The sequence below is a fragment of the Papio anubis genome, chromosome 16, assembly GCF_008728515.1.
Source record: "Papio anubis isolate 15944 chromosome 16, Panubis1.0, whole genome shotgun sequence".
Classification (NCBI taxonomy): Eukaryota; Metazoa; Chordata; class Mammalia; order Primates; family Cercopithecidae; genus Papio; species Papio anubis.
Window position 1 is genome coordinate 35,039,605 of NC_044991.1, and position 53,500 is coordinate 35,093,104.

Sequence of the window (53,500 nt, forward strand, 5' to 3'; positions counted from 1 at the left end):
GTTGTCTAAGACAGATGCGAAAATTTATAACTATAAAAGCAAATGCACATGTTGATATTTAAAATGCATAATTAAGAAAAAAAAGAATACTCTGTCTCTTATTTTATTTTAAGCCTTACAGTAATAAATGCCTTTTCCTCAGGTGGTTTAAAGCAGGTTTCCAAGGAGGCCCGTCTTGCTCCTTGCCTGCTGCTGTCCTGGGGGAACTGCACAGTTCTAACTGCCTGTAAAACTGAGCCTCCTCCCTGAATGTGAGAACCAGCACTGTTCACTTTTGAGATGTGGGGCATTGTTCTAAACCCTTCAGAAGGTCTTAGAGGCTGGAGAGAAGTGGGAGCTGTGTGGCTGGGGCCAGACACATCAAATAATGAAGACAGAGAAGGCAATGGCAGGTTAAGATGCCTGCAGGAAACTCAGCTGGAAAAACAGGCAGGAAGGGACCAGAGCTAGTGGGAAAAGTGGCCCATGGAGCAGATACAGCTGACATGTAAAAGGAAGTAGTAGAATTTAGCTACAAACTAAACGGTGAAGTAAGAGGCAAAGAGAAATGAACATTAGAAATGCCTCCCACCAGGCGCGGTGGCTCACACCTGTAATCCCAGTACTTTGGGAGGTCAAGGTAGGTGGATCACCTGAGGTCGGGAGTTCGAGACCAGCCTGACCGACATGGAGAAACCCCCGTCTCTACTAAAAATACAAAACTAGTCGGGCATGGTGGTCTATGCCTATAATCCCAACTACTCGGAGAGCAGGAGGTTACTTGAACCTGGGGACATTGGAGGTTGTAGTGAGCCGGGGTTGTGCCACTGTACTCTAGCCTGGGCAACAAGAGCGAAACTCCATTGCAAAAAAGAGAAAGAAAGAAAGAAAGAAATGCCTCCCAAAGGCTGGGCACAATGGCACATGCCTGTAATTCCAGCACTTTGGGAGGCTGAGGTGGGCAAATCACTTGAAGCCAGGAGTTTGAGTCCAGCCTGTGTAACGTGGCAAAACCCTGTTTCTACGAAAAATACAAAAATCAGCTGGGCATGGTGGCGACCACCTGTAGTCCCAACTACTTGGGAGGCTGAGGAGGGAGGATCACATGAGCATGGGAAGTCCAGGCTTCAGTGAGCTGAGATTGCACCACTGCACTCCCAGCCTGGGCAACAGGAGTGCTGTGCCTTACCAGGTTAGAGCCTTGCTGCCTCCCCAGTGTTTCTCCTCTAGTCTCTCTATCTGCTGTGATAAAATGAGCTTCATCTTCCTGAAAACCTGCCTTGATCACTCCTCCTTTCTCCAAGGCCTTTGGTGACTCCACACTAACTAGACAGAGAAATCCAGATTCACAAACCCTCATCCAGCCTCCTTCACAGAAATCCCAGACCCTGTTTCCAACTTCTCCCATCACATCCCATGAGCCCTGCCTCCAGGAAAACCAGTACTTGCTGACTCTGGGGAGTGCCCCTGGCACTCTTGTGTTTTAAGCACACCATGCCTCCTTTCCATCAACTCAAATCTGTCCATTCATCAGGTTGTGCTCAAATCTGTCTTTTTCTGAGAAGACCTCCAAAGCAACTGCAGTCCTCCACCCCATCCATTGAATAAGGAGTCCTGTTCTGCCTTGGACCATTCATTCTGGTGTCCTGGTCTGTTAAGTCCTATGACACTAAGGTTCCACTGGTAGGTCCTACTTGTTTGAGTCCCAACAAGATTGTAAACTGCCACAGTCAGGAATGATGAGTTTTTATCTTTACATCCCCAACAATACCTAGTATTATAGAAAGCCTGATAAACAGTAAGGGTTCCTTATTTTATTGAATTCTACTGTTGATTTTATGTTTCTGGCGATGATTTCAATTAGTGGGGGCATAGCTTTTTTTTTTTTTAGGATGAAGTTTCGCTCTTGTTGCCCAGGCTGGAGTGCAATGGCGTGATCTCAGCTCACCACAACCTCCACCTCCAGGTTCAAGCAATTTTCCTGCCTCAGCCTCTCGAGTAGCTGGGATTACAGGCATGTGCCACCACGCCTGGCTAATTTTGTATTTTTAGTAGAGACAGGGTTTCTCTATGTTGGTCAGGCTGGTCTTGAACTCCTGACTTCGGGTGATCCACCTACCTCGGCCTCCCAAAGTGCTGGGATTACAGGCGTGAGCCACCGCGCCCAGCCCACATAGCTTTTACTCTATGATATAGACATCTTAATTTTTCTTAAATAACCCATCATGAAATTGCCATCAGTGAATTCCAATGTGATGCTTTGGAAGTTGAGAAATGCCAGCAGCCCTCAAACGGCTGTGTTTTGACAAGTGGCCACAAGATCCTGCATTTGTTTTACAGTGTTGTTAGTTCACATTGATCTCCCACAGTTCAATCAAAATAACAACAATCAGGTGACTTAACAGAGAACAGCCTTTAGAGGAAAGATTTGCCACATTCAAGTTCTTGTAACTTCCTTAGGAGTCATTGCTAAGTGCTCATTTCAGAACATTTCGAAAATATATTCATTTGTGGATATTGTTGCTTCATTAGCCTTTAAAAAGCTTTGATAACTCAGATATACCCAGTTTAACTCAGTCTGAGTATATCTGATTCTTCTTTTTCTGAAAAAGAGTCTCACTCTGTTTCCCAGGCTGGAGTGCAGTGGCGCGATCTCGGCTCACTGCAACCTTTGCCTCCCGGGTTCAAGTGATTCTTCTGCCTCAGCCTCCTGAGTACCTGGGACTACAGGCACGTGCCACCATGCCTGTCTAATTTTTGTATTTTCAGAAGAGATGGGGTTTCGTCATGTTGGCCAGGCCGGTCTCAAACTCTTGACCTCAGGTGATCCACCCGCCTCGGCCTCCCAAAGTGCTGGGATTACAGGCGTGAGCCACTGTGCCCAGCTGAGCATATCTGATTCTTTCAGTAAATTCCATGTTCTTTTCTTCATAATAAGTTTTATTTGAACATTTTTAGATGCATAGAGTAGGTGTCAAGATAGTACAGAAAGCTCCATGTACCCCCCTTGCCCACTCTCCCTTAATGCTAAAAATCCTATCGTAACAATGGTACGATGACCAGAACCAGGGATTTAACCACTAATGACACAACCTATCAGCTAAGCTCCAGACATTGGCTGGATTTCACCAGTGTTCCTGGATCCCATGTGGCATTTACTCAGTGTGTCTCCTTAGTTTCCTCTGGTCTGTGACAGTTTCAACTTTTCCTGTTTTTCACGACCTTAACAACTAGGCATTTCATAGGATGTCCCTTACTTTGGGTTTGTCTGATGTTTTCTCATGATTAGACTGGTGTTAGGGGCTTTTAGGAAGAACACACAGAAGTGAAGTGCCCTTGTCATCCCATCACATAAGGGGTGCCTGACATCCACATAGCATGTTAATCTTGATCACTTGGTTCAGGTGTTGTCTGCCAGGCCTCCTCACTGCAGTTTCAAAATTTCGTCTTCATATTCTGTTTTGTTTGTTTTAGACGGGGTCTCCTCTATCACCCAGGCTGGAGTGCAGTGGCGCAGTCTTGGCTCACTGAAGCCTCGACTTCCCGAGCTCAGGTGATCCTCCCGCCTTAGTCTCCCAAGTAGCTGAGATTACAGGGGGTCGGCACCATGCCTAGCTAACATTTGTATTTTTTGTAGAGATGGGGTTTTGCCGTGTTACCCAGGCTGGACTCAAACTCCTGGCCTCTTTATCTGTCTATTCTCTTTCATCTATCTATCTGCCATCTACCATCTATCTACCAACCTACCTATCTAGCAATTAAATTAAACTTGAGTTCATGCTGATGTCTTCAAAATAAGTCCAATACCCTAGGCTTCATGCTAGCATTCCCCCCTTACTTCTTTATAACACTTTCAGAATTTTTTTTCTTTTTTTGAGACAGAGCCTCACTCTATCACCCAGGCTGGAGTGCAGTTGCACAGTCCTGGCTCACTGCCTCAACCTCCCCAGGCTCAAGTGATCCTTCCACCTTAGCCTCCCAAGTAGCTGGGATCACATGCATTTGCCACCACACCCAGCTAATTTTCATAGTTTTTGTAGAGATGGGATTCCACATGTTGCCCAAGCTGGTCTCAAACTCCTGGGGTCAAGCAATCCACCCACCTCAGCCTCCCAAAGTGCTGGGACTACAGGTGTGAGCCACTGTGCCCAGTCTACTTTCAGAATTTGTAACCCATAGCCTGTGAGAAACAAATTTATAAACTAGAGTACAGGCTTAATATAGTTCTTTAGCCTTACAGTTTCTGGTTAAAATATAAGCTTTCAAAATTACTTAGGTCAGCTCCTTTTCCCTCAGCCCCTTCACTGAGGTTATACCATACATTTAGAACAAGGTTAGATTCATTTATCACAGTCTGTTTTCCATATTAGGTCTTTAATATGCTGTTTGATTATTTTTTAATCTGCATGCAGTAAAGTTCATGCAGTATGAAAACATAAAGTATGAAATTGACAATTGTGTAAACCACCATGTATCCACTATCCTGGTACCATAGGTAAAGTTTCATCACTGTGAAAGTCGCTGGTATGGTTTGGCTCTATGTCCCCATCCAAATCTTACCTTGAATTGTATTACCATAATTCCCATGTGTTGTGGGAGGGACTTGGTGGGAGATAATTTGAATCACAGGGGTGGTTTCCCCTATACTGTTCTCGTGGTAGTGAATAAGTCTCATGAGATCTGATGATTTTATCAGAGGTTTCTGCTTTTGCATCTTCCTCATTTTTTCTTGCTGCCGCCATGTAAGAAGTGCATTGCACCTCCTGCCATGATTCTCAGGCCTCCGCAGCTATGTGGATCTGTAAGTCCAATTAAACCTCTTTTTCTTCCCAATCTCGGGTATGTCTTTATCAGCAGTGTGGGGCGGACTAGCTGGGTTGCCCTATGTGTCCCTGTGCAATTAATTGCTACCCTCCCCCAAGTCCCTGGCAACCACTGATGTGTCTTCTGTCCTTGTAGTTTTCCCTTTTCTAAAATGTCATATGAATGGAATTGCACATGTAGACTTTGGAGTTTGGCTTCTTTTTTTTTTTTTTTTTTGAGAAGGAGTCACGCTCTGTTGTGAGGCTGGAGTGCAGTGGTGCAATCTTGGCTCCACCAGCCTCCGCCCTCTTTGGGTTCCAGTGATTCTCCTGCCTCAGCCTCCTGGTGGCTGGGACTGCAGGTGTGCTGCCATGCCTAGCTAATTTTGTACTTTTAGTAGGGTGGGGACACATGGTGGCCAGGATGGTCTGGATCTCCCGGCCTCGTGATCCCTGGCTCCCAAAGGTGGGATTACAGGCGTGAGCAACTTGTACCCAGCCACCAATTATTTGGCTTCTACACTTAAAATAAGTCTAAGATTCATCCATGTTGTCATGCGTATCAGTAGCTCATTCCTTTTGGTAGTTATGAATAGAACTTCTAGGCTGGGCATGGTGGCTCACACCTATAATCCTAGCACTTTGGGAGGCTGAGATGGGAGGATTGCTTGAGCCAAGGTGTTTGAGACCAGCCTGGGCAACACAGCAAGACCTTATCTCTACAATAAAAGTTAAAAAATTAGCCAGGCATGGTGTCATGTACTTGAGGTGCCAGCTACTCTACTCAAGAGGTTGAAGCAGGAGGATGAAAGACAGAACCCAGGAGGTAGAGGGCTGCAGTGAGCTGTGTCATACCATTGCATAGCCTGGGCAGCAAGTGAGACCTTAATCACTAAAAAAAATGAATAGAGTTCCTAGAAACATTTCCATACAGGTTTTTGTTTGTTTGAACATAAGTTTTCTATTCACTTTGGTAAATACCTATGATTGGGTCACTGGCATCTCTGGGTTATAGGGAAAGTATCTGTGTAACCAGAGAAGACAGTGCCAAATGATTTTCCAAAGTGGCTACACCATTTTGCATTCCCCACCAGCAACCAGTGAGTTTCTGTCCTCTGCATCCTTGTCAGCATTTGATGGTGTCTTTATTTAGTGATTTATTTTACAGTAGAGTCTATTTTCTTTTTGAGGGCAGTCTTGTTTTGGTGAAAATATTAGGTATTAAAATTCAGCTAGCTAACAGAAGTTAGCTGAGGGTTTTTACTGTAAGCCAAAGTAGAGTCATCCTTACCATCTTCAGTCAAAATGCTGTTGACAGAAGAAAGTTCATTTTGAAAATTACTCTAATCTAAGGGTCTTTCATTTCTAGAGAAAATGGTAGAAGAGTTAATTGAGAAATAAAGGGAAATATGATGTTCTTGCTATGGGATTTATTTCCTTCTACTGGAATTTTCTGACTCAGAATAAAATTCCCCTTTAAAAGCAGGTATGGGGCTGGGCACAGTGGCTTGCGCCTGTAATCCCAGCACTTTGGGAGGCCAAGGCAGGTGAATCACTTGAGGTCAGGAGTTTGAGACTAGCCTGGGCAACATGAGTGTGAAACTCTGTCTCTTCTAAAAATACAAAAATTAGCCGGGTGTGGTGCTTCGCCTGTAGTCCCAGCTGCAGGAGCTGAGGCAATTCACTAGAACTAGGGGTGGGTTGCGTGGACAGATGGTGCTTTTGCATCCAGAACCTTGGATGAAGCGGAGGACTCCATCTCAGGAGGAGGTGGTGGCGTTGGGCTCTGGGAGCCCAGACCCTCAGTGACCCAGGTTCTGCTCTGAGGGTTCTGTGCCCTTGGTGAAGACCCACAAAGTTTTCTGCAGGAATCCAGGAGGACCTGTGTCAGCTTGGGAGATGCCGGGAGCCACCTGGGAATCCCAAACCTGCACAGACTGTGACTTTGGGACCCCACTGAGAAGGATCCAGGCATCCTTTGAGGCAGGCTCCAGAGGCTGGAACTCACAGACTCACTGACTGCCTAGGCGGAGGCTCAAGGCTGAGACCTGTGCCTCAGAATCTTTGACTGAATGGTACAACTGAACCAGGCCTGCAAAGAGACATCCCTGGCTCCGGCCATATTTGAGTCTGTTTGGGCTGCCAGGACAAAACCACAGCAACCTGGGTAAACCTAGAAAATAAGCACAGAGAAATGCTGTATTTCTCACAGTGCTGGAGGCTGGGCGTTCAAGATCGAAGTGTGGGCACTCAAAATCAAGGTTTCTCTGACCCTCTCCCCTTGGCTTGCGGACAGCTGACTTCTCACCCTTTCCCCACTTGGTCTTTCTCTGTGCACGCCCATTCCTGGCATCCCTTCCTCTTCCTATAAGGACACCATTCCTATCGGATTGGGGCTCCACCCTTAGGCCCTCGTTTATCCTTATTTACCCCATCACCAAAGACCCATGTCGATACAGTGACATTAGGGGTTGGGGCTTCAGCGCATGAGTTTTGGAGGGACACAGTTCAGTCCACTGTACCTATCCTGACTCACAGGTCCCTCCCTCTCCCTTGCCTTGCAGACCCACTTATCTGTCTCCACAGACTCCCTTTCTCTGTGACTGGCACTTTTCTTGCCCTTTCAGGGGTTCACGCAACAGAAGAGGAATGTGCTGAGCACACAGACCAGGAGCCCCGGTGTGCCTGCAGACCTGGGGTGAAGCGGCCTGGTGCCCAGAAGCGTCCTTTAAGGTCATCCTGGGATAAAGTGCACAGCCCACACCACTTCTGTGTGCTCCTCCAGCCTATGTGGCTCGCCTACAGGCTACCCTGGCCCCTCTGGACATTCGTGAATGGCACTCCCAAAGCAGAGGGCCTGTGAGTCCCGAATTCCCAGAAGAACCTGCCCTGCACAGTTGGGCTCCAGTTGGAGGCGGCCGCACACTCACTGGAGAAGTTCAGTCCGAGAAGAGGCCAAGGATAGGTTCTCTAAGAAGGAGGCTGGGGCTTTAGAGGAATTGACTGCAGGAGAAACAACAGGCACCCCTGGCCGGCATCACACAGGAAATTCTAGGTCTCTCTCTGTCTCTCTTCATCTCTCTCTGCTTCTCTGTCTCTGACTCTATCTGCCTCTCTGCCACTGTCTCTGTCTCATCTCTCCACTCCTCTGTCTGCCTCTGCCTATCCTCCATCTTTCCCTCCATCTCTCCTGTCTCTCCTATGTCCTAATCTCCACTCATCATCTTTCTCCTCTGTCTGTCTCTGCCTCTGTCTCTCTGCTGCTCTGTCTCTCTCACCCAGGCATGTTTTAATTCAATAAAGCAAGCATCTGTCAGCCATGGTTCTTGTTCGACCACGACCACATGCCTGGACCCGCCTGGCTGCTACGTACCCTCCTCCACAATGTGCCACAGCCTTCACATTCACCTGGGCACTGCTTGCCCACTGGGCTGGCCCTTCTAGACACACTCCAGTTGTTGACATGCAAGTCCCCTTCCTTCCATTGGGCCATGGTTCCACTCATTCCTTCCATCCATCCACTGATTCCTGGGGTCCCCTTCCATTCCATTCCTTCATTCCTTCCTCCATGTCCTCCATCTTTCTTCATTCCACCAGCCTGTCCCACTGTGCCTGTGCCGCCGCGTTATCCTGCCGATCCGTCGAACGGCGTCATGACCGTGGGATCATCCGGATTGCGTATCATCTTTTCATGCAGTGCGTGCCTGATAAATCGCTGCCATATCGCGGCATTTCTGCGTGCGCGCGCCTGAATAGATCACGCATATCTGCGCGCCTGCGTGAAGTCTCGCGCAGCATTCGGCTATACCGATGCCGCCGATAGATCCAGCGGCTTATCGTGCGTGCCTTGATGGTTTTCGCGCCGCTGCCGGAATCCACCTTATAATCGCGGTACTGATATCATCAGATCCTGCCTTATCCGCGCCTGCCAGTTCGCGCGCAGACCAGGTCATCACTTTTGCCATACTCACGTGCAGATCCGCCTTGCCGCCGTCTTTGTCTTATTCGGGTTAATGCGATGCGGTGTACGGGTGAATCATATCGCGCGCCTGCGTTCAGATCATGCGATCCGCTGGATCGTGCTGGAATGATCATTCATATGCTGCGGATCTGATCCGCCGCGTATCACGCGGTGCCACCAGATAGATCATCCGCGCCATCCCGGAGTTAATGCTCACGATGCGGTCGCGCTGATGGATCTTATCCGCCTGAATAGTCAACGCGAACCGCTTGCGCCTGATAACGTGCCTGATAGTCACTTATCACGCATAAATTACTCGGCGCATGATAGTCATCCGCGCGCGATCACTTGCGCCCGTGTTCAGATCGCTTATCCGGTACTCGGTGCGCTTTCGACTGAATCACTGCATATCCACGGTAAATCACTTCATATTCACACACCTCCACACTGCACATCCCGTTCCACACAGACTCACAGACCACATGCACACAGGTTTCCCTACCTTCCTAAAATGCAGAGGACAGTGCTCGGCTCAGACTTTCGTCGACAGCCCACTTTTGTGATCCATCCCTACCGTCAAATTTCACTTCTCATCCCCCTACTCAGATCCCTCTCTGTGGAGATCGTAAACTCTTGGTTGTTTGGTACTCAGAGCCTGGCACTGAGGAGCAGCCCTCTATGCTTGTGTCAAACTGAATGAATTCTCTCCCTTCTTTGCCCCAATTAAATGTTTCACTTCCCTCAATCCTCAGCTTAGATTCACATCCCCAGTCAAGCCACTGCATAGTAGCTCCCTTATGAGACTTTCTTTCAGGAGGTGTTCATCTATATTGGACTTTATTCCTTCTTGCTTATGTACCAGGGTATCAAAATTGTAACTTTTTCTCCTCCGAAACAAAAGGTTGACTGAGGAATGGCAAGGAATTGCAATTCAGGACACATGTGCTCTGGTGGATCCCAGGTGCAGCCTCAGAATGGAAACTTTGACTTAAGCCAGTAGACATCAGGCACCAAAGTTAGTGTGACACTTGCTGGAGGAGTTTTCAAATTAATCAGTCAAGAACTTGTTTCCTGACTACTGAAGTCCCTTACCCATTTCAAGAATATTGCAGTGGAGAAAGTGCAGATGGAAGAGAAAGGGAATTTACAGGATTTTTTTGGAGAGCGAGCTACTGCAGCCTGTGGCTGCTGTTCCCTCAGGGGGTGAGAGAGGATCTCCTTCCTTCACCCAAACCCAGAAAATGGGACGACCCAGTGGAATGGGACGACCCAGTGGTGAAATCCAGAGAGAGGTTGGCATGCCTTTCCTGCAGAAAGCATGAAAGTTCCGGGGGTTCCTTCCAGAAGACAAAGGGGAGTCCACTGGTGAGAACCAGTGGTGGAGGGTCCTGCCTGAGGACTAGGGCCAGAAGACAGCCCAAGGAGAAGAGGCACAAGCTAAGCTGCAGCTGGAGGGGGTCTGCCAGAGGTCTTTAAAGAGCCCCTGAAGCCAAGCCTTATGGCTCATGCACAGACTTCCAGCTCCTTGGGAGGCCAATGCTGGGAGGATGCCCGAGGCCAGGGCTCTCCAAGACCAGCTTAGACATGGTGAGACCCATTTCAAAGGGAAAAAATCAAGGTGTCAGCTGGACAAAGAAAAAAACAGAAGAGCCCCTGAAAGTGCCCACTGGGTAGGCAGGTTGGGCCTGGAGGATATGGAGCCAACTCAGGACAAAACCAGGCTTTGGTAAGGAAGTCCCAAGCGAGAACTTACTTTCCTGCCCAGCCTCCCACCTCACCCCAACTTGTAAAGGGGAGATGAGTGGGGAAGAAAGACTCCAACTATCCCACCCACAGGGTGGCTGCGTCAGGCAGGCCTTGAGGGAGCAGACAAGTGCAGCCAGTTCTCCTTGGAGCAAAGCCTGAAGTGTGGCCGCCTCCACTGGGCTGAACCCTCCATGGGTCTCCACCAGGATTGTGCTTGTGGTGTCAAGTCATCACAGGACTTTCCTAGGACTGAGCAGAAAAGGCTGGCGTCCACATCTCCCTTCAGTCCACTGCCAGGAGAAAACTTCCCACTCTGAGTAGATGTGAAAGGGACAGCAGGTGACCGAAAAGTTCACTTCCACTAAATTCCAGTGGCTTATTTATTTAGAGACAGAGTCTTGCTCTGTCGCCCAGGCTGGAGTGCAGTGGCAAGTTCTCAGCTCACTACAACCTCCGCCTCCCGGGTTCAAGTGATTCTCCTGCCCCAGCCTCGCAGCTAGGATTATGAGCCTTGTGCCACCACACTATAATTTGTATTTTAGTAGAGATGAGTTTCACCACGTTGGCCAAGCTGGTCCTCAAACAAAAATGGTGATCACTTTGTCAAAGTGCCTCCCAAAGTGATGGGATTACAGGAGTGAGCCACTGCACCTCATGGCATCCTTGTTCAGCACACTGGTTACACTCGTGTTTCTAGTACATTGTTCTCTAGTTTTTGTATCTGGTGTTCCAAATTTGACCCTCAAAATTTAAATACCTACCACACTATCTAATGCTGCCTAGGGAGTTCCCATGGGCAGGAGCAAGCATTGCATTTGGCAGACCAGGAGGGAGCAGGGCCGGCAGCACTGATCCACCATGGCAGGAACGTGTGCCAGTTGTTTCACCAGTCTGGGCTTCACTTTCCTCATTGCAGTGAAGGTTTTAGAAAACTGTTAAAAACACTGTGGACACTAACACTTTTAGTCAAAAAACTCAGCCAGGGGAAGTGGCTCGCGCCTGTAATCCCAGCACTTTGGGAGGCTGAGGCGGGCAGATCACTTGAGGTCAGTAGTTTGAGACCAGCCACAACCCGACATGGGCAAACCCCATACCATAAAATTACCCACACCAAGTGGCGGCGAACTATAATACCAGCTACTCTCAGGAGGCTGAGGCAGGAGAATGCAGCACAAACAGAGCAGAGGTTACTGAAATGTTTGAGATCTACCATTGCACTCCAGCCTAGGTGACAGAGCAACACTCTGTCTCAAAAAAATAAATAAACAAAAAACCTACACACATTAAAAAAACCCTGGATGCTGGCCTCAGTATGCACTAAGCATCTGAGCTGTGTTCATCCTTCCCAGAGGGAAGGGCTTGCCCAGGAATTCCCAGAAACAAAAGAGCTGTTTCTGGAGGAGCAGCATCAATATCTTATTTTAGTGGCATCTGTTGGACACTCAGTAAAGCACTGTCTGTGTGGTTTTCAAAGTGTATTTTATTATTTAATTTATGACATTTTTAAGCACATATTTCAAGCTTGGGAGATGTACAGAAAGATGACAGAGACATCCCTAATTATTAAGAACTTGGCAGGTATAACAAGGTGGTAGACATCAAGGAATAAACTAGGGTTGTATTTCATAGAGGTGTCTATGGATGGACTTGTGTGGGGTTAAGGGGGATTCGGTGGACCCCTAAAATAATATGTAAATGTTTAATGTTATCTGAATAATTTTGGGCAGAAGGTGGTCCATAACTTTTCCTAGATTTCTTGATTTAGCAGCGACTGAAAAAAAAATCACCAGTATAAAACGAAGCAATGAGGGCTGGGCATGGTGGCTCACTCCTGTAATCCCAGCACTTTGGGAGGCTGAGGTGGGCAGATCATGAGGTCAAGAGATTGAGACCCATCCTGGCCAATATGATGAAAGCCTATCTCTACTAAAAATACAAAAATTAGCTGGGCGTGGTGGCTGGGTGCCTGTAGTCCCAGCTACTCGGGAGGCTGAGGCAGGAGAATCGCTTGAACCTGGGAGGCAGAGGTTGCAGTGAATCAAGATCGCGCCATTGCACTCCAGCCTGGCAACAGAGTGAAACTCTGTCTCAAAAAAAAATAAATAAATAAAAATAAAAATAAAAGAAGTAATGAGGCCAGGTTCAGTGGCTCACACTCTCACCTGTAATCCCAGAACTTTGGGAGGGAGGCAGGAGGATCGTTTGAAGCCCAGGAGTTTGAGATCAGCCTGGGCAACATGGCAAAGCCCTGTCTCTACAAAAAATGCAAAAATCAGTGAGAAGCAGTGGTGCACACCTGTAGTGCCAGCTTCTTGGGAGGTTGAGGTGGGAGGACACTTGAGCCAGGGAGGTCTAGGCTGCCTGGACCCATGTTCATACCACTGCACTCCATCCTGGGTTACAGGGTGAGATTCCATCTCAAAAAAAAAAAAGTAACTGAACTGTAGAGCTAGTGGTTGAGTACATCAAATGTAACAGCTGTTCTTTTAGACAAGAAAATGAGCTCAGTGGTTTATTTCGTTATCATAAATATCAGTGAAAACATAAATAAATAATAAAGGGATAGCTCAGGATGTGCCAGAATGCCTCTTGCTTGTTCACTTTGAGGGAACATTTCCCTTCTTATCTTCACCTCACCTCCTGTCTCTCTTGGGACTGTTCCCTGCCCAGTTATGTAACCAAAACAGTACTTACCTCATTCACAAGTGTAATAGTTTGAGTAGCTCTTGCTAAGATATTAGAAAGCATGATGCAAACTGAGGCTTCAAAGTATTTATACGCTGGGGGTTGCCCACTTGGAATGCTCCTTATTGGAGGCCAGCCACCATGTAGAGGCCAGTCCCATGGAGAGGCTCTGGGACCACATGGAGAGTGGTCCAGTTGTTATAGCCATCCTGTGCAAGCATCCACATTGACCCATGTCAACAGCCGCAATGAACTGCCAGCCATGTGAGTGAGGCCATTTTGGATAGTTCAGACAAGCCAGTACTCCAGGTGATGCCACAATAAGTGATTTTTTGTTTTAATCCACTAAATTTTGGGGTGTTTTTTTTTCAGCAATGGATTACTGAAACAATAAGTAATGGATTTTTTCTTTCTTTTCTTTTCCTTCCTTTCCTTTCTTCCTTCCTTCCCTCCCTCCCTCCCTCCCTCTCTCTCTCTCTTTCTTTTTAAAGAGATGGGGGTCTCACTATGTTGACCAGGTTGGTCTCGAACTCCTATACTCAAGTGATCCTCCCATCTCAGCCTCCCAAAGTGCTGGGATTACAGGCATGAGCCACTGTGCCCGACCCAATAAGTAATTGATTTTCTATTGCTGTCTTCTAGTCCCTCTTCTACTGACTCCAGCTACTTTTGTCATTTTTTCTATTGTGTGATAGAAGCTTTCAGCACTGTATTCAGCCTGTAGCATCCTTTTTTTAAAAAGCCCTTCCAAGTAAAGGCATATTTCAAACTGTATTAAGAATATTTTCTGGCTGGGCATGGTGGCTCATGCCTGTAATCCCAGAACCTTTGGGAGGCCAAGGTGGGCAGATCCCTTGAGCTCAGGAGTTTGAGACCAGCCTGGTCAACATGGCAAAACCTCGTCTCTACAAAAAATACAAAAATTAGCCAGGCGTAGTGGCGCTCACCTGTAGTCCCAGCTACTCGGAAAGCTGCAGTGGAAGGATCGCTTGAGCCTGGGAGGCGAGGCTGCAGTGAGCCATGTTCATACCACTGCACCCCAGGGTGACAAAGTGAGACCTTGTCTCAAAAACAAAAACAAACAAACAAAAACAGGAACAGAACATGAATATTATGAATATTTTCCATCATAATGACAGTTGCTGCTGGAGTATATGTACTTCAGAAAGATTTTCTTCATTAAATACATATGTCAAATAAATGGAGATTTGTGACCATTCCGACAACTGTCATTTCCGTATCAGCTCAACAGTGTGGTACAGGTTATTAGCTGCTGCTTGGAAAAAGGCACATTACAGGAAGTGAACTAGCATCATCACTGCAGTCCTCAACACAGAATTCCCATTCTGCTTTATCATGGTGCAAAGGACAATTCTGCATGTGAAAGGAAGGAAAAGTAAAATTTGAACAAAAACGAGTTGATGAGTTATCCTTTGTTGCTAAAATTTGTTTAATTTCAATTAATTTTCACAGAAATAGCCAATAACTGCTTCATTTAACAGATATTCACTGAGTGCTTACCATGGGTCAGGAATATTCCTAAGTGCAAGATAAAGCCATATGCTGAAAAAAAAGTGGCATTGCCATTACTGAGATGTGGAAGACAGCAGGAAGAGCAGATTTGTGAGAGAAATCCAGGAGTTTGATTGGAGGGGAGTTATTTTGGTAATGTCCATTAGACATCTACGCAGAGATGCCAAGTGGGTTGAGGACACATATCTGAGAATCCAAATTGGCTGATCTGCTTAACCTCTAAGCTTCAATAAAATAGTCAATATAACTCCTTTAAGAATTAAAAAATGTAATTTTAAACAGGAACTATTTTGAGTATTATTTCTTTAGTTGTCTGGTGGTTAAAACCACTTTATCTTCTGTGACTTTTTAAAAAATTTTACTTTTTATTAATTTTGTTTAAAAAATAGAGACGTGGTCAAGACCAGGTTGGTCTTCAACTCCTGGGTTTCAGTGATCCTCCTGTCTTGGCCTCCCAAAGTGCTGAGATTACAGGTGTGAGCCACCATGCCTGGTTATCTTCCATGACTTCTAAAATTTGAGTATTGGCCAGGCGCAGTGGCTCACACCTGTAATCCCAGCATTTTGGGAGGCCAAAGCAGATGGATCACTTGAGGTCAGGAATTCAAGACCAGCCTGGCCAACATGGGGAAACCCTGTCTTTACTAAAAATAGAAAAATTAGCCAGGCGTGGTAGCAGGCACCTGTAATCCCAGCTACTTTGGAGACTGAGGTAGGAGACTTGCTTGAACCAGAGAGGCAGAGGTTGCAGTGAGCCAAGATTGCACCACTGTACTCCCACTTGGGTGACAGAGCATGACTCTGTCTGGAAAAAAAAAAAAAATTGAGTATTGGAAATCTTTTTTTTTTTTTTTTTTTTTAAAGACAGAATCTTGCTCTGTCACCCAGGCAGACAGTGACAAAAGCACAGTATACAGTAGTGGAAACACAGCTCACTGCAGCCTCGACCTCCTGGGCTCAAGCAATCTTCCTGCCTCAAGCTCCTGTATAGCTGGGACCACAGGCACACGTCACCATGTCTGGCTAATTTTTATAAATTTTGTGTAGACACATTATCTCTCCTTGTTGCCTAGGCTGGTCTTGAACTCCTGGGCTCAAGCAATACTCCCACCTTGGCGTCCCAAAGTGCTGAGATTATAGGCATGAGCCACCGCACCCAGCCTGAAGATCTTATCTGAAGGTCAGGTTGATCACAATGACATCTTCTAAGAAATCCACTGGAAATAACTGTATTATCATATATGAATGAAGACTGGTTTAAAAAATTTATGGTTTTATCTGGCTAAATTTTAGTCCTATTGCTAGGAGTAAGTTAATTTTTTAAAAGTCTAAATCTAAGAAAAAAACAAAGTACAAATCTAATGTATCCCAGTAAAAATGATTTTAATTTTAAAGAAATCTAAGAGAGTCTAACTGTTTTAGAAGTGATTTGGGAATAGGGTTGCTGATGTTGGCCAAAGACCCAGTCAGACTGTGCAAGCATGTCAATAAACATCTATGTCTAAGCAATGGCAAAAGTTCACAAACACAGGACAACAAGGAGACTCCCATCACGATAAGAGTTGTGTCAAAGAGTGTCACATACAAGGACATAGAGAAAAAGGAAACTAGGTAATTCAAAACAATAAATTAAAAGAAGAAAAAAGCTGCAGGCATGCTGTAAATCTCCACCTCAAATGAGCATTTCTGACCTGTGAGTAGTGACTATCGGGCATGGGGTCAGTTTCATGGGTCTTGACCAACATTGAACACAAAGTGGAAAAAGAACTTCCACGTCAAGATGGTGGATGGGAATACACATCTGATAGCTTGTACCCCAAACTCAGCTAAAACTACAGTAAAGGAATTCACACACACAAGCACACACACACAAACCCACAAGGACCAGGAAGACAGGCATCAACCAAAACACAACTTTGGAAGCTGCAAAGCATATGGACAAGTGGCAAAGGATCTGGTAGACTAAAGAAAGCGAGTCCTGACCAGCAATGGGGAAGGCTGAGAAATAATGAGGTACGCAGCAGACTCCTCCAAAGACGTGGGCACTGACATCCCCAGATGCTGCGGTCCTGAAGGAGAGGAAAGGAGCAGCTGAATTAAGGAGGCTGGGGTAAAAAGGTGCTCAGGGTGCAAACGAACCCCTAGATCCCTGTCCTCACTCCAACTTGTTCTCTCTCAGCAGACATTGGGATGCTTCTCTGTGGAGGGTAAGACAGAGGGGTCTCTAGCCTGGGGAATACCAAGCACAGCTGGACTCAGGTGCAACCAGAAACAGAGAGCAGGTGACTATATGCACACACACCCTTCCCACTCAGCTCCTAATACTGACATCAGACCTCTACTCTCCAGTCTGAAGATTCATCTCTAGGAAAGCAGACCAACCAAGTGAAAAGACTTTAACACACTGACCTCAGGGATCCCTCAACTAACAGCCCATCCAGATACCCCACAATAAAAGAACCTCTGATTTGAGAAGGCCCATGCATTTGTGTGGAACTTCCAATCAGCATTTCCATCTCTCTTCTCTTTATCATAAATAACCAAGGGTGAATGGGCACTTGAGGAAAGCCTCTAGTATGAATAAACAAACCCAAATAAACAGATTAGGGAAACTTAGAATGGTATATATGCTGTGGATTCTTTTAAAACTTAATTTTTTTTTCAGAGATGATACTCCACTCAAAAACAAAACAAAAAACAAACAAACAAAAAAATTCCAGAATGTTTAGAAAATTTTTTAAGAAAGCTCTTGGGGCCAGGAGTGGTGGCTCACGCCTGTAATCCCAGCACTTTGGGAGGCTGAGGCAGGTGGATCATGAGGTCAAGAGATCGCGATCATCCTGGCCAACATGGTGAAACCCCGTCTCTATTAAAAACACAAAAACTAGCTGGGCGTGGTGGTGCGCGCCTGTAGTCCCAGCTACTCGGGAGGCTGAGGCAGGAGAATCGTTTGAACCTGGGAGGTGGAGGCTGCAGTGAGCCAAGATGGCGCCACTGCACTCCACCCTGGTGACAGAGCAAGACTCCGTCTCAAAAAAAAAAAAAAGATCTCAGGAGGCCCTTGCGCCTCACAACACACATATGGTTAAGGCCCTGCCACCTACTTCATGGCAGCTAATTATTATATACTATATATATATTTTTTTCTTGGTTTTTTTTCTTAAAATAAAACTAAAGCCTTTTTTTTTTTTTAAGACTGAGTCTCACTATGTTGCCTAGGCTGGAGTGCAGTGGCGTGATCTCAGCCCACTGCAACCTCTGCCTCCTGTCTTCAGTGATTCTCCTGCCTCAGCCTCCCAAGTAGCTGGGACTTAAGGTGTGTGCCACCATGCTCAGCTAATTTTTGTACTTTCAGTAGATGGAGTTTCACCATCTTGGCCAGGCTGGTCAGGAACACCTGAACTCAAGTGATTAAAAAATGCACTGGGGCTGGGCATGGTGGCTCATGCCTGTAATTTTAGCACTTTTGGGAGGCCCAGGTGAGTGAATTGCTTGAGGCCAGGAATTTGAGACCAGCCTGGGGAACATGGTGAAACCCTTTCTCTACAAAAAATACAAAAAAATTAGTTGGGTATCATAGCATGTGCCTGTAGTCTCAGCTACTCTGGAGGCTGAGGTCAGAGAATCGCTTGAGCCCAGGAATTAAAGGCTGCAGTGAGCCATGACTGTGCTACCACACTCCTCACTGGGTGACCCAGTAAAGACCCTGTCTAAAAAAAGAAAAAAAAGAAAATCAAGCTCTTGGAAATCTTTAAAAGGTATGATAATAGAGGAAAAAAATAATAGAAGGATTGGAAGGTAAAGTTGAAGAAGCAGAGTAACAGAGATGGAAAAACGGGAGTGAAAAGATAAAACAAAGTGGAAGGTCGGTAAAGGAGTTCTAACATCTGAATAACAGTAAGAGAAACCAAAAAAAAAAAAAAAAAACAAAGGGAGGCAATTATCAATGAAGTCATTAAATTCCCCAGGACTAAGAAAATATGATTTTGATTGAAAGGGTTCAGCGTGCCAAGCACAGAGGATGGAAACACCCTCTCCAAGGCATGTCATCATGGACCACTGGAAGAAAATAAGGTTCTAAGAGTTATAAGAGAGAAAGAAAGTGGTCACATACAAATGGCTGCTAGACCACAGACCAATGCCTTCAAAATTTCAAGTAAAAATGTTATCTAAATACAGGCTGTTAAAACTATCAATGATGGGAGAAGAGAATAAAGACATTTTCAGACATTTCAGATCTCAAAAGTTTTACCTCCTACACATGTTTACTGGGAATCTACTCAAGGATGCATGCCACCAAAAAGAGGGAATAAGTCAAAATAGGAATACACAGGACACAGAAAATAGGAAATTTAACATAAGAGGCAAAGGGAATCACCAGGGTGGTGGTATGCGAAAGTCAATGGAACTACAGAGATCTTGCTCATGGCTGAGACCATGAAGGTATTATGTTTCTAACACAAATGGCTTAAACACAAGCTGCATGACTCTTAGATTATCTGAGCAAGAGCACTGTTTCCTAAATTGAAATACAGAAATTAAAAATCTGCCTGAATTCAAATGATTCTATATAGTCTTATATACTTCTATATGCAAGTCTACATGAAGTTGGTAACAGCAGTGGCCTTGGCTGGGTGACATGGCTCACGCCTATAATCCTAGCATTTTTGGAGGCCAAGGCAGGTGGACTGCTTGAGCTCAGGAGTTTGAGACCAGCCTGGCCAACATAGTGAGACCCTGTCTCTATTTTTAAAAATAAAACAAAAACTAAACAGTAGTGGCCTTTAGGGCAAGTGGGTTGTGGGCCCCTAGCAAAGAGATGAGGAGAATGACTTTTCACCATTCACCCTTTTATTTTTTTTGACTTGTGTCAAAAAAACAAGTAGTACTTGTTCAACAATGAATATATTTCCTAATTCAAAAAAGAATGGAATGAAAAATATCTGATCACCATACTTAACAAGAATGTTTTATGAAAATTAAACATATAAAACTAGATTCCATATACATATTGTGCTATACTATAAATATAAATGTATTATATTTAAATATTTTTATATAAATGTTATATTTATATTTATTTATATATATTTATAATGTTATCTAACACTATAAATGTGTTAAAGAGGTTACGATAGAAAATGTTTCTTACTGAAGGTTGCAAAGAACTTTGAAAACAATAAACCAAGTACTCTGGTAGAGACCTGCTTTCCTACAATACTGAGCATCCACTAGGTCCTGGGCAATCCCAGATCTGAGATGTTTGTGCCCTTGTATGTGGAGGTGCACATGGAACCAAACATCCCCACCTGGTGCTGGAATTCCAGGTGCAGTATCCATTCATGTCTGTTCTAGGCCCACCTCTGTAAACAGTGTTAGCGAGGGCCTCTGGCTATGTGTGAGAAGGTCACTACAGGGAAACTTTGAAAAAAAATAAAGATGACAAAACATCACTGTTACAATTTTAAGGAATATTATTCTAAAACAAAAAATATTATTAATAAAATCATAGGTTTATTCCAATATTTTAAAATATTTTCTGTAACATTCCACTCAGAAGGTAGATAACCACAAAGCTCTTCCCTAAGGAAGGGTGCAAATGGAATGTAATATATTACTGTACTCTGTAGAATACAAACTGTGAAGACAAGGAAATTCAATTATTCAATTTTTTCTTCCTACACCATTTCTGCTGGAGAACTGCTCACTCAACATCCCAGAAGCTATCTTGTTGAGATTTGCTACCACGATATAGGAGTGATGAACCTTCACTCTCAGCACAATGAATGTGACACTGCCTACATCCATCCTGTGTGAGAGTTAAAAGGACAACCCCCCTGCAGCACACGCCAACCAATCTATCAGAGCAATCATGCACATGACTTCTGCCAAAATCCTCCAACTTAATTTTTAAATAGCTAAAATATGATCAAGGTCATATGGGTACTGCACTTGAAACTACAAACATCCTCTGTTCACAAATGTTCACTGTTATAGCAACAGCACTTTGGGACAATCAAGGGCACAATCACATTTTTAAAAATCAAGAGCAAAAAGTAAACACAAAAGGGCATTTGCATGAGGCAGAGAATCCTGTTTCTTGGCAGTAGACAGAAAACTGGCTAAACAAATAGGCTCACAGATACGTACAATCTACAATTTGATTCTGAGTATTAGTCTTGAAGACATAGCTATACACATCCCAACATACAGCCTACTATTTTACATTAGTAGTTTCTTATATAACAGTTGGAAGAAAAACGTATCAAAAACCAACCTAAATCATATTAACCACTTTAATAAACCCCTTTATACTTTCTTTTTTTCAACCACTTTACTCCAGGTTTGGTTAGTATAATTACAAGACTGTCTAGCCTAATAGTCTAGAGAAAATTCTCCGGTTCCAAGATGATGCCTTGCTATGTAGCCATTAATTATTAAGCTCCTAGTAAACCCTGAATTAGATATAGAAATTTGCAAAACAATATTTCCAAGAATGTGAAAAACAGAGGAAATTTAAGGCAGATGGTAACTCTAAGAAGAGTCACACAAGTATTAAATTGGCACGCTGGAAATGGCTCATAGCAAAATCTAATTTTCTATCAGATGAGGGGGCCGGACACAGTGGCTCATGCCTGTAATCCCAGCACTTTAAGAGGCTGAGGTGGGAGGATCACTTGAGTCCAGGAATTTGAGATCAGCCTGGGTAACATAGCAAAATCCCATCTCTACAAAAAAACAAAACAAAACATTAGCTGGTGTGGTAGTGTGTGCCTGTAGTCCCAGCTACTTGGGAGGCTGAGGTGGGAGGATCACTTGAGCTCAGGAGGCAGAAGTTGCAGTCAGCCGAGACGGCGCCACGGCACTCCAACCTGGGTGACAGAGATCCCATTTCAAAAAAAAAAAAAAAGGAACATATTGGGGCTGCATGGTTAGGCTACACTGAGGAAATGTTCCTCTTATGGATTCACAAAAGAAAAATGACTTTTAGTGCCATGTGCCTTGCAATTATCTATAGCAAAACAGTCTAGCTCCCTCAACCCCACTGTGTGTCCGGGAAGAGATAGTGAAAACATTTCCTGGAGAGGTGAAGACTACAAGGAAGCTACCAGCTCACTGTGCACAGGTGAGAAAATGTCATGGTAAGGGAGCACCACGTGTTGATTTTAATAGCTTTTTCTAACTGAAGGAATCTGTCATATGCCATAGAAAAATTGCTCCCTGCCTTCTGAAAAAAAAAATGTCATACAGAAAAATCAGATTCATAAAAGAAAGTATACATCCAAAGTAGGCAAAAACTATGGTTTATGCTTTCAAAATATGCAAAATAATTTCACTATAAAATACCTTGATTTGCATGTGACTTAGTACTTATTTCATATTAACCAGATTCAGTTGCTTTGATAAATCTGTTTTAGAATATCTATTTTTAAGCCAAAAGATAAACCTTACATTTGTGCATCCATATGTAAAGCAATCCTGCTTGGCGTTATGCAGCCAAGATACTAAAAGATTAATAACATAATTTTAAATGCTCCAGTTACAGACTAACAAATAATATATTTCCTCAAATTTTCTGGGCTACACTACTGACTTGTATTAATGCAATCTGAATTTTCAGATAGAAGTACTACTCAATGGTTGGTTGTTACAACTTAGAAGCAATAGGGTTGGGAAGACCTTCAAAATATTGGCCATTAAATCGTAAGTAAAATTATTCTTAGAGCTGGATTATCGTAAATGGAGTGCCCTAACTTTTCTTATTTCCTACTCTGCAAATTGACTCTAACATTCATAATCATGCCCTTTTATGTGCTTTAAGCGGACATACTGACTTTGCGGTCTATACTTTGTAAGAGAGCAGGTAACTCTAGCACAGAAGAAACTATGTAATGCGGAACTGGGGAGGACTTCAGTGGCACTATTCCATTTTTATTGATCCAGACTGTTGCTTTCAATCCTGCATTGAGGCCTCCTTGGATGTCGGTTTCTAATGTGTCACCGACCATCACACAGTCCCCAGGTTGTACTCCAAGAAGAATGCAGCAGTAATAAAATATGGACGGTGCTGGTTTCTCCTCTCTCTGCTCTCCACCTACAACAACAGCATCAAAATAGGACTGACAGGCACAAGCCTCAATCTTCTCCCTCTGGGTCTGTCTGTCCCCATTCGTTAAGAGAAGTAGGCGGACCTCCTTTTGAAGTTCAGTAAGCATGGCTTTGACATCTTCTGCTAGTGTCATATGCTGTAAACGTGTAGATTTCCAAAGGAAATAACATTCTTCAGCCAATTTTCTATTGGCTGCACCACCTTTTGTTTCCTGGATTGCTTCTTCCCAATGTGAAGTCCTTAAATCAGTAATGCATATATTGTAAGGATGAAAACATTCCTTGCTGAGTTTAACTTGAACTTTATCACAGATGATTTCAGCCTCTTCTTTATAATGGTATTTTGATTGTAAGAGTTTTATCACCTAAATAATGGAAAATAACTCCATTAACACATTGCATGTCTTTAATAGTCATGCCCTAGGAAGCTGTGATCCTACAAGTGGCTGAGAGATTCCAACTCCACTCCTCTGCTTTAAAGCAGCTATTTCTGGTGGGAATTGGCCTTATTTTTAGAGACAACAAAGTGAGGCTCTCCCAACCTCTCTAGAACTCACTCATTTTTAAAAACCAACTTCTTCATATATAGCTAATAACAATCCTTTGTTTGGTAGTTTAGAGTCCAACATCTTTCATTCTGGTTACGAAGACATGAAAATAAAACTTGTGCTTATTGGGCCGGGTGTGGTGGCTCATGCCTGTAATCCCAGCACTTTGGAAGGCCAAGGTGGCAGGATCACTTGAGCCTAGGAGTTCAGGACCAGTGTCGGCAACATAGCGAGACCCCATCTCAAAAACAAAACAAAAAATCCTTGTACTTATTTTTGGTAAAACATTTAAAATTTCTGACAACCACTATTTAGACTATTATCAGAAAAAAATAACACCTAGTTCATCTAATTTTTTCTCATCTATATCCATTTCATATTTTGAAGACCTAAATTGACTATCACCTATAATGGGATTGAATTCTACACTTTTATTTTTTTTGAGACAGAGTCTCATTCTGTAGCTTAGGCTCAAGTGCAATGGCACCAGCTCAGCTCACTGCAACCTCCACCTCCCAGGCTCAAGGGATTCTCCTGCTTTAGCCTCCTGTGTAGCTGGGATTACAGGTGCCCGCCACGACGCCTGGTTAATTTTTGCATTTTTAGTAGAGACAGGGTTTCACCATGTTGGCCAGGCTGGTCTCGAACTCCTGACCTCAAGTGATCTGCCCGCCTCGGCCTCCAAATTACTGGGATTACAGGTGTGAGCCACTTTGTCTGGCCCAATTCTGTACTTTTTTGCTTTTTGATACAGAGGCTCGCTCTGTCGCCCAGGCTGGAGTGCATTGGCACAATCTCACCTCTGCCTCCTGGGTTCAAGTGATTCTCCTTCAAGATCTCCAGCTGCTCACAGCAGTAACCTGCTCATTAAGCTGCTCTAACCTGTGCTGGACTCCTTCCCCTTCTTGTCTCCCTGACCCCTTAACGTGTATCCTGGGATCACCTCATAAACTGCCTCTGGAATAGCTGGGACTATAGGTGCCCGCCACCATGCCTGGCTAATTTTTGTATTTTTAGTAGAGGCGGGGTTTCACCATGTTGGCCAGGCTAGCCTTGAACTCTTGACCCCAAGTGATCTTCCTGCTACTGCCTGTCAAAGTGTTGGGATTACAGGCATGAGCCACTGTGCCGGGCCCCAATTCTGTACTTTTGAGTTAAATACTCCCTCTCCCGTATTCCCAAGGCTCTTTATGTGTGCTTTTATAACACTAATCCATTTGGCCTGTCTTCTAACTTTTCCCAAAAACCCCTAATGTGGCAAGCACTGTACTACATACTTACATACATTATTTCTAATCTTTTCTACAATCCTGCAAGACAGTTCCATGTTCCAAATGAGGCAGGGAAGTGCAGAACTCTTAATAACTTGCCCATCTGGGATCTGCATCCATACCTGCTTATTTCCAAAGCCCACATGCTTGCCTTTGCACTATGTCTTAAGCGCTGGAGAATGGCCTTTGTCCTTGGGGCATTATCTGCTGGGGAATATACAGCCACTACAAATGATGGGGCGGGGAGCGGGGGGTGGGGGGGGGCATGCCATGACAGTTTGAACAAGCTGTGGGAATAATACGGAAGTCATTCCACAGGGTAGCTGGCATAGGAAGTCACATTGAGACCAAGGAGTAAACAAGCAGAAAAAGTGGGTATGGGAAGAGAAGAAAATCATTCCAGACAGAGGAACAGCATGAACAAAGGCCAAGAGTTCAAAATTTTGTGGAAAAAGCAAGAAGCTGAGTTGAGCCCAAATGGAGGCACGTGAGGGAGGATGCCAAGAGATGCAATTGGGGAACCTGTTTGCAGATAGTTTGTGAAGCACCTTGAACCCCATGCTATAGCAGGTGCTGCTTAAATCCCCTTGGCACACATTATATTCACTCGCCAGTGGCTTCCCACTCAAGTATGGGCCTCTCTGCTTGTGGGCTTTACTTGGCCACATACAGGGTATCTATACACACAGGAAGGGGCTAAAAAGTATTGCCCTGGGAGCAGCCCTCAACAAATGTAGGTTAGAAACTGGCGAATAAATATCACAGCTTCCTTGCCCCTTGGGGAGCGCAACTGAACCCTGTTCTGTGTACTGTCTCCCAGAGATCTCCAGCTGCTCACAGCAGTAACCCTGCTCATTAAGCTGCTCTAACCTGTGCTGGACTCCTTCCCCTTCTTGTCTCCCTGACCCCTTAACGTGTATCCTGGGATCACCTCATAAACTGCCCGTACTGGAAGTCCTGTGTTCAGGTGAGCACCTGAGTAAAGTCAAACAGGCTGGGCAATGCTGGCTCTTTGAAATGCACCCAGCTACAGCTAAAATATATCTGTTGTAACAGGATTAGAGAATAAGCAGTATGCTACTCACACCAAAAACTCAACTCACCTACTGAGAGAAAAACGCACGTCTTTTTCTTCCCTCAGAGTAAAAGAATCACAACAAAGGAAAAGGGTCTTTTTTTTTTTTTTTTTCCCCAAACAGGATCTCAATCTGTTACGCAGGCTGGATGGAGTGCAGTAGAGGAATGATTATAGTTCACTGTGGCCTCAAACTCCTGGGCTCATCTCCCTTCAGTCCCCCGAGGAGCTAGGACTACAAGTGCACACCACCATACCTAGCTAACAAGTTTTTTTGTAGAGACGGGTCTGGCTGTATTGCCCAGGATTGTCTTTAACTCCTGGCCTCAAGCAATCCTCCTGCCTTGGCCTTCCAAAGTGCTGGGAATTACAGGTGTGAGCCACTGTGCCTGGCTGAAAGGAAAACATTTTTTGAGGTATTTGTGCTAATCGGAAAATGTATCAGAAGACTCGGCCATATCAGAAAAAAAAATTTTTTTTTAAGAAAAAAGAAAAGAAAATGTAATCATTAAGAAAAATCTTATCTGCCCAAGAAAAATATAACAGCCCTAGGAATTTTAGGTAGAGGCAAAACACTGTAAAATTTTGCTTTATAAATTTCTATTAATAAAACATTTTCAATCTCCATGTTTATCTCACCATTTTTGCTAGCAACATCAATTGAAGGACTCTTAAGCTATGACTGACAGGAGCTCCAAAGTTTCAGCAACCCTACAGCAGTGCAAGGACACATGCCTCTAGGACTCCACAGAGCTTGAGCTCAAATAGGGGCTGGCTCATAACAAGTAAACAAAGAGCTCCCAATACATACTCAATTTCCTGTTACTTCCACTGGTGCTTCATTAAGCACATTCTTGGGGCTCTGAAAAAGTAGGATTTGCTCACCTTAAAAGGGGGATGTTTGTAAAGGCATGGTATGCCACTCCCAAGTTTCAAAATCTCTTCCTATTCTATCCCTTCAATTAACTTCCTCATTTTGTCACACAGCAAGTAATTACAGGTTGGTGTGGGACAGTAAGTAGCATTTTAACAATATTAACATCTTTAGGAAAAAAGCTTATCAGCATTCATTTATTAGTTCCAACAGAAATTAACACCTACCCTGAATTAGTATGCGTTATTACAAACTCTCCTAACACCTGCACTGAAAATGGGAGTATTGATTGAACTGGAGATGAAGGAAAAAGTTCTCTAACTTGCAGGTGTGAGGATACTTTGTGTGTGACTGGTAAGGCAGGGCTGAAAAAGATTTTGGTATGAAGAGCCCACCAGGTGCTCGCTGGCCTGAAGAAAGGGGCCCTGCTCTGATAGATGGGCTATCAGTTAGTAGACTAATATGAACTCAAACTTCACTTACTTCAAAACTCTATCTTAAGGCTCTGAACATACACAAAAAAGGAAACTCTATTCTTCTACTGTCTGCTCCCTAGATCCAGAACTAAAGTTAGTATCATCAATACTTTAGTTAACTGATTTTAAAAGACTTTTTGAGGGCTTAGTTTGGGAACTATCTAATACTTTACAACACTTTAAGAAAAGTGTATTCTGAATACTAATCATTTGGATATGAAGTGTATGGCAGGTGCACCTGACAGCACTAACTTACGCACAACCTTAGAATGACTCTGTGGTCTATGAGGAATGTGTATTTGGGTTCCAAGATAAGGAGTTCAGGAGTGTCCAAATCCAGAGATTCATTTCTTATTTAGGAGGAAGATCTGGACCATGGCCCATCGCATCCTGTGGAACTCAGGTTGCAGAGGGGATAGAGGCCCTTTTTTTTCCCTTTCCATTAAACGAAGGTGGCCAGGAGAAGGTTGCTGCAGGGAGGGTGCTAAGTGAAAATGCTATATAAACTGCATTCTTTTTACAAGCGGCTGCAGTTCTGTCCAGCCCACTGCCAATGGACCATCTTGTATATAAGTTCCCGCAAAAACCCGTTCTCATTTGCTGGCTTCGAGTCTCAACTTCAGCCTCTTGAACATGGTGCTATCCCTACTGAAATCAACAGGGATCCAGCACGACAGAAGGGGATGAATCCCAAATAAAACTATTCATACTTTAAAAACACACTCACAAAATGAGACCTGCACTCAGCCTAGCAATTCAAGCAGCCCTTCTGTTATTTCTATTTCAAGTCTGTGCTCAAACATCACCTATTCAATGAGGCCAAATCTGACCAGTCTATTTAAAATGTTGATTTGTTACCCTCTCTGCTTTTTCTACCACACCTGTAAATATTTATTATGTTCATTGCCATACCCACTAAGAAGTAAATTCACAAATGCAAAAATCTCTTCTGCTTTGTTCACTGAGAAACTCCAGGTTTCTGTAGAAAAGTTCCTGAGTAATTACCATGAAAAAACAGGTCTAAAGAGGGAGGAAAAAAATAACTTCCCTAGGTGATTAAAAAAAATTAAAGTTCATACATACAGTCAGTATCTGACCTCTTGTCCCCAAGCCCAAGGCAATAAATAGCTGGACCTTTCCCTCTTCCTCCATTCATAAATTATTTACAATGATTTATGAAAGCTGGCATGTTACTTTTGAACAGGTCAACATCTATGAATGTTATTGTTTCCTTATGTGATCAAGTATTCCCTGTATAGCCAAGAGCACACAGTTCGATTCTGCTCATTTATTAGGCTAATTTCTTATCCTGCTAATTTATTATTACATGCTAATTACAAAGGAGGCAGTAATAGAACCAAGTCTCGAAGTAAAAATTTGTATCCATCCATCCAGCATTTATTCAACATTTGCCATGTGTCAAACGAGGAGAATTAAGACAGTTTGTTCCCTCCCAAGAAGCTCACTATTTAGTTGTAGGCACCTGACTTTCAAAATTAATTGTAATATCCTTTGACAGATGCATTAAGAAATATCTGAACAAAATTGAGCACTAGTATAAGTGAGGGTGTAAAGACCAGGGAGACATACGATTTAGTCTTTGTTTTAAAAATATTGCTGTGGCAAGAATGTGGAGGACACACTGGATGTGGTAAACCTGGAGACAAGCCCACAGCAACAGTCTAGGTGAGAGATGAGTTCAGCTGTAACTGAGACATGCACGGGGAATGTGCAGTGGTGGACGGGCAGCATACGAGGGTGCAAGGTGCTGTAATTCGCCGAGTGGACACTGCACCCATGGGCTTCCCAAGCATTACAGGGTTATTGAGGACTAATATAATTCACATTTTATGAAGATATAAGGCTCCGACTGGTTAATTCCTTGAGGCACTTTCAGCTAGGTTTTCGGAGAGCTGTGATTCATATTCAAATGTCTGATTTTTAAAGCCCAAACTCTGGAACTACAGCAAGAATTGGCCTAAAGCAGTAATTTAATTGGAATGCACAGGGCTCAGCTTACTAATAACACACAGGTAAATATGCAACGTCCGCAGCCAGAGATACTGGAGGCAATATGGCACAGGGTGGTACCCCTGAGGTGGAGGCCAACGTTATATAGAAGGGACAGTTAAAAGTGGGGAATGCCTCAGTAAAGTCATGAAGACAGACTTTAAAAATGTCCACGGATTCTGGCAATTTGGGATTGCCTAGTGACCCACCAAGTCTGTTTCAGTCTAGTGGTGAAGATAAAGCAACATTATCATGGATTTAGTAATAAATAGGAGGAAGAGATAAGGAGATAACGGGTATGGATTTCTCCGGGAAAACATGGCTGTCAAGAGAGACAGGTAACATCTAGAGCAGGAAGAACAGCCCAAAGGGAGGCATCCTTTTTAGGGCTTTTTTAAAACTACAGGGCAAACATGAATATACGGCAGGAGTGGAATGCAGCTAAAAAGAAAACGGATGAGGTAGTGGAAGATCCAGGGACACAAAAACTGATGAAGCATGAAGAGGACGGGGAGCTCAGGTTTGGACGAATTAGCTTTTGAAAGTGGGTTTTCCACATCTGATAAATCCTTTGCTTTCCCCTTGAAGCTGAAGAAAGAGAAAGAGAAGCCGGGGTGGACTCGGGCTGGAACACGGGAAGGTCTGAAACTGCCTCCGCGCGTGTAGAGGAGCGGTGCCGCGAAGCAGCGCCTCGGGAAAGGCATGCCCTCGCAGCACGGGCTTTTGCTGTGTCACCTCAGAAAGCCACGGGGACCACCACCCCGCCACAGAGGCCAGAAGGAGTTCTGTGGGGATAATTCTCTAAAGCAGGGCTTATGTCCAGGCTCGGTACTGACAGCCGTGTCCCTTCTTGGGGCAACACTGGGGCTAAGTCTACCAAGTCTCCTCCCGGCACCCCCCACACCAACACCCTGACCGGGGGCGGGCCCAGCGCCTGGTCTCGCGGCTTTGCTGTCGCCTCCCACGCCCACGGGCACCTCCGCCACCGTGGCAGCCGTCACGGAGCCCTTCCGCGTCCCGAGCGCCGAGGCACCCGTCAGCGGCCGCCCCGGGGCTCGAGGTTGGGTGGCGAGCGGTCGCCAGGTCAGGGAAAGCAGACCCGCCAGGGAGCCCAGCACCTCAGCTACTCGCTGCCCGGGCGGCTCGAGGTCTCCAGCCAGCAAGAGTGGCCCAGGGCGCCAGGGTGGAAGTGGGGTCACGGGGAGGTGAGCCCGCAGGACGCTGCGGGGTACGCGGCCCGGGAGGAGGCGCCGGGAGGGCCGTTACCTCTGACATGCCTCCCTGCTTTCGCCCCGCCCAGTGTGTGAGTGTTATCAAGTCGAAAGCGGCCCGCACGGCACCGGCCCCATAAGCGCCCGGCCGCTCGGACGGTAGCTAGCCACCCGCCCAGCCTGCACATGCGCAAGGCGGGCTGCCCCGCGAAACGTGGGAGGAGCCGCCGAGACCATAGACCCCTCTTCCCGAAATTCCCACTTGATCGGTTCATTCCCTCTTGGCGAGAAAGAAGTGAGATCCGGGAATTCGGGTGGTCTCTCAAGAATTTGGAAGCGATGTGATGCGTGGCAGCGTGGTAGCGACTTCTCAGTGGCTGTGGCTGGGGTTGGTCCGAAGCGTGGTCCTCTTCCTGGTGTCTTTCTGCTTTTTGCTTACCTCCCTGGGCCCTCCGGCGCGAGGGACCGTCATCGCTGCCTCTAGGGAGGTTGTCTGCGCTGCCAGGCTGAGCAGCCGGGCTCGGGTGGCGGACAGGCAGCGTGAGTCATCTGAGCCCCGTGTCCGCCCTAGGCATGCCCGGTCCCTAGCCTGGCTGTGCGTGCAGGTCACTGTCGGCGATCCGGGGATGGCAGAAGGTGGAATAGCCTGCGCCTTCCCACCTCGCGCCGTTTGCGGCCTTCACCGGGGTGGAATCCCTGTCAGCTTGGGCCCGCGCCAGCCTGTTTTTGAAAGAAAGATGTGACTTGGGTCTCTTACAACCCGTTGAGTACCTGTGCCCGAAGACGAAGGGACTGTGTAGTGGCTGCCCCATGTTTTGCCCTTCCTGATTGCTTTCCTGAAACCTTGACTTCTCAGGTTTTCGGATGCCTTTTACTCGGTTGTTTTCAGGCTCAGCAAGAGGTTGAGGGGCGTCGACCGCTTGTTAAACCCGCGGAAGGGCTGTAGCAGCTCTTGCCTCCTAATGCTGGCAGAACGGGGATCGTGACGCTAATCTCTAATCTTTGTCTCTCTTGGGTAACTTTACTGTAATTTGGATATGTGGTCATCTTTAATGACCAGAAATTGACTGTCAGGTATTACAGAGCTACAGGCCAATTACCTGATTTTGTTTAGCCAGTTAGCTAAGTGGTTTATTTTTAAATTTATTTTTATTTTCGAGATGGAGTCTTGCTCTGTCACCCAGGCTGGAGTGCAGTGGCGTGATCTCCGCTCACTGCAACCTCTGCTTCCCGGGTTCAAGCAATTCTCCTGTTTCAGCCTCTTGAGTAGCTGGGATTACCGGCGCATGTCACCACCCCCGGCTAATTTTTGTATTTTTAGTGGAGACGGAGTTTCACCATGTTGACCAGGCTAGTCTCGAACTCCTGACCTTGTAATCCACCAGTCTTGGCCTTCCAAAGAGCTGGGATTACAGGCGTGAGCCACCGAGCCTGGCTAAGGGTGATTTTTACATTTGTAAATGGATTTTAAAAATGGATAAAAAAAATCAAAATAACAGTATTTTGTTGCACATGAAAATCAGTAAATTTTAGTGCCCATAGTTGCATTAGAACACAGCACACTCATTCATTTCTGTATCGTCTGCAGCTGCTTTTGCCATACGGAAGCAGAGTAATTGCAAGTGAGATCACATGGCTGGAAATCCTAAAGTATTCATTATTTAGCTCTTTAGAGAAAAAAATTGCCACTCTCTCGCCTCGCTGGTGGAACTCCTTAACAGATCACTGATGTTCAGTAGGTTAGATTAATTGGTTTATCTTTATATTAATAGGAGTTTCTTCTGCAGCATTAGACTACCTACAGTTTCTGTATTTTATGGAGCACAATCACAGTTGACATCTCATTGCTGGGGTGAAGAATAAACCCATATGCATTCTTCAAAACCATGACTCCTTTCTGTGCTTACCTCGTTGATGTATAGGGCTAGCCTATCAATTGTGGACATTTAGATTAGCAATCAGCCAAAATTATGAATGCATTAATTGGAGTTAGACTTTTAATTGCCTAAAATGTCAGAATCAATTTAACATAAAACTATAGGCACACGAAGCTGTTAGGATTGGAGCAGCTTTTTTTTTTTTTTTTTTTTTTTTTTTCTGACTGGCATGCAGAGTTTGTTGATTTAGGCACAAATCTAAGGTTAGATGAGACATAGCAGTCTGTATAATCCTTTTAAGGGGATGAATTGTTTGACAGATTTCTTTTTGTGGCCAGTTGTCTAATGGCATTCCATGACCTATCCAACTTTGTGTAGAGCACCCTATTCTGTTGCTGTTCATAAAAATCTGAATCTGTTGTCCCACCCGCAGCACCAATTGAAAATAAAAAACAGGAGAGGGAGGATAAAAATTGGCCTATACCGCCTCCTCCAATTGCAGAAACATCTGTACCGCCTCCTTCGGTGGTAGAAAAAAAATCCCAATACAAAGAATTTTACGCTCTGCTGTCATAGCTGGAGAGCCCTTAGGACCTTGCGCTTTTCCTATTTCGGTAAGGCCTGATCCAAATAATCCACAGTAGGTTATTCATAAACACACTCCACAAGAATTTAAGTTTTTGAAGGAATTAAAAACTAGTGTGGTCAATAATGGAGTACAAAGCCCATGGTTCCCAGAGGAAGGAATGCTAGACGTAGAACTCTGGGAACAAGTGGGGAGAAACCTTAAACAACATCAGGCGCAAAGGCATCAGGTCCTGATGAAGTCTTTAATGTTATGGGCTTTAATTTGAGCAGCCCTGGCACAGTTACACACAGAAGATCCTGAAAAGAGGAAGGAGAAGAAAGCGTCACCTGCCTTATCACCTCCTCTTCCCTCAGCCCCAATATCACCGGGCCAAAATAACAAAGAGGAAACAGGTCTTACCTAAGCCTCCTCCCCAATAGATAGGAAAAGGGACAGAGGATACGCTACAGCTATCAGTCCCTGTCCAGGCTCTGCTATAACCAGCACGGACCTAGGGGGACTGAACAAAAGAGGGGAACACGGGAATGAAAGACAAGAGAGAAAAGTATATTTGGAAGAAGGGGTCAGAGGGCACCTTGCCTCCAGTGGACAAGGGGCCTGAGCTTTACATAGCCCTCCGTATTAGGCAAAAGAGATAGCGAGAAAGGGTTTGGTTGTCAGGTAATAGTCGGCCATTTGGTTCATAGCAGGATTGCGAGACTGCATCCTTTGGACAATAGGCACTAGATTTCTCAATAGATAACTTCAAGGAGCCTGGCACCAGGAGGTGATGTCCTTCAGCAAACCTTTTGGTGGCAGGGCAGTGTGAATTTGCCCACATCCTGCATTCATGATGAACAGTTTGCTGTTTGATCATATAGCCTCCAGAGGAATGCTGAGTTGGTCGTGTCCCATGGGTCTTCAGCTCCTTGCAACTTTGCTACTTGAATAATGGCGAGATGCAGTAAAACCTGACAGCTTTATTATTTTATTATTAACTGTTTTTTTGAGATGGATTTTCGCTCTTGTCGCCCAGGCTGGAGGGCAATGGCGTGATCTCAGCTCACTGCAACCTCCACCTCCTGGGTTCAGACAATTCTCCTGCCTCAACCTCCCAAGTAGCTGGGACTACAGACATGCACCACTATGCCTGGCTAATTTTGTATTTTTAATAGAGACGGGGTTTCACTCTATTGGCCAGGCTGGTCTCAAACTCCTGACCTCAGGTGATCCGCCCACCTCTGCCTCCCAAAGTTCTGGGATTACGGGCATGAGCTTCTGTGCCTGGCCGACATCTTGATTGATTGATTGGATTGATTGAGACAGAGTCTCACTCTGTTGCCCAGACTGGAGTGCAGTGGCATGATCTCGGGTTCCCAGCTTCGAGCGATTCTCCTGCCCCGGTCTCTAGTAGCTGGGATTAAAGGCATACACCTGCCCAGGCCACCTCTGGCAGAGACAAGCCCCACGCCGCCGCATCCCTAAAACCCCATCCTGCAAGTGATCCACCCGCCCCAGTTGGGATTACGGGCATGAGCCACTGCACCCAGCCAGCTTTATTTTTTTAATTAATATTATTTGAGACAGGATCTTGTTCTGTTGCCCAGGCTGGAGGGCAGTGGCTCAATCTCAGCTCACTGCAACCTCTGTCTCCTGGGCTCAAGTGGTCCTCCCACCAGCATGTGGCAGCACACTTGGCTTATTTTTTTTTTTTTTTTTGAGACGGAGTTCAAGGCTGGTCGCCCAGGCGGAAGCGCATGCGGCCGGATCTCAGCTCACTGCAAGCCCTCGGCCCCGGGTTTGCACCATTCTCCTGCCCTCAGCCTCCCGAAAGTAGCTGGGACTACAGGCTCACCACCTCAGCCTGGCTATTTTTTTGTATTTTTAGTAGAGACGGGGTTTCACTGGGTTAGCCAGGATGGTCTCGATCTCCTGACCTCATGATCCACCCGTCTCGGCCTCCCAAAGTGCTGGGATTACATTTTTTTTTTTAATTTACAAAGAAAAAAGGTTTAATTGGCTCATGGTTCTTTGACCTATACAGGCTTCTGCTTTTGGGGAGGCCTCAGGAAACTTATTGCAATCATGGTGGAAGGTGAAGGGAAAGCAAGCACGTCTTCATATGGCCGGCAGGGGAGAGAGGAGGAGGGGAGGTGCTACACACTTTCAAACAACCAGATCTTATGAGAACTCTATCTTGAGAACATCAAGGGGGATGTCTGCCCCCATGATTCAATCATCTCCCACCAGGCCCCTCCTCCAACACTGGAGATTACAATTCGACATGAAATTTGAGTGGGGACACAGAGCCAAACCATATCAACTAGGAAACATAACACTAACTGTTGTAACACACTGCAAATTTTAGTTGGCTGGGCAGTGAAATACAAGTTCACTTCTCATTTATATAAAGTGCGATGTGGGTTGGTCCTGGGTTGGTGGTGTCATTTCTCCATGGGGTGATGCAGGGCCCAGGGTTTTTCTTGTCATAGCTTTACCATCTCCTAGAGCCTGGGAATCCTCTTCCTCCCGAGCACTGGAAACCTGGAGAGATCATCGGGGAAGCACACGTGATTTTGAAAAACCCTGGCTTGGACATGACCACCTCTCCTCTGCTTGTAGCCTATGGTTTGGCCATAACAAAGGCAAGGGTGGCTGGGAGATGTCATTTGTGGCTGGACAGCTGTTCCCAGCAGCCCCTCTATCTTCTGGAAGGTGAGGTCATGAATTTTTTGTTGGATCACTTTTGAATTTGTCACACCAATGAGTGCTGTAAAATTTGGAGTGGGAATTTACATAGAGAAAGCTAGAAAAACAACTGTGTGTTCAAGAGGCCAAGCCATCAGAGTTGAGCACAAACATAATTTGAATGCAGATTTGTCTCTGCTAGTTAATCTCACTTTACAGTTCTGTGTCATGGGTTATCCGGAAGGTTTCATGTACCGCCTTTGTGTGGAAGCATTTCCATAGATAGCAGATAAAGATCTTCTTAACCCTTTGTATTTTCCTCATATATCATTATAAATAGCTTATGCAATGCCATTTCAGTGAGGTTGACAGCTTCTACAACGAGGTCTGGATGCAGCATATCTTCTTGTTATATATAAAAAAGAGTGACAGCATTCATTGTTTATGGTGACATCAATGAAGTCTGCTTGTAGACTTTGCTGAAGTTGCCTATCAGCTTAAGGAGATTTTGGGCTGAGACGATGGGATTTTCTAAATACACAATCATGTCATCTGCAAACAGGGACAATTTGACTTCCTCTTTTCCTGATTGAATACCCTTTTATTTCTTTTCTGTCTGACAAGTTCTGGCTAGAACTTCCTGGCAACACTATGTTGAATAGGAGTGGTGAGAGAGGGCATCCTTGTCTTGTGCTGGTTTTCAAAGGGAATGTTTCCAGTTTTTGCCCATTCAGTATATTGGCTGTGGGTTTGTATAAAATAATAAGAACTTCATAAAGAGCTCTTATTATTTTGAGATACGTTCCATGAATCCCTAGTTTTTTGAGTGTTTTTAGCATGAAGGACTGTTGAATTTTGTTGAAGGCCTTTTCTGCATCTATTGAGATTATCATGTGTTTTTTGTCATTGTTTCTGTTTATGTGATGGATCGCGTTTATTGATTTGCGATTGTTCAACCAGCCTTGCATCCCAGGGATGAAGCCAACTTGATTGTGGTGGATAAGCTTTTTGATATGCTGGCGGATTCAGTTTGCCAGTATTTTACAGTAAGGATTTTTGCATTGATGTTCATCAGGGGTATTGGTCTAAAATTCTCTTTCTTTGTTGTGTTTCTGCCAGGCTTTGGTATCAGGATTATGCTGGCCTCATAAAATGAGTTAGGAGGATTCTCTTTTCATTGATTGAATAGTTTCAGAAGGAATGGTAACAGCTCCTCTTTTACCCTGGTAGAATTCATTGTAAATCCATCTGATCCTGGACTTTTTGGTAGGCCAGCTATTTATTGCCTCAATTTCAGAGCCTGCTATTGGTCTATTCAGGGATTCAACTTCCTGGTTTAGTCTTTGAGGTGTATGTGTCCAGGAATTTATCCATTTCTTGTAGATTTTCTAGTTTATTTGCATAGAGGTGCTTATAGCATTCTCTGATGGTAGTTTGTATTTCTGTAGGATCAGTGGTGATATCCCCTTTATCATTTTTTATTGCATCTATTTGATTCTTCTCTTCTTTATTAGTCTTGCTAGTGGTCTATCAATTTTGTTGATCTTTTCAAAAAACCAGCTCCTGGATTCATTGATTTTTTTGAAGATTTTTGTGTCTCTATCTCCTTCAGTTTTGCTCTGATCTTGGTTATTTCTTGCCTTCTTTTTTTGTAGACAGGAGGTCTCCCTATATTGCCCAGGCTGGTCTCAAACTCACAGGCTCAAACAATCCTCTAGCCTCAGCCTCCCAAAGTGCTTGGATTACAGGCATGAGCCACCACACCCTGCCTGACAGCTTTAATTCCTTCTAAATTAAATATCTGGAAACTTTAGAATGTTACAGTTAATATTTGTGGATGAATGATTCTTCCTGTAGCATTTTAGGGAGGTGAGATGTACAGACTCATTCCAAATGGAGCTCAGTTTGCTAAGTACAGTACTTAAACTGCCATTTTGATAGATTAACACTAGTAGTTAGAGGACATCTTCAAATTTGCAGGAAACAAGGTCCAAATAGAAGATTTGTAAGTCACTGTTTTCAATGGCTCATGCCTATAACCTCAGCACTTTGGGAGGCTGAGGCAGTCGGATTGCTTTAGGCTAGCAGTTTGAGACCAGGCTGGGCAACATGGAGAGACCCCATATCTAATTTGAAAATTAGCTGAGTGTAGTGGTGTGTGCCTGTGGTCCCATCTGCTCGGGAGGCTGAGGTGGGAGAATAGCTTGAGCTGAGGAGGTTGAGGCTACAGTGAGCTGTGGTCCTGCCTCTGCACTTTAGCCTCGGCGACAATGAGACCCCTTCCTAAAAAAAAAAAAAAAAAAGAAAAAGAAAAAGATTTGTGACTGTGAGACTTAATCTAGGAAGGAATGGAAATGAAACTGTAGTGATGTTTCTCCTGCATTCTTCCGTCTGCAGAATGGCACCATTGTCGTGCAGATGCTGATGCCCAGCATTGAGCCTGTCTCCTACCTTAGGAGAAGTTCCCTGGCCCTTCCCACCTACCTCTCCTGTGCAAGTTTATTACAACTGAATGGCCTCAAGAGCAAGTGTGCCTTCTGGTTTAAAGTTTTCTCAGATTAGGGCATTGCCAGGTTGATAGGGATGAAACAGAAGCAACCAGAAGAGAATCTTAGGCTCCCACATCTACCCAGCTACCACCAGCCCTTTCTGTTGTTCGCTGGATCCCATCCTTACTGAGGGACATCTTTCAGCAATTTCCTTTCCTCCTTGGATTTGCATCTTCAAAGTTCTCCCACCCTTTGAATCCACTCCACTTAGCATTTCACCGACACCGCCCACTGAAACTACTCTAGTCAGGCCACCAATGACCTTCACCTTGCTCTTCAATTGCCATTTCCTGGCCTCTTCTTATTTGTCCTATCGGTAGCATTTGAAGTAGCCAGTCACTGCTTTCTCCTAGATAAACTGTTTTTTTTCTCTTTCTGTTTTTCTTTTTGAGACGGAGCCTCACTCTGTTGCCTGTTGCCCAGACTGCAATGCAGTGGTCCAATCCTGGCTCACTGCAACCTCTGCCTCCTGGGTCCAAGCGATTTTCCTGCCTCAGCCTCCTGAGAAGCTGGGGTTACAGGCGAGTGCCACCATGCCCAGCTAATTTTTGTATTTTTAGTAGAGACGTGGTTTCACTATGTTTCCTAGGCTGGTCTCAAACTCCTGACCTTTAGTGATCCACCCACCTTTGGCCCTCTCAAAGTGCTGGGATTACAGGCATGAGCCACTGTGCCCAGCTGATAAACTTTCTTTACTTAGCTTTTGGGACATCACACTTCCTTCATTTTCTCCCCAGCTCACTGACTACTCTTCATAGTCTCTTTTCTGGTTCCTCCCATTTCCCTGACTTTCTGATATAGGAGTTCCCTCAGGGCTGCTTAATTATACTCACTCCTTTGGGGATCTCATTCACTTTTATGACTTTAAATACCATCTGTATGTATATGCTGATGACTCAAAATTATATCTTCCCTGGATTCTTAACACTTAGCTTGGCCAGAGGATAGAAAAGTAAATGCAGCCAATTAGTCCCGGAAAGGTGGTCAGTCATACTCACATTTTAAGAAATGCAAATCCAAACTATAAGAAGATACCACCTACATATATGAGATAAGCCAAAGTTTAACGTTTGACAGTCAGAGCTGGTGACCATGTAGGAAAAACAGGCCATCGTGTACTGGTGGAGGGAATATAAATTGGTGCAGCCTCCTTTGAGAATAATTTGGCATAATCTATCCCTTGAGCAATCATTCCCACTGCTAGAAATTTACCCTTGGAAATACTTTCACAACTTTTACAGGATACAGATACTAGAGCATTTCCTGCAGCACTGTAAACTCAAAAGGGTGGAAATGGAAACCACCCTTGGGTGCTCCAGGGACTACAAAATAAAATTTGGTGTATCTGCAAGATGGAATACTATGAGACTGAAAAATGTAAACAGAGGAGTTTCTTCTGCATGTTATGGATCATGAGATTCACAATGATTTATAGAAGCTGCTGACCAAAGTTTTCTTGGGGAAGTTTCCCTAGAAGTAGGATAAAAAAAGACTTCCTTTCATGCCCCTCCTTTTCTGTCCCCTTATTACTGAAGAGTGAGTGCAGGAGGATAAAATGTGGAGGCCCCTGCTTCCTTAATTACTGGTCTAGTCACAGCCATTCTTGAGGCCCACTTTCTCCATGAAGTATTTTTTATATCCTATGATCCCAAGCACTTTATTTCTTTAGTTCTCAACAGTATCCCCAAATTACCAGCCTGCATCTATCATCCTGCATTTATTGCAGGTTTTTTTTCTTTTCTTTTTAAGATGGTGTCTGGCTCTGTTGCCCAAGCTGAAGTGTGTTGGCGTGCCATCTTGGTTCACTGCAACTTCCACCTCCCAGTCACAAGTGATTCTTCTGCCTCAGCCTCAAGGTTAGTTGAGATTACAAGCACCCACCACCACACCTGGCTAATTTTTGTATTTTTAGTAGAGATGGGGTTTCACCATGTAGGCCAGGGTGGTCTTAACTCCTGATCTCAAGTTATCCGCCTGCCTTGGCCTCCCAAAGTGCTAGTATTACAGGCATGAACCACTGCACCTGGCCCATTTATTGCAAGTTTTTGAGAGCACTACTATATTTATTGTTCTTCCACAGCATAGATCTGTGCCAAATACAGAATAAGTTTCCAGGTATTTGTTGAAGTCAGAAGTGAAAATAAGAAGACACCAATTGAATAATAACTAAACAAGAACACATTCAAGTTCATACCAGCTGACAAACAAGGTCGTCAAAGTATTATCAGAATACCTAATAACTGCTACCTGGGCTTTATATACTTGGCTACACAGTTTCCAATATTCAGAATTGCAGAATCCTGCCTTCCCTATACTCCAAAATATGTGAATAAATCATGCAGTGGACAATGGCAGAAGTATAAGAAAGTATATGTCTTTCCCATACTGAAACTGCTATTTGTCATATTCTTTTTTTCTCTCTCTCTCACCCAGGCTGGAGTGCAGTGGCATGATGGCACCTCACTGAGAACCTCCACCTCCAGAGTTCAAGTGATTCTGGTACCTCAGCCTCCCAAATAGCTGGGACTACAGGTGTGTGTCACCTTGCCCCACTCATTTTTGTATTTTTAGTAGAGATGGGGTTTTACCATGTTAGCTTGGCTGGTCTCGAACCCCTGACCTCAGGTGATCCACCCACCTCAACCTTCCAAAGTGCTAGGTTTACAGGCATGAGCCTGAGTTTCTTATATACTTTGGATGTTAACCTCTTATCAGATATGTGGTTTACAAATATTTTCTCCCATTCTTTTGGTTGTGTCTTCACTCTGTTGATTGTTTTTTTCTTTTCTTTCTTTCCTGTGCAGAAGCTATTTAGTTTGATGTAATTCCATTTATATATTTTTGTAACCTGTGCTTTTGGAGTCATATCCAAAAAATCCTTGCCAATATCATGGAGCATTTCCCCTAAGTTTTCTTTTAGTAAGTTTTTAGTTTCAGGTCTTACATTTAAGTTTGCAATACATTTTGAGTTGATGTTTGGATATGGTGTGAGACAAAGTTCTGATTTCATTCTACCGTATGTAGTTATTCAGTTTTCTCAGCAACATGTATTGAAGAGACTGCCCTTTCCCCGTTGTGTATTCTTGGCACTTTTGTCAAAAATCAATTGACCATAAATGTATTGGTTTAGTTCTGGGCTCTATTTTGTTCTGCTGGTATGTCTGATTTCACGTGTCAACCTCAAAAATCTGAGACAGGTCTCAGTGAATTCAGAAAGTTTATTTTGCAAAGGTTGAAAATGTGTGCCTGTGATACAGCCTCAGGAGGTCCTGATGACATGTGCCCAAGGTGGTGGGGGCATAGCTGGGTTTTTTTTTTTTTTTTGAGACAGAGTCTCGCTCTGTTGCCTAGGCTGGAGTGCAGTGGTGCAATCTTGGTTCACCACAACCTCTGCCTCCCAGGTTCAAGCAGTTCTCTGCCTCAGCCTCCCAAGTAGCTTGGATTACAGGCTCCCACCACTTGCCCGGCTAATTTTTGTATCTTTAGTAGAGACAGGGTTTCACTATCTTTACCAGGCTGATCTTGAACTCCTGACCTTGTGATCCACCCGCCTCAACCTCCCAAAGTCTGGGATTACAGGCATAAGCCACCACACCTGGCCAGTTTTATACATTTTAGGGAGACATAAGACATTAATCAATATACGTAAGACATACATTGATTGGTTCCATCAGGAAAGGTGGGACCACTCAAGCACAGAGGGTGCTTTCAGGTCACAGGTAGGTGAGAGACAAATGGTTGCATTTTTTTTTGAGTTTCTGATTAGCCTTTCCAAAGGAGGCAATCAGATATGCATTTATCTCAGTGAGCAGAGGGATGACTTTGAATCGAATGGGAGGCAAGCTTGCCCTAAACAGTTTTCAGCTTGACTTTTCCCTTTAGTTTAGTGATTTTTGGGTCTCTAAGATTTATTTTCCTTTCACATTTCCCCCCTTTTCTTTTTAAAATATTTTGGAGAAAGCATTTTAGAAGAAAGTGAGTCTCTGGTCTCAGGTTTTCTCTGATCATTTACGACTAGGATGGTTTACTCCTAGATGTGCAGGTCCTGAGTTAAGAAAACTCATTTTTAGCAGGTTGAGAATTCTCATGTTCTATGAAGAGAAAACCGGGAGAAAAAGGGAGAAAAACAACAACAAACAAAAGAACAATCCTGGAAAATCAATATAGACCACATTACTCTGAAGTCTGTACATCAGTAGGCAGGTATGAAAGTGGCTTATGTATGTAAATAGGTTGCTGTTACTTTCTTCTGACATTAAGTTGTCCAGATTCATTTTGCAGGGCTTTAAGAAATCACATCTTAGTTTTCAGTGATTTCAAATTAGGAAAAATGTGGCAAAAAAAGGAAAAGAAAGAAGAAAAGTATTGAAAACATTATTTTGGAGACCAGTAACCAGGAAAAATTAGAATTCAGTTCAAACTGTTGAAAATAATAAAAATTGAAAACAAGCAAGACTAGAATCTAAGAACAGGTGTACTATAGTTTTTGAAACAGAATTTTTCTCTCCTAGTTTCCCATTTTTACTAAAGACAAATCATGATAGGACCAATTTGGCTTATTATACTTGGCCAGATTATTTGTATAAAGTGCAGCAAGAATAATGATTTTTTCAATAGGTTTTTAAAATTGGCTTTGATGGAACTTTTTTCATAGAAGGAATCTCAGATAAGACTTTTAAAGCCAAGCACAGCCATGGATTTGTACCATCAAATACTCATGAATTGGGTGGACTCCTCCCTCTTGAGGCTTTAAAATAATCCTAGTCCTTGAGCCTGTCAGAAAATGACAGTCTCTACTTACTACAGGTCAGGAGCCCTGTGCAGGGACTGTGTAGATGAGGTGTGGGCCAGTTTTCTCAAGGAGTTTTGGATGGCTCTGCTGACCTCAAAGAGTGCAGCCTGGGTCCAAGCCTGTGCCCTGAGGCACAACCAGATTCTCAAATTGTAGTCCTGCACCCCAGCCTGATTCTACTTCCCAGGGAAGATTACACACAAAGAAGGGCAACTCCCAGCCCCTGGGACAAATCAGGTAGGAGAGTGTTCAGCACTGGGATTTTGTTCATGAAAGGCACTGAGTCTGAGCAAAGCGTCAGCCTGGAAAGCACTTTTGGACTGCAGCCTGAAAGGACCAAAGCAACACTTAAGCATGTCAAAAAAGATTACTCAGTCTCTTGATAGTCTAGTCCATGGCTTAATTTTGTCTTCAATGAGACCATGAGTTATCAGCCTGAGTCCGAAAGTTTTTCCCTGTCTCATGTCCAGCCCCAAAGTTATCAGAACCACTGAGGGAGGCACCCCATCTGAAAGCCTTAACAGCCATTCAGAAAGTCCCACCTCCCAAAGAGACCCAAAACCACCAAATGTCCAAGCACAGTGCCCATGCCCAGAATGATGCAATGATACCCACACCTCCACACCAACACAATTTCACCACTGAGGAACCACACTTAAGTCCTATCAGAATTATAGGATTTTTTCATAATTTTGGAACACATCAATAATATATTTATACAAATACAGCCCAAAGAAAACCAAATAGCATTTCATATTTGACAATGTTTCCTGTATAATTTTTGTACCAAAAAAAACCCCATATATGTCATTTTTGGACTTTAGGGAACTTTATACCTTAAAGGATTCATTAGGTCAGAAAAAGACATAATTTATAATTTCACTTTGGAAAGTTTGTCAAATATCAAAGGTTTAAACACTCAATATTACAAAATGAGATTACAGGTCATTGTAAAATATGTTATTCATTTAACTGAAGTGATAACATAAGGATTTCAAAAAAGGGTGAAAACCTTCATTCTTTCAGAGAGGAGACTTAATTTTCCAAATAAGCCCTAATAAAAACAGGTGTGATGAAGCCAATTAGATTTGTTTTTCAAAATTTTATAAACAATCTATAAAATTTTAATGTTAACCATAAGATATAACTTCCATAAGCTTTTTATACCATTTATAACCTTTATTTGGGAGTCAGTTAATGCTTAAGAAAACCTTGTTAATCTGACACAGGGGCCTATATGCTGGTCTTGCATTTGTGTGTCTTTGACATTAAAGAAACTGAACTATTTTATCTCTCAAAATCAGCCCATACAATCCCACATGCCCACCTTTTCCTTGATAGTCTCTTGGTCTTGAGGAGTTGAATAGGTTTCATTTCTGTAGTTTGAAATGTAGTTTATTTTGATTGGCATCTTTTACCAGGCCTGAAGATGAGGCTTTAATTGCTGTCAGTTTTTAAGATTTAGTGGGACTTGGTGTCCTTTTTAGACCCAGGAGTCAAGGCCTTATAAATCAATGTCACAAGGACTGTAAAAGCATATACAGAAAGATATATGGATGTAATAAATTTAATTTAAAAAGTTGTTTTAATCTCAGTTTTTTCCTAAGCAAAGCAAAACTTAGTAATAATGGCATGGGAATTGTTTCAATAAATCGTAAAATCTGTTAGGCCAGTTACCAAAAGGCAAAAGAAAACACCTTCCTCACTGCACTGAATATTACGTTGGAAGAAAACATTTTGTTTAGACCTTAAGAAAATATTGTTAGCATCAGACCTCAACAAAGAGAACTTGAAAAAACATATATGAGCTGAAAATGAGTTGAAGGAGGGCATTACTATTTCAGAAGGGAGAGAAAACAAAAAAATGGTGAGGTGCAATAAAAGTTGAACTTTGGGTTAAAAAAAATTAAAATATATTATAATCTATTAAGAGTAAATCAATCCCTTAGGAAAATTTCATTGTTTGAAGCAATATTTAATATATAAGTGTTGTTTTTGCATCAAGCCCAATGTCTAGAAAGATCACTATAATTTCCTTTTAATTATAGACAACTTGATCATATAAATTTTTTTTTTTTTTTGACAGAGTCTCATTCTGTCGCCCAGGCTGAAGTGCAGTGATGTGATCTCAGCTCACTGCAACTGCAACATCTGCCTCCCAGGTTCAAGTGATTCTCCTGCCTCAGCCTCCCAAAAAGGTGGGATGACAGGTGTGCACCACCATGCCTGGCTAATTTTTGTATTTTTATTAGAGACAGGGTTTTGCCATGTTGGCCAGACTGGTCTCCAACTCCTGACCTCAGGTGACCTGCCCACCTTGGCCTCCTGAAGTGCTGGGATTACTGACATGAGCCACTTGCCTGGCCTCTTTCTTTTTTTCTTTTTTTGGGAAATAAATCTTCTTATTGTGACTTACACAGACTGTTCATGACTTGGACTTTCTGGTGTGTTCTAAACATCCCTCTTTCTTTAAATTTTTTGAGACAGAGTCTCGCTCTGTCGCCCAGGCTGGAGTGCAATGGTGCAATCTTTGGCTTCCTGCAAACTCCCCCACCTCCCAAGTTCAAGCCGCATTCTCCTGCCTCAGCTCTCCTGAGCAGCTGGGACTACAGGCACCACCACCACACCCAGCTAATTTTGTATTTTTAGTAGAGAGACGGGTTTCTACCCATGTTGACCAGGATGGTCTTGATCTCTTGACTCCTTGTGATCCCCCACTGCCTCCCAAAGTGCTGGGATTATATAGGCACGGAGCCTGTCACCACACCTCAGCCTCTGATTTTCCTTTGAATAATAGATACCAAGTTGTAGGATTGCTTCATTGTATGGCAGTTCGATTTGTAGTTTTAAAAAGAACCTCCGTATCATTTTCCATAATGGCTGTACTAATTTACATTCCCAGCAGCAGTGTATAAGAATTGCCTTTTCACCACATCTTGCTTTTTTTTTTTTGTCACTTTATTGAATTTGTTTATTCTAAGTTTTTTGGTGAAGTCTTTAGAATGTTCTATATTTAAGATCATCTTGTCTGTAAAGAGGTATAATTTGCCTTTCTGTTTTCCAATTTGGATGCCTATTTCTTTATCTTGCTTGATTCTAAGACTTCCACTACTATGTTAATAAGAGAGGTGAAAGTAGGCATTTGATTCATGTTTCAGTTCTTAGAGGAAAGACTTTCAGCTTTCCCCTATTCATTATGATGATAGCTGTGGGTTTGTAATAGGCCTATATTATGTTGAGGTATGTTTTTTCTATGCCTAATTTGTTGACGGTTTTTATCAGGACGGAATGTTAACTTACATCAAATGCTTTTCTTGCATCTATTGAGAAGATCAGTTTCTTTTGGTCTTTCAATCTACATAGACAGGACGACATTGATTTGTATATGTTCAACCTCTTTTGCATCCCTGAGGTAGAGCCCATTGATCATGGTATCTTTTTGATGTGTTGCTAGGTTCAGTTTGCTAGTACTCTTGAAGATTTTACTGTATGTTCATAAGGGACTTTTTGGCTGTTGTTTCCTTGGTATCAGAGTAATGCTGGTCTCATAGATTAAGTTTGAAATAATTTCTGCCTCTTCATGTTTTTGAACACTGAGAATTAATGTTAGTTGTTCTTTGCTGACCAGCAGCAATGCTGAATCATCCCAGATTTTTCACTCTTGGGAGACTTTTTATTATGGATTCAATCTCGTTACTTATTATTAGTCTGTTCAGGTTTTGTATGCCTTTTTTTTTTTCAAGATTGAAAAATTGCTATTTATTTTAAAAAACTTCTGAATTAAATAGGGAAATGGCAATAACTGGTATATACATTAATTCAAAATATTTTCACTGAGCACTAAATAGAATAGTTTCCAATCTTTTCACTAAAAACCCTTTAAAGAATACCTAAAACTGGCCAGGCGCGATGGCTCAGGCCTGTAATCTCAACACTTTGGGAGGCTGAGATGGGCAGATCACGGTCAGGAGTTTGAGACCAGCCTGACCAACACAGTGAAACCCCATCTCTACTAAAAAATACAAAAAAAAAAAAAAAAAAAATTAGCTGGGCATAGTGGCAGGCACCTGTAATCCCAGATACTCAGGAGGTTGAGGCAGAATTGCTTTGAACCTGGGAGGCTGAGATTGCAATGAGCCGAGATGGCATCATTGCACTCCAGCCCTGGCAACCGTGTGAGACTCTGTCTCAAAAATAAATAAAGAAAGAAAGGCCGAGTGCGTTGGCTCATGCCTGTAATCCCAGCACTTTGGGAGGCCAAGTTGGGTGGATCACAAGGTCAGGATTTCAAGATCAGCCTGGCCAAGATGGTGAAACCCTGTCTCTAATGAAAATACAAAAAATTAGCCAGGTGTGGTGGCACGTGCCTGTCATCCCAGCTACTCTGGAGGCTGAGGCAGAGAATTGCTAAACCCAGGAGGGAATGAGGCTGTAATGAGCTAAGATCGCGCCGCATCGTGACTCCAAAAGCCTATAAATAGAGTGAGACTCTTTGTCTCAAAAAAAAAAAAAAAAAAAAATGCTTAAAACTTAGTTTATTTAGGTCTTTAATCAAGAAATCTAAAGCTGCTAATCAGAGTTTTGAATCACCATTAGATCACTAGGCTAACAACCTTGAGATAATATAATGTGGGTTTTAAAAGCTTTGTTTAAACTATACATTCTAACAGAGGGGATTCATTGGTCTCAGGCAATTAATCACAGGTTCAATGCCAGATACTGTATATACACAGACAAAACAGAGTAATAGCTATCATTTATAAGGATAAATAACATATGGTCCTGGTATATTCAAAGGGAATAATGTCTAATATTTATGGGTGTACAATTAGTGATGGGCAGGGAGACAGATACAAATGACTAACCCACAAGGGAGAACCTAAAAAGGACGATAGAAGAGATAAAAGTCCTGTGCCCTAAGGATGCAGCAGAAAAGGTGCTGGGAGGCTTTAGGGACCAGGTGGCATCTAGGTCAGATCAAGAGATGAATGGATGTCAGTGTGTGTGGGAGGGACCTTCAAGGCTGGAGAAAACAAGGTGAGCCAAACACTGAGCCACAGGAGTACTCCCTGCTCAGATGACAGTGAAGCATTTGTTCTGAGTAAAAAGATGTAATCTAATAAAAGACTGCATAAAACACTGGAAAATCTCACGCAATGAGAGCCTGAAACAATGCTTGTATTTCTTAACAGCAATTCAACAGAGTATCTGAGGTGGCCTGTGGAACGAACAAGAGAGCAAAATATCTTCCCAAAGGCAGAGGCGCCGCATGCTCTTGGTGGAGGTTAAGTAGCCAAGGATCGCACCCGCAAGCCCACCTCCACCCTGAGACCCCAGTCCCTTGGAATCAACTCCACAGCAAAAATCTTCCTCAATGGAAAATCTCTCTCTTCCCAAAATGTAAAATAAAAACAATATAAGCAAACAAAACTGAAAACAAAAAAAGATAATCAGAGCAAGCTTTAGCCTCTCATACTTCACCTATGCCCCAACTGCCATGTTACTGAGAACAGGGTCTGCCCCATTACTTAAATGGATTCCTTATTGCAGAACATGACAAAATTTAGCATATCACTGATCCTACTATGTCCCTCCCTATAAAAAAAAAAAAAAAGTAAACCAACACCACACAAAATATAACCTTACCCTGAATAAAAGTCAGCCTCAACCTAAGGATCCTACTGTAATGTGACTACCCTAACCCAGGAAACCTTAATCCTATTCTGACCTATTCACACAAAAAATCCCCATTCTAAGAGCTTTGGAAGCATTACAAACATGGTTGCATTAGATTCCTCTTCTGAAGTATTCTGAAGTCTTGAAACAGCAAATTTACATATTTTTCTATACTACCACTGAAGGGTAATTATCATAAAAGGCCTACAACCAAAATCCTAATCTCCTGATTCTCAGGCTATTGCAATTTTTTTTCCCTCAGATCAAATAATAGGAAATACACACAAAAAAATGAAAAGTCATACAAACATAAAAACACAGAATCTATAAGTGTCACCACACTGACAGTCTTAACTGTGCTAAAGAGAAAAAGAATTTGGTTTACTCAAGCTCTGGGCATTTTGTAAAGTACTTAAGACATTAACAGCTTATAAAAATAGTGAAAAAAATTTAGGTGGGAGCATAAAACTAACTCCTTCATTCAAAATCCCAAGTTCACGAGAAGGGATTTGTGGCAAACTGTCTGCACAGGGCGGCCTCAGACACCAGCCCAATCTTGGGCTGATGGCCTTGACCTTTGTGCTCAGGTCAGCTTCTGGGGTGCAGGGATGTTGGCAGATGCCTGCTTGAGGTACACGGAGGAGCCCTGAGGGCTGCTGGCTGGTGTTCTGTGCTGCACATTTGATGCCCTTCAGCCCCTGTTGCCAATGCCTCAGCTTTGTCAAGTGCTTCTGGACAGTGTGTGTTTCTGTTGTAATTCATTCCTTAGTTCTGAGACATCCTCTTTGGTAACTTGCTCTGGTGTCTGGACAAAAAATTGCAATCGTTTTCTGTAGGAAAACATTCTGCCTGTGTTGCAATATCCAGAAACTCCTAGATATACTGATCAACACCAGTTTAAATGTTTTCCTGATCAATGCCATTGACATAGTCCTCACTCACCAGAGAAGCTAAGCAAGCCTTGAAAGATGACTCCAACTCATTCACCCGGTACTGTTAGAAGGTCTCAGAGTATCTGGTGCTGCCTGAAGAAGTGAAGCCTGGCCCCGGAGCTCCAGTGTGGGTGGTGGGATCCCTGGTAGCTGCTAAAAGAACATATCACCTAGTGGAGCCACCATGTCTTGAATAGCCTGTATTTCTTCATGATTCAACCTTGTTATATAAAATGCATCTAGGAATTTATTCGTTTCCTCTAGGTTTTCCACTTTGTTAGTGTGTAGTTGCTTATAAGAGTCTCTAATGATCCTTTGCATTTTTGTGGAATCAGTTGTAATGTTTTCTTTTTCATTTCTAATTTTGTTTATTTGAGCTTCCTCTTTGTATTGTTGGTTAGTCTGGCTACTGGTTTATTGATTTTCTTTATCTTAAAAAAAAATAAAACAAACCAACAAAAAAAACCACACAACTTTCCCTGTGATTGTTTCCTTGTAGATTTTGTCTCTATTTTGTTTTATTCTGCTCTGATCTTTATTCTGTCTTCCTTTTACTAATTTGGGGTTTGGTTTTTCTTTCCTTGAGGTGTCTCATTAGGTTATTTGAAGTCTTTCTGCTTTTTGACTCTAGTTATTAATTGTTACAAATTTCCCTCATGGCAATGCTTTTGTTGTATCCCATAGGTTTTGAGATGTGTGTTTCCAACATTTTTTAATTGAAGAAATGTTTTTATTTCCTTCTTAATTTCTTCATTGACCATCATTCAGGAATATGTTAATTTCCACGTATTTGTAGTTTCTAAAGTTCCTCTTGTTATTGATACGTAGTTTTATTCCATTGTTGTCTGAGAAGATACTAGATGTGATTCAAATTTTTTTTTTTTTTTGAGATGGAGTCTCGCTCTATCGCCCACACTGGAGTGCAGTGGCGGATCTTGGCTCACTGCAAGCTCCACCTCGTGGGTTCATGCCATTCTCCTGCCTCAGTCTCCTGAGTAGCTGGGACTACAGGTGCCCGCCACCACGCCCAGCTAATTTTTTGTATTTTTACTAGAGACGGGGTTTCACCATATTAGCCAGGACGGTCTTGAACTCCTGACCTTGTGATCTGCCCGCCTCAGCGTCCCAAAGTTCTGGGATTACAGGCCTCAATTTTTAAAAATTTGTTGAGGCCAGGCTTGGTGGCTCACGCCTGTAATCCTGGTGTTTTGGGAATCTGAAGCTCCTCAAGTGGGAGGATTGTTTGAGGCCCAGAGTTTGAGACAAGACTGGGCAACATAGTGAGACACTGTCTCTACAAAACGTTGAAAATTAACTAGGCATTGTGGTGTGCACCTGTAGTCCTTATTACTTGGGAGGCTGAAGAGGGGATCATTTGAGCTCAAGAGTTCAAGGCTGCAGTGAGCTATGATAACAGCACTGCACTCCTGCCTGGATGACAGAGCGAGACCCTGTCTTTAAAAAAAAAAAAAAATGTTGAGACTTGTTTTGTGGCCTAATGTATTAGGTTTACCCTGGAGAATGTTCCATGTGCTGATGAGAAGAATGTGTGTTCTACAGCTGTTGGATAAAAGATTCTGAAATATCTGTTAGGTCCATTTGGTCTAAAGTGCAGTTTAAATCCAATGTTGGTTGATTTTTCTGTTTAGATGATCCAGTGCTGACAGTGGAGTGAAGTTCTCCATAGTTACTGTCTTGGAATCTTTATTTTTTATAGTATTTGCTTTATGTATCTGAGTGCTCTGTTGTTGGATACATATATATTTAGAGTTGTTATCTACTCTTACACTCCGATAGCATTTTTGCTATGAAGTGAATCTCCTGGGTTGGATGTTATATTACTTGGTATTTCATGTCTTTGGATCAGGCATGAGTAATAGTGCTGGCTGAGCCTTACAGGACTAGAAAGGCAAATCCATGTTTGGAATAAATCCAGGTATTTATCCCTGTGAGGCTGAATCACTGTTTTTTAGAGGCTGGCAGGTGGCTGATGTAGTCAGTTTGTCCCCAGGTAAATAGTTTATTTTCTTGAGGAATACTGTCGTATTAGGGACTCAACTTTCTGCTGATACATGCTGGGTAGTTCTTGGCAATTTTTTTTTTTTTTTTTTTTTTTAGATGGAGTCTCGCTCTGTCACCGAGGCTGGAGTGCAGTGGCGCGATCTTGGCTCACTGCAAGCTCCGCCTCCCGGGTTCACACCATTCTCCTGCCTCAGCTTCCCGAGTAGCTGGGACTACAGGCATCCGCCACCACACCCGGCTAATTTTTTGTATTTTTAGTAGAGACTAGGTTTCACCGTGTTAGCCAGGATGGTCTTGATCTCCTGACCTCGTGATCCACTTGCCTCGGCCTCCCAAAGTGCTGGGGTTACAAGTGTAATCCCAAATATAATTATGTATTTATATAATTATATATATATATGTGTGTGTGTGTGTGTGTGCATATGTATTTGTCGAGCTTTCCTGTTCATCATTATATTGTGCATTGCCCATTTAATCAGCACAATCAGTGAAATGACAGTTTCTACTTTGTTGCTCCTATTAGGATGTGTGGTTTTTTTTTTAGAATGTTAGAAATGTTGCAGAAACTAATTCAACCTTTTGTTTTTGTTTTTTTTAGACAAGGTCTCACTCTGTTGCCCAGACTTGAGTGCAGTGGTGTGGTCACAGCTCACTGCAGCCTCAACTTCCCAGCCTCAGGTGATCCTCCCATCTAAGCCTCCCAAGTAGCTTGGACTACAGGCATGTGCCACCACACCTGGCTAGTTTTTTGTAGAGATGAGATTTTGCCACTTTAGCCAGGCTGGTCTTGAACTCCTGCACTCAAGCGATCCACTCAACTTGGCATCAGAAAGTGTTGGGATTATAGGCATGAACCACTGTGTCTAATCTCTAATTCAACTGTTTTACTTCACTTCTCCATATGCACATTCTACCAGTGCACTAACTTCATGTTGAGTAAGAAACAGGGAAAAAGTAGCTATGAGTTGCCTTATGTTTCCAATCCCATCTGTGTGATCATTTTCCTGCTCAAAAGGAACTTGAGCAGGAAATGCGTTGACCAGGTTCCTTGGCTGTTTATGCTAAGATGTTGTCTTCTGAATTCAAATCAAATTCTGGGTCCAAATGGACAGTGGTGTCTCTTGGGGCTGTCAGTGTCCCTGATTACTCAGATGTAAATGTGTTTAATATGGAAGAGAAGCACAGAATTCTGGTGAACCCACAATGTATAGTGAAACTCAAAATGAGTATGAGGAAAGTTATGGAAGTTGAAGGGCAAGCATCACAAATACCGTTTACAAAAGGATAGGCATATTGCATGTATCTTCCCTGTGCTGGACAGGGGTTGTGTACAGCTATGTAGGGCACATGTGCATTAAGCTGGCCTTAATTGTGAAGGTTCTGTGGTAATGAATGGTGGAAATGCTATTCATAAGGAAGGATGGGCCATTTCTACACACTCAGATGGTCTGTGGCTGGGAGCATGGCAGAGGCAATCTTGGGCATCCATGGAGATGTTCCTGTATCATTTTTCAGGATCCCAGATTTCCCTCACAAAGGGTCTGACCTCTACAAAATAGACATGCATTGGTTAAGCATTCCAACATCTGTAGAGCTCTGCCACTGTAACTACAAGGCCTTCAGCCCACATATTTGGGCAATGATTCTGCCTTCTATCCAAGAAGATAAAGGCCTTGTAAGCACTCACCAAGGAGTCCTGGTTTACTTAACCACCGTTTGCTAATGGCTGAATGACGTCTTCAATTTCTCAAGGTCCTTCTGCAGGTGGTAATGCAGATCAGCGATAATCAGTCTACTCTGCTCTTTGTAGGCACTTTCCCTACATTTTCCAAGGCCTGCATCATCACACATGCCACAGCATTCTCTATCATTGAAGCATTTTCTCAGGAAATCACCTGTGAAATATTTTGCAGCTAACCACCTACCTGTGCCCCACTAGCCAACCTGCTTTACTCCTGCCAGGCAGGTGAGTGGTCCCCAGATCCCTATTTTACCACCTGTTTTGTCAGACTGTTCTTGGTATCACTGTGTTGGAGGGAGTTCTCTGCAAAGACCAAGATGGGACTGCATGTACAGAGATTTTATTTCAAGATATGATTGTGAGAGAATGATGAGG

At 43.6% G+C, this 53,500-nt stretch overlaps 1 protein-coding gene and 1 pseudogene across 1 annotated transcript; both read right to left on the reverse strand.

Annotated features, from left to right (window-relative positions):
- Positions 1-20,198: 20,198 nt before the first annotated feature.
- On the reverse strand, positions 20,199-23,451 carry NANP (N-acetylneuraminic acid phosphatase). The gene is made up of 2 exons (XM_031656021.1): positions 23,443-23,451; positions 20,199-23,180 (listed from the first exon to the last, which is right to left on the reverse strand). Exons 1-2 carry the CDS (start codon positions 23,449-23,451, stop codon positions 22,524-22,526), a joined length of 666 nt encoding a protein of 221 aa, XP_031511881.1. The 3' UTR covers positions 20,199-22,523.
- Positions 23,452-47,247: 23,796 nt separating this feature from the next.
- On the reverse strand, positions 47,248-50,295 carry LOC116270777 (annotated as a pseudogene).
- Positions 50,296-53,500: the final 3,205 nt, after the last annotated feature.